This window comes from Cetorhinus maximus, chromosome 16 (assembly GCF_964194155.1).
Source record: "Cetorhinus maximus chromosome 16, sCetMax3.hap1.1, whole genome shotgun sequence".
NCBI classification, from domain to species: Eukaryota; Metazoa; Chordata; class Chondrichthyes; order Lamniformes; family Cetorhinidae; genus Cetorhinus; species Cetorhinus maximus.
Window position 1 is genome coordinate 97,682,778 of NC_135894.1, and position 72,089 is coordinate 97,754,866.

General features: G+C 46.8%; 1 protein-coding gene across 1 annotated transcript; it reads right to left on the bottom strand.

The window, feature by feature from the left end:
- Positions 1-3,748: 3,748 nt before the first annotated feature.
- LOC144691836 (arsenite methyltransferase) lies at positions 3,749-44,241 on the bottom strand. Its single transcript, XM_078560376.1, has 10 exons — positions 43,886-44,241; positions 35,519-35,649; positions 31,049-31,199; positions 28,451-28,587; positions 23,567-23,636; positions 16,086-16,167; positions 14,314-14,445; positions 13,895-14,037; positions 7,432-7,554; positions 3,749-3,962 (listed from the first exon to the last, which is right to left on the bottom strand). Exons 1-10 carry the CDS (start codon positions 43,922-43,924, stop codon positions 3,828-3,830), a joined length of 1,143 nt encoding a protein of 380 aa, XP_078416502.1. The 5' UTR covers positions 43,925-44,241; the 3' UTR covers positions 3,749-3,827.
- Positions 44,242-72,089: the final 27,848 nt, after the last annotated feature.

The window sequence follows — 72,089 nt, forward strand, 5'->3', positions numbered from 1 at the left end:
TGTGGAGGGAAGGAGCTAGAGGGGGAGGTGAGGACCATGGAAGGGTAGGAGGAAAGGATGAAGGAAGCGGAGGGATGGGTGGGAGTGAAATAGGCTGGGGAAGAGGCGTGAGGGAGGAGCTGGGGAGGAGGAGGGGTTGGGGTGGAGGACCTGGGATAGTGGGTGGGGGCAATGGAGGTGTAGGTGAAGGGGCTGGATGGAGTGGGAGGGGGTGGAGTTGGAGGGAAGGGGAGAGGAAAGAGTAGGCAGGAGAGGGAGGAGCTGGGGGAGGTGCAGGGAATGGGGAGATTAGGTGGAGGGCAGTGGCTGGGGAGGTGGAGACGGGGTGGGGGAGTGGAAGGAGCTGAGGAGTGGGGAGGTGCTGTGTGGAATGAGAGGCGCTGGGGTGGGGGGGGAAGGGCTGTGAGGAGTGTGAGGGGCTCAGGAAGGGCGTGGGAAGAGGGGCTGTGAGAGGAGCTGGAAGGAGTTGGAGGAGCTGGGGAAGGGGAGGTCCTGGGAAGGGGCTGTAGAGAATGTGAGTGTCTTGTGAAGGGGAAGGTGGAGGGTGGGGAGATGGAGGAGTTGGGGGAGGGGGTTGAGATTGGGTGTGGGAGGAGTTAGCGGGAGCTGGAGAGGGAGGTGCAGGAACTCACCATGGCTCCTTAGACAGCACCTTCCAAACCCATAACCACCACCATCGAGAAGGACAGGGGCAGCAGACAAATGGAAACACCACCACCTGGAAGTTGCCCTCCAGGTCACTCACCATCCTGACTTGGAAATATATCACCGTTCCTTCACTGTCATTGGGTCAAAATCCTGGAACTCCCTCCCTAACATCACTGTGGGTGCTCCTATACTACAGGGACTCAAGAAGGCAACTCACCACCCCATTCTGAAGGGCAACCAGGGATGGACAATAAATGATGGCCTAGCTGGTGACGCAAATGAATGAAAACAAGGATGGGGAGGAGTTGCAGATGGGGCAAAGGGAATGGGAGAGGAGGGGATGGGCTGGAGGGTGGGAGAGGAGATGCAGGAAGGAGGAGGAGTTGGACAGAGAGGGAGGAGGGAGGGGCGGGACAGCAGAGTGTGGGAGGGGTAGATAACAGGAGAGAGGTGGAGGGGGAGCAGGAGGAGCTGGGGGAGGGGGACTAACTGGAGCATGGGTGAGGGTGAGGAGCTGAGGGGAGGGAGGGTGATTTTGAGGAGCTGAGTGAGGGAGGAGGAACTAGGGGAAGAGTAGCTGGAGGGAGCGGCTGGGGCAGGAGAAGGGTAGCAGGAGGAACTGAAGGGTGGTGAAGGGGAGGGCAGGGGAGGGGCCGGAGGGAGGGGAAGGGGGATGTTGTAATCTGCCTTTAAGGGTTAGCAGCATGCCATCACTGGAAGGGAAGTGTCATGTTATCCAGTCTCAGTTTCACTTTGGCCTGTGAGCAGAATACAGCATAACTCTGATGCCTTCAAGCTTTCTGTCCATGTATATCTGTTCTCATGTGCCTAGTTTCAACAACAGGTTTACCCAATCCCTTATGAGTGATTGGTACCTTTATATCATTATAAGAACACGACAGGGGGAGGGGGAGGAGCTTGTCTAGTTTCCCCTTGTTCAACTGGTCTTCGCACAAGAGCAAACATTCTCTCTGTATCCACTCTATCAAAACCCTTCTATATAATTTTAAAGACCTCTATTCTGCCACAACCCAGCCTTCTTGTTTAATTGAATTAACGAAAGAGTGGGGTCAATTCTAACTGGTCTTTCCAGGTACTGCACCTGTCTTTCATTTTATACCCTATGTCCTGCTCCCCAATCTGCCCTCCACCCCCGCAGTCTGATGATGAAAAGGATAATCACACGGGATGTAAAATAGGCAGCCAACCTGATTACCCATCTTCCACCCAACAGAGACCCAGCCTATCGATCCTTTCCTGATACCTATACCCACACATCTCTGGTATCATCCTTGCGATTCTTTTCTGCACCCCCTTCACTGCCCCTACATCCTTTGTATGACACGGTGACCACAACTGCACGCAGTCCTCTAAGTGGTTTAACCAAGGTTCAATACAGGTTTAGCATAACTTCCCTACTTTTCAATTCTATCTCTCATGAAATAAAGCCTAGTGCTTGGTTTGCTTTTCTTATAACCCTGTGAGCCTGTGGCGCAACTTTTGATGATGGATGTATTTGTACTCTGAGATCGCTTTGTTCCTCTACTCCCACCCAGACTCGCATCTTCCAAGTAATAAATGATCTCCCTATTCTTCCTACCAAAATATGCTATCTCACATTCTTCTGCGTTGAACTCCATTTGCAAATTATTTGCCCATTCTGCGAGTTTATGAATGTCCTCCCATAATTTGCGGCAGTCCTCCTCAATATTAACTTATTCCCCCCACCACCACCGCCCTCCAATTTGGTATCACCCACAAATTCAGAAATTGTGTTTTTGATTCCAAAGTCCAAACGTGAATTGTGAACAGCAGTGATCCCGGTACTGATCCTTGTGGAACACCACTTCCCACTTTCTGTCCCTCTGAGTAACTATCTTTTGCTCTCACTCTCTGCTTTCTGTCTTGAAACCCCCATCCCTCTGACCTCACTCGTTAGTCCATTATGCTCGTTCTACATAAACTGTATTGTGTTTCTCTCCAAGGCAGCCCCTTTGCAATGTAGCCCTGTGTGCTGTTCAGTGAATTAAATTAAAGAGTGGGGTAATTCTAACTGGTCTTTCCAGGAGGGAAACAAATGACTGTGGATCGGTCTTCCATTTTATGCCCTGCACCCCGCCAACCTCAGCCTGAAGACAATGGAAAGGATAATCTCACAGGGTGTAAAATGGACAGCCAACCTAATAATCTATCTTCCACCCAACGCCAATGAATCACACCAATGGCCTTTAGTTTCCAAGAAAAACTCATCATAAATGCAACTTCTCGTTATTGCGGTGGCAGGACCTTTCATCTGCAAGCCAACACTTCATGCCATTATGAGAACAGATTGAACAGACTAGATTTGTGAAGCCTTGAGTATGGAAGAGTAAGGGGTGCGCTGATTTTGGTGTTTAAGCTGATTAGAGTTGATAGTGTAGATAGAAATAAATTATTTCCTCTGATAGGGGGAGTCTAGAACATGGGGGTATAACCTTAAACTTAGAGCCAGGGCATAAAGAGGGGAATTCAGGAAGTAGTTCTTCACACTAAAAGGGTAGTGGAAATCCGGAACTCTCTCCCTCAAAAGTTTTGAGACTGGGCGTCAACTGAAAATTTCAAAACTGAGATTGATCAATTTTTGTTAGGTAAGGGTATTAAGGGATATGGAACCAATTGGGGTTCAGGTACAGATCAGCCATGATCTAGTTAAATACCAGAACAAGACTGAGGGGCTGAATGTCCCCCTCCTGTTCCTGTGAGACCTAATCTGTGATACAACATCTGAACCAAAGGCTCTGAAGCAACCAAATTAAGTTAACTATGTGAGACAGATACGCACCTGTCAATACCCAACTGACAGGTTGAATGTGTACTATCATGGTTACTTTACATAATGTTCAACTGGTCAGATTCGCTCTCAGTCTCTAAGTTGCTTGTTATATTCATATATGATAATATAAGGAAGTCAAGAGTAACTTTAACCTGGCAAGAGCAAAAAGAATATGTGAATAAATAAAGTCAGCTCGCCTATCTATTCTCTTACCCAACAAATACCACGTGACGAAGGGTGGGGAAGGAGGAGTCTTAAAACAGAAGGAAATAAAACAATGGTCATTTTGATTTCCTCAGACTTGTTTTATTCCAGCTTGGTGAATCTGCAGGAAGAAGATGGCTTCTTTAAGGTACAGGGTCAATATTTAGCCTTCAGTTTCTCCATCTTTGCTTGTCATTTTGGTCTGATTTGCACAAAGACCATCATCCTGAGTTTTGGAGCATTTCTGAATGGATGATCCTAGTTTATCAGCCAGCAGGAAAGGATTCAGGTGGCAATACTAGAGTGAGAGAGAGGGGGAAAGAGTTTGTTAGAGTTAGAAACTGTGTTAAAACAAACCTCTGGTAACAATGAACTCTGTTTTAATGTGAGACGTGCCAATGCTGGTGGATGAAACATCCTCCCATATTATGTCATCCATCAGCAAGATTGAGCACTTCCAGATCAACTCTATAGTTGTGGCTTAAAGCTGCTGCTGTGCTGCTCCAACAACATACCTCATCCCCCAGTCCCTGAATGGGCACTTCTCACTGTACCTGCTTCCTCAGTATTTTCTCATTGGTCTTTCCATGACCTCACTGAATGATGCTGCTGCTAATTCAGTTCCAGGGTAATGCTGAGTAACATGCATAAATAAGACTCAGAACCAGAGGAAACCATTCAGGTGGGAGTGGTAAAACTGTGAAGGAGTTTGTAAGTATTTATGTTCCTATGACCTTTTTAAGACAATCTCTTTCAAATTAACACATTGTTATGATCTCTGTAGAGACAAGATAACTTTTAAAAAGAAATTCAAACTCCCAGTTACTAGCTGAAAGAATGACCTGTCAAGATTTCACATGTTAAAACCTTTAACCCTAACAAATGATTAAAAGCACTATTGACTAAACATTTATTTTATTTTTATAGGCAACTTAACTTTAAGCTACAGAAAGGGATATTTCCCTTTTACCCTTGTCGCCTGCTCTCCACAGTCCTTTTTGCAAACAGTCCACAGTTGCTCCTAGCTTCCAATACATTTCTGTATCCCCTCTTTGCCAACTAATAACTTCAAGTGACTGCCTCCCTGGCCCTCTCCTCAGTTTTTGGAGAGTTTCTTAAATCCGCCACCAACATTAAAACTTGTTCCGATTAAACCTCTTCCCCTGGCCATGCCAGGACAAATCTCACAGAATCTGTAGAAGGTTGCAGGGTGTGTCTCTTCAACTATGGATCATCTCTCTCCTGTATCCAGTTTTGGTAGCTCACAAAGCCAAAACAGCCTCTTTTCTCAGCTGACCACGCAGAACTGCTGTTTATCTGTGATAGTCACTGATTTATAGGGAAGCCTGTAACACAATCTCAAAAGTAGCTTCTGCTTCCCTCTTCCCCACGGCAACATGAAACACATTAACCTTGCATCTAGATAGGAATGCTAATTAGTTAGCTTTGATTCCAAATTCCTTTCATCTTAGAAGTAAACGAACAGTTTATAGCACGACAGTTTACAGTTTTCAACTCGATACTTTCAATACCTTTCTGGGACTTTGGGGACTTAAATTCTACTCATTGTAAGCTCAGAGACTGATGCCATTGTCTCCAAGAGTAATTATCTTGCACCTTCTTCTCAGTAAAACAATCTAAGCCTTCCTTTGCTCTTTAACAATCAAACCACCCAGGTTTACCATCGGGCAAACTTCAGAACAGGGCACACAACCTCCCTTCACTTACCCTAAATTTAAAGCTTTAATCCCAAAATATTACTTATAAACCTCATAATTGTAACTACATTCAGGAACAGTTAGTCTTTGAGTAAAAAAGGTTTTCCCAATAAATTAGCTGCTTTAATACACTTTTCATTTTTTAAAAATTCATTCTGATCCCTAGAATAAATAATACCTAGAACTGGAGTTAATCCTTCTAAGCTGATTGAAACAGCCTCATATATCATTGAAGTCCTAGTGGTGAAAGAAATGCTCATATCAGGATTTGATAGGGGAGATCAAGAGAAACTATTTCCTCTGGTACAGGAGTCCAGAACAAGATGGCTTAACTTTAAAATTAGAGCCAGGCCGTTCAAGAGTGATGTCAGAAAGCACCTCTTTATATAAAGGGCGGTGGAAATCTGGAACTCTCTCCCTCAAAAATGCCTCAATACAGAGATTGAAAGATTCTTGTTTGACAAAAGGTATTAAAGGCTATGAAACCAAAGCATGTGGATGGAGTTAAGATACAGATCAGCTATGATCGAATTGGTGGGGGAACATGCTCGAGCGGCTGAATAACCCTCTGCTCTTCCTATGGATAATGAGTTATATAATTCCTCTACACCCCCAGAAAACGTTTGAACAGCAACTCCAATGCTGTAATATACTAGTGCCGAATGACTGTGAATTGGGTCTCAGTCAGCAACATTGTTGAATGGAGAGTGACTGATCTTGCCAGTTTGTCAAATGCAACAGCATCTGGAAGTAGAGATGCCTGGCTGAGGGGAGGAGAAGAAAAACACGATGAAGCTCCAATGTATTCTGCCCCCCTCCACACACCCCACCCCCCCTTCCCTGTCCACAGCACATTAACATAGGGAGCAGTAAGTTCTACGCCTGTCTTCTCTGACAGATTCTCGCAGTTTCTGAAGGACAAGCTCCTTAAAATAAATGTACCCAGAAACAGTTTAACGTCTGTCTTTGAGGAAAGACTTGGGAATTTAAGATTGCTTGTATCTGATCTCGGGATATGGGTGTTGCTGGGAAGGCTGGCATTTATTGCCCATCCCCTGATTGCCTTTGAGAAGATGGTGGTAAACCTACTTCTTGAACTGCTGCAGCCTGTGTGATGGAGGTGTTGGCCTTAAAGGAGGCTTCCCTTTCCAGAAACCCATTGGAGTCTGCCAGGCTTCACCCGGCAATCTCCCCACATGGCAGCGGCCCCTCCCAATGCCAGTAAAATGCCAGTGGGGGCAGGAAGTTACCTTTACTTTACTACTTAATTTGTTTAATTATCTGCCCTCCTCCAGTCAATGGGTGGCTGCACCATTGAGGTCACCACCCCGGGAACATTCCATGGTACTGGGAAGATGTCGGGCTCCCCTCTCAATGCCTTGTGCTGCCAGTTTACCTCTCATTTCCCAACCCAAATTTGAGTAAGCAAGAGGTCTATTTATGGAACAAGCTAGCGAGATGGTGGTAGCAGATATTGCTGATTCATTCAAATGCAAATCAGATGGATGTTGTTCACAAATTAACATTTCAGGATTAATTCACTAGTAATTTGAGGCATGACATGGATAATTGTTTTTTTTTAAAATTCATTTATTGCCCATCCCTAATTGCTGTTGTTCAGAGGGCATTTAAGAGTCAACCACATTGCTATGGAATCACATGTAGGCCAGACCAGTTAAGGATTGCCTTCCCTAAAGGATATTAGTGAACCAGATGGGTTTTTACAAAAATCAGCAATGGTTTCACGGTCATCATCGGATTCTTATTGAATTCAAATTCCACCATCTGCTGTGGTGGGATTCAAACCTGAGAGCCCAGAGCATTACCCTGGGTTTCTGGAATACTTGGCAGTGACAATACCACTATGCCACCGCCTACCCCCACCCAAAGCTCAGGAGCAGCTCAGGAGGAATAGGTACTAAGTTAGCATAGACCAAGGTCAAATCTAAAACCTATGTGACTCAATGACGCTTACCCTCTTGACAACTTCCAGAACTGTGTGCAGTTCATTTTTTTGAGAGAGATCGGGACTGAAAAGTTTTCCCTTACCTGCTGAATGCCGTCTTTTACCGATGCCTCACACTCAATGGGTTGAATAACGAAATGAGAGGCAAAGCGGGAGGTCTTCAGCACCATGGCCAGCTCCCCATCGACCTCCACGGCTTTGTCCTTCTGTGCGAAACAAATGAGGCAGCTGAAAATGAGATACTACAAGTAAAATCGAAAGATAGATGACTGATTCGTCGTCCTCGCCCCTGTATCTGTAACCTTCTCTTTCGTAATGATCTAGGTTAATTTTTATCTACATCATTTTCCATTTCTAACTTCTGTCCTACATCAGTGTGATTGACTTTTAGCTACCCCCTAGAAAGTTAACAGTTGCATTAAACCGCTATTGGCAGTTCAAGCATTCAGCTTTCCACCATTACCCACAGCCAGGGCAAATAGGCATGGACATCGCCAGTGATGCCCACATCCTGAAAATGAAATAGGCACAAATACTTATAACATACACGATCTGAAATAGGGCTTAAAGGTTTGAGTTTGGGCCCCATTCCAGGCACTTACAAAAATCCAGGATGCCATTCCCAGTGAGGTACTGAGGTAGCACTACTCTGTCTTTAGGGCGAGACATTAAACATAAGTCCCCGTCCACTCTCCCAGGTGGCTGAGAAATGTTCCATGGCACTACTTCAAAGAGGAGCAGCAAAGTTCTCCCTTGTGTCCTGGCCAATACTCACCTGCCAACCAACGTTGCTAAACAGATTATCCGGGAATTTATCACATTTCTGTTTGCGGGAGCTTGCTGTGTGTACATTGGTTGACATGTTTTCTGCATTATGACACTTCAAAAATGATACTGCCAGAGTTCTAATGGAAAAGATAAATAGGCTGGTCACGAGGATTTTAAACTAGCAATTGGGGTGGGGTGAGGTCCAAGTGAAAAAGAAACAAAAAGGAAAGATTTTCAGAAGGACTTCTGAATGGTGACATTCAGAAGTTGTGATTTAGGCACTGCAGGTTAAGGGGAAACAAAAAACCTGTGAAGTGATTAAACCAGGAGTAAGAAATAAGAAATGTGTGAGTAAAGGATTAGAGCAGAACAACACATTAAAGTATGGCCCAAACAAGCATTCTTTACTCAAGCACATAGAATGTAAGAAAGAAGGAAATCTTTGCACTTTTATAGCCCCTTTCCTGACCACCAGGTGTCACAAAGTGTTTTACTGCCAATGAAGTATTTTTGAACTGCAGTCACTGTAATGTAGGAAACAAACAAGGAACAAATTGAACAAATTGCAGGCACAAATTCAACTCGGAGGATATGACATGGTAGCAATTAAGGGCCATGCTGCAAGATGGTCAGGACTGGGGACTAAATATACCAGGCTATAAGGTCAATGGGAAAATAGCTGAGGGGGAACAGTAGCATTGGTAATTAAGGATGAAATCACTTTCAAGATAAGAGATGATATAACAAGAGGTAAGCAGGCTCTGTAAACTTAATGGGTTGAATTAAGGAAGAAAGGGATTTAGCACTTTAGCTTATGTATAGGCCCCCTGGTAGCAGTTCTAAAGTGGTAGCTGTATAAATGCTGAGATTAGACAAGCATGTAGTAAAGATAGAGGGGTGTTAATGGAGATTTTGACTTTCATAGATCGGGATAAGCAGACTAGCATATCAGAAGGGTATTGAATTTCCTGGGTGTGTCCAGAACAGTTTTCTGAAGTAACATGTCTGAAAACCAACCAAGGGATAGGGAAAGTAATGAATAATGAGCCAGATGTAATTAACAGCCTAATGGTCTGTGCTTACTTATCTAAGATTTTTCAAAATTCATTCATGGTATGTGGGCGTCGCTGGCTAGGCCAGCATTTATTGCCCATCCTTAATTGTCCTTGAGAAGGCAGTGGTGAGCTGCCTTCTTGAATTGCTGCAGTCCATGTGGTTTGGGAACACGCACAGTGTTGTTAGCGAGGGAGTTCCAGGATTTTGACCCAGTCACAATGAAGCAAAGGCATATATTTCCAAGTCAGGATGGTGAGTGGCTTGGAGAGGAACTTCCAGGTGGTGGTGTTCCCATGTACCTGCTGCCCTTGTCCTTCTAGATGGTAGTGGTCATGGGTTTGGGATGCTGTCTAAGGAGGCTTGATGAGTTCCTGCAGTGCATCTTGTAGATAGTAAACACTACTGGCACTGTTCATCGGTGGTGGTGGAGGGAGTGAATGTTTGTGGATGGGCTGCCAATCAAGTGGGCTGATTTGTCCTGAATGGTGTCAAGTTTCTTGAGTGTTGTGGGAGCTGCGCTCATCCAGGCAAGTGGAGAGTATTCCAGCACACTCCTGACTTGGGCCTTGTAGATAGTGGACAGGTTCTGGGGAGTCAGGAGGTGAGTTACTCTCTGTGGAATTCCCAGCCTCTGACCTGCTCCTGTAGCCACATTATTTATGTGGCTGGTCCAGTTCAGTTTGTGGTCAATGGTAACCCCCAGGATATTGATAGTGGATAATTCAGCACAATATGATGGAGTTCAGTCTAATGTTTGAAAGAGAGAAACATACAAACATATGAACTAGGAGCGGGAGTCAGTCACTCGGCCCTTTGAGCCTGCTCCACCATTCAAAAAGGTCATGGCTGATCTGATTGTGACCTCAACTCCACATTGCCGCCTACCTCCAATAAACTTTCACTCCCTTGCTTATAGACTCTATAATTAAGGATAGGGTGACTGAACACATTGAAAACATTCAGCTGATCAGTGAGAGCCCGCCTGGATTTTTAAAGGGTAGGTCATGCCTGACGAATGTTTTGAAACGGTGTCTAAAGTGGTGGACAGGGGACTACCTATAGATGTTATTTATATGGACTTCCAGGAGGCATTTCATAATGTTCCTCCTTACATAGAGACTGTGAGGCTAAAGTTGAAGCTCATGGAATAAAAGGCCAATTATTGACTTGGTTCAGAGATTGGCTGAGTAACAGGAGACAGTGAGTAGGGATAATGGATAATTAGCAGGGTGTGATTGGTGGTGTCCCACAATGGTATGTGCTGGGGCCTCAAGTATTCATTGTATTTATTAACAACCTAAATGACGGATAGAAAGCCACATATCCAAATTTTCTGATGACATAAGTATAGGTAACATTACATACAGATGGAATGATAAAATTACTCTCCTTTGCAAATGCCAACTGATGCTAAATCAATTCTTAATTTTAACTCTGAGGTTGATAGATCTTTGTTAACTGTTAATGCGTATGGGGAAAAGGGAAGTGTTTGGAGTTATTGCGGATCAGTCATGATCTCATTGAATGGCAGAATATGCTGGAGCAGCTAAATGGCCTATTTCTGTTCCTATGTCCCTATAAACACCCACATGGACCTTGTGGGCCGAATGGACTGCTTCTGTGGTATAAATAATTTGTAATATTTTGTTTGAAAAGTGAAGGAGACAAATATCCATCAGAACAAAAATTGTCTTACATTTATGCAACGCTCTATCGACCCTCTTCAGCCTTCTATAGAAAAGAGGTCATTCTTTTGAAGTGTAGTCACTGTTGTAATGCAGGGAATCCAGCTGACAATTTACACACAGCAAACTCTCACAAACAGCATTAAAATGAATGACCAATTCAAACATTTTAATGATGTCAGTGGAGGGATAACTATTAAGTAGGACACGGGGGAGAACACCCCTTTCTCCTCTCCTTTGAATAGTCTCTTGCATTCACCCAAGAGGGGCGATGGGGCCTTGGTTTAATGTCTCATTTGAAAGATGGCACTTCCAGCAGTGCAGGGCTTCCTCAGTGCTGCACCACAAGTGTCACGTGAGATTTTGTGTTCAAGTCTGTAGAGTGGGATTTGTACCCACAACCTTCTGATTCAAACCTTTAAGCCACACCCAATGAAACTTTGACATCTTCTTGCCTCTCACTTAGGCTGACTTTTTCAGGTGTCTTAGGTAGCGGCTGAAAAGAGACAGAGGCTGAATGATATGGTGAGGTTGTAAAAAGAATTTTCTTAAGCCTTGTCTGACTCAGAGATCACACATTCCTGGAGCTGGTTGAAAAGGAGCTGCATTTTTGCGTGACGTGTTTTTGTAAGGAACTGATAAACCAGTTCAGTTACATAACACAGTACCTACAGCACAGAAACAGGCAATTTAACCCAACATGTCCATGCTAGTCTAAACGAGCCTTTATCTAACCCCGTCAACATATCCCTCTATTCCTTTCTCCCACCTGTTACCTGGCTTCCTCTTATTCTACCCTAGTCGCTGCAAATGCTTCTCATGCCCATGAGTTTCACATTCTCATCACACTCTGGGTAAAGACGTTTCTCCTGAGTTCTATGGGATTTAATAATGACCACCTTATATTTATGATGCTTAGTTGCTGTCTCGTGCGCAAGTGGAAACATCTTCTCTATGTCTATCCTATTGAACCCTATCATATTTATATTAGGTCACCTCCTCAGCCTTCTCTTCCCTAGAGAAAAGAGCCACAGCCCAGAGGTATAACCTCTCAGTTCATTCCAGTAAATCTTTTTTTATACACCTTCTCAGGTGCCTCTATAATATGGTGACCAGGACTGTTCACAGTTGGGTTTAAGATGTTATGTAAGCTTAAGATAGTTTGTCTGCTTTTCCAGTCTATCCCTGTAGAAATGAACGCAGTTTTTCTGTTTGCTTCTTCAGATGGCTTTGTTAACCTGTGTGACGATTTGTGAATCTGTACCCAGTATGGTTCACAGACATCACTAGGCTGCTGTTACCTCGCCTAAATGGCCAATCTTCCTGGGTGAGCTTAGAGAGTGTAAAATCATGCAACCCTAAAGGCACCACAGCTGAACGCAATCCTAACCTTAGCCAACCTCCAGAAGCTTGCATTTTCCTCCAAGGGGTTATGTCACTGGGTAACGGTCACAACTGGGACTTCCAGCTGAATGTCTGCCTCCTTCGTCCAGTGTCACTGGAGCCATTCATAATAGCCCTTATCGTCTTCACAGCTGAGAGCCACTCGGGATCTGGGACTTCTCAGTATTTCCAGTTCGCAGACAAGAACATTATGAGAATCTTATTTACCCAGTGAATGTAAAACTCACTACCGTATCGGCTTTTGAGGTGAATAGCATAGATGCATGTAAGGGGTAACTGGACAAGCACATGAATGAGAAAGGAATAGAAGGATATGTTGATAAGTCTAGATGCAGTAAGGTGGAAGGAGGATCATGTGAAAAGTAAACACCAGCGTCCTGTTGCTGGGGCCGAATGGCCTGTGTCTGTGCTTTGAAATTCCATATAATGGAAGTCCAAATTCAGGAGAGGCAGGAATCCACTAGACTAACAATCAGTAAAGAGAATTGGAGGCATTTGAGTCCAAGTCTACTCTTGCCCACCACCTGCTGGCCAGCTGAAGAGCAGCGCAGGTTTCAGGAATGAATTGTCTCTCCGTTAATCTCAGGCTCCAAGCCAAATTGCACGAGGGAAATGCGCAAGCTGTGGGGAGAATAACCTCACCAAAGAAATCCCTCAATAAAAACTAAACAATCCCTGCAAAACTTACTGGGAGAGAGTGAAGGGAGCCAAGGTGGGCCTGGCCAACTTAGAATAGGCGATTAGGGCTCAGGGCTTGGGTGTGAAACGAGCTTTGTCCAGAGTAATCAGGGACACCTTGGCTCTACGGCAGTGTCTCAGTCAGAAGGCATTGGTCGCCAGTCTTGCAGCAGCAGGATTGCCAGAAAGAAGCTGACAGCCTGTCCATGGTGTCAGCTGTGGCCTCACCTCTGAGCCAGAAGGTTGTGGGTTCATAGTCCCACTCCAGAGACTTGAGCACAGAATTCTATGCTGACATTCCCAGTGTGTGGCTGGAATGGCACCTCCGGCAGTCAGACTAGATTTTCATGCTCAAATCACTGAAGCAGGACATAAACCCACAACCTTCTGACCCAGAGGCCAGAGTGCTACCCACTGAAACATGACTGACCAAGGATTAGTACATAGAAGCAGAAGAGGAGGGGCCGCAGGGCCAAGGATATATCCTCTAGGTATGTGATACAGAGATGTTGAGTGAAATCTTTGATAAAGAGTGCTCCAACTATTAATGCATAAGTACAAGTGAAACAAAGCAAGGGCAGTCTCCTGAGAAAAGACAATGGATGGGAATGGTGTGGCTGACTGTGACTGCATACAGATTATTGAAAGATTATGAGGACAACAGAAAATGTCATGAGAGCTGTCTGAGTGCTGTAAAGGGGGCAGAAGCCTGACTGGAGTTTCAGGAGTTCATGCACAACACCCCTGTAATGGGAGGAGGATGGTAGAGATGTAAGGATAAGCTCAGATAATCTTCTGATCTTTACCATGGTAATAGGGGGAAATGATCACTCACCGACAAATTAACCAAACAATATAATTCAACATACATCACGAGCTTTGATTTAGCTCTAGGTGGTGTGAGCTAACAAAGGATATAGTATATAAAGCTACGGTTTCGATTAAGCCTCCTTACTTTGAAAGCGTGAACAGAATCAAACATCAGCTGGTCCTGGTGGCCAGTAACTGTCCCTTTATACGTGACACAAGCTTTCTTGACATTCCCATCAGAAGGCAGTTTGAAAAAGCGGTAAGTTCCAGACGCATACTTCACAACTCCTGCAAAAGAAAATTATCATAGAGGGTCAAAGAGCAAGCCAATGTAATGTGTGAGATTTCCAGAGAGTAATAGAGGACTGAAAGTATTAGAGAGAGTCATAGAGGGCTGACAGTGCTCCAAAGAGTAATAGAGGACTGACATTGTTGCAGAGAGTAATAGGAGGCTGGCTGTATTACGGAGAGTAATAGGGGACTGGCAGTATTACAGAGTACTGAGTTACTGGCTGATAGCTCTTCAAAGAGTAAGAGCATAGTAACCGCAACAAAGCCACTTACCAGTCTTTTGGAGAAGTTCATCCTTGTGGATTTCAATGTGACTTGCAGTGACAAGGTATGGTGTACTGAATCCGAGCTCCTTCACCAGGCTGATTAAATCCTTCCAGTAGAGAGCACCTGCGAGTCCCTCTCCTGTCCGCAACAAGATAAAGTCCTTGAGAACTGTCAGCCCAGTCTCATGTCCCTCAGCATAGGCCACAACTACTGGAGTAAGGATTCTTGCAACGTGTCCCCTTTGTTAGAATTCAACCCTCATCCTGCAGTCTGACAAATTTATATGCTACGGTGTGTGGGAGTGTGTGAAAGGATGTGGGAACTTAGTGAAAATCAGGACCAACAGTGAATCGCCTCAGCCAACGAGATAAGGATGAAGAAAAAGAAGAGGAATGAACTGAAAAGGAAATCAAGTGAATTTGAGTCAAATTAGAGAAAGGGAAATAAAGGGTGGAATTTAGTGGAGCCGGCTGGAATGGCGGGAGGGCCAGGAGAATCAGGTGGGATTCTCCTGCATGTCTAATTCCCGGTGGCAGGAAAGCTGTCTCGCCTTTAGTGGGAGAGGGGGTGGGAAGAGCCTGACGCCTGAATCCTGCCCACCGGTGGCGGGATGTCAACTGGGCTCATTAACAAGCCACCTGAAAGAAATTACTCCTGAACTAGGATTTAACGGGATTCACACTGGTTCTTCTGTGTTTCCTGAAAGACACTCAGCCAACCCCAGCGGCCTACTGGGGTAAGGAGGGCCTCAATCATAGGCATTCAGTGCCCAACCAAGGGCCCCAGCAGTGGGAAGGGAGGCCCACTGAAAGCCACAGCCCTTCCCATTGTGTCAAAATCCCCCCTTCCCCCTCTCCATGACCCCCATTCTGCCCACACTTACCTGTTTCCAGGATCCAGGGGCACTGTCGGTACTGGAGAGATGCTGACGTCTGATTGGCTGGCAGCTCTCAGACACGGCATTCCAACCCGACTGTGGCCTTGATCGAGTGGGAGGCCCGATGCTGTCTAGGTAAGTGCCTGATTGCAGTTAAATAGTGTAGGGCCTCCCAGAGAAAAAAACCACACAATTTTACTAACAGTTTTCCAAACGGTAGGCAGGACCCCCAACACCAACACTAACCTCTGCCCAAAGTGAGGGAAAGAAAGATTAAGCTAAAAGAGAAAGAGAAAAGAAAAGGAAAAGTAAGAAAATGAATTAAAACATTTCAAATTTTAAAAACCTCAAGCAACAATTTACTACCTGCAGGAATGAGACTCTGCGGTATCAATTGTTCCCTTTCTGAGCTGAAGAGGTTGATTGGCATTGCAGGAACATAAGTCGCCTCATTAAAGGTGTCCTTACACTGTTAAATAGGAGGCCTAACTTTCTGTGGCGAGTTCAATGGACCTTGCAAACGCAGAAATTTCTTGGCATTCATGGGAAAGTTGAGGGCAGGCTCTTATTTTGTTGGCACAGAGGAGCAAATTATCCGGAAAATCTGGTGATTCACAACTCACGGCGTATCTCATCCCTGCCACAAATTGCTGGAGAGATTAATAAAGTGCCATTAAACTTGCCATCATTTTCCCGGCAAATTCTGGACCTCATAAAGGTTATGGGCAATGGTGATAGAAATTAGTCTGTAAAAACTAGCTTCTGTTCACACTGCATAAGGTAGTGGTGTTTGAAGTATGCATTGCCTTAGAATTAGTCTAACAACCCCAGTCAGCCAAATGGGCTGTGCAGTGCATTGTACATTGAGGTGAAAAGTGATCTAGGGAGAAAAAACAGTTACCCCAAAGCACTGAATCCTCCTTCAGCTTTTCATCCAGTGGCTCACTCGCATACATGTCACTGAAATACATCTCTCCACCTTCCTGTAACAGACAAGATAATCCTGAGAATTTATTCTTCGCAAGTATTTCCTCTCCTTTCTTCAATTATAGTTTCTTAGGCACCAATGGTGTAAAAAGTGGGCTAATATTCATTTATTTTGCATTGGTTCCTTTAATTTCTGGCTTGTTAAAAAATAAATATTTATGGGACATGGGTGTCATTGGAGAGGCCAGCATTAAATTGTCCCTTGCCAACTTCTTGAACAGCTGCAGTCTGTGTAGTGTTGGTAAACACACACTGTTGTGAGGGAGTTCCAAGATAAGGGGAGATGGTAGTATAATGTCGCTGATGTCACAGGATGGGTAATCCAGAGGTCCAGGCTACAGCTGTGCGGACATGGGTTCAAATCCCACCACGGCAGCTGATGGAGTTTAAATTCAATTAATAAATCTGGAATGTCAAGCTAGTCTCAGTAATGGTGACCATGACAACTATCGATTGTTGTTAAAAACCCATCTGTTTCACTAATGCCCCTTTAGGGCAGGAAAGCTGCCATCCTTACCTGGTCTGGCCTAAATGTGACACTAGATCCACAACAATGTGGTTGACTCTTAGATGTCCTCTGAAATGGCCTACCAAGCCAATCAGTTCAAGGGCAATTAGGGATGGGCAACAAATGTTGGTGTTGCCAGCAATGCTCACATCCCATGAAAGGATAAATGTTAAAAATTTGCGGGGATATATGTTCCTTGCTCTGTGGGTTTCTGTTAGATGGCTGTTAATGGGGTTTGATATGGATGGGTGGGAGGAGGTTTGTGTAAAAGATAAACCTTGGCACGGATGTGTTGGGCCAAGTGGCCAATTTTTTGGATACTGGGTCTCTTTTTTCTTGAAAAGAGAAGGCAGAGAGGTGGCCTAATAGAGTTACTTAAAATTATGAAACGTTTTGATAGAGTGGATACAGAGAGGGTGTTTTCACTTGGGCAGAAGATCATAACGAGAGAACATCAATGTAAGATAGTCATCAAGAAATCCAATACAGAATTCAGAAGAAACCTCATTTTCCCAGAGAGTGCTGGGAATTCACTACAGGGAGTAGTTGATTCTGTAATGCCTTTCACAACCACAGGATGGCCCAAAGTGCTTCACAGCCAATGAAGAACTTTTGAAGTATAGTCCCTATTGTAATGTAGATGCATGAAGAGGAGATAAGATGAGGGAGCAGAGAAAGGAGGGTTTGCTAATAGAGTTAGATGAGGAAGCATGGGAGGAACATTGAATGGAGCATAAATGCTGCCATTGGCTGGTTGGGATGAATGGCCTGTTTCTGTGATATATATTCGATATAATTCTGTGAGGTAAATATTCATAATACTTTCTAAGGCTGGAAATGTCAGTTTCAGTTCTGTTTCCAATGAAATGAAACCCAATGACAGTGTTATATCCGATTACGAAATTCTGTAAATGCCACAAACCATTGTTGTTTGTGTAGCCTTGAGAGCTTCACAGATCTCTTGCAGTGAGATAGCTATAGACATGTTTTGATGATCAAGTTGAGAAGCTATGGTTCCACATACTAACTCCTCCGAGGGCAGTCATGTACCATCTCCCTGTAAAGGGCCTTTGTCCCCTGTCCTCAGTTGAATGACTCAATTGACAATTCAGTCAAGAGGAAAGCTAGGGGAGCGATTTTTGTTGAAGCTGAAGTTACAGCAGCTAATTGGATGAGGTAATACTTTGAAATATGTGCTGAATCTCACATGGCCATAGTGAATGAAAGGTACAAAGAGGGATTGTTAGAATAGATACTTCAGAGTTCAGCAAGAAAGAAAGAATGGTATAATTTGGCACCTTTCACAAGCACAGGATGTCCCAAAGCGCTTTACAGCCAATGAAGCATTTTTGAAGTATAGTCCCTATTGTAATGGAAAAAGAGACCTGATCAGCCTTTGAGCTTAAGAACTGTAACAATGCAAATTTTCTAACACACTGTACTGTTGGTGTTGCTTAGTTCTAATGTAATTATTATGGTCCTGGTTATCATTGTATAATTAACTCTTCTGAAAGGAATAAATGTCTTTGAGCTGCATTATCTTGAGAAATTACTTAAAAGTTAATAAGTCACTAACAAGCAGCCTCCTTGTAACCTGTCTAAGTTGCCATGTGTGACGGGCAATGTTGACAGGCTATTTGACCACGGTCGTGGAGACAGGCATCTAGTCGAGCTTAATTCTGTCCCTAGATATCCATATGGGGTTTGGTAGCACAGTGGTCCTGTTACTGGACTGGTAATCCAGAGGACCTGACTATTTAACCAGAGTGTGAGTTCGCATTCCACTATGGCAACTGGAGGACTTAAATTCAGTTAGTTAAATAAATCTGGAACTAAAAAGCTTGTGTCAGTATTGGTGACCATCAAACTACTGGATTGCTGTGAAACCCCAACTGATTCACGATTATTCCTTTATGGATGGAAACCTGCTGTCCTTACCTGGTCTGGCCTACAGACCCACAGCAATGAAGGTGGCTCTGAAGTGCCCTCTGAAATGGGCTAGCATGGGGCTGTATTCAAGGTGGCAGCTCACCACCTTCTTAAGGACAAGTGAGGTCAGGCAATAAATTCTAGTCTTACCAGCGATGTCCAAATCCTATGAATGAATAAAATGAATGCACATATACCTTCAGCAGCATGCCCTAGCTAGTGACACTGACTTTTACCCTGCTTCATCCCAACACCATGGAGGGTAATATTAGCTTCCTTAATGTTGACTGAACTTCCTTAGACACAGCAGTCCACAGTGGTGGGAAGGGTTGGATGCCTTTGCAAACCAAAGAACTACAATGGCGAGAGTATAACTTGTGGCAGGACAACCCTAAGCAAGGGAGGTTGAAAGGTCAAAGCCAAACTCTAATAATGGATGCAACAAAGTTCATTACATTGATTCCTGGGGTGAGGTAGTTGTCCTATGAGGAGATATTGAGTAGAAGGGCCCTATATGTTAGGAGAATGAGAGGTGATCTCATTGAAATGCATAAAATTCTTATTGACAGAATAGATGCTGGGAGGCTGCTTCTCCTGGAGAATTAGGATTCATAGTCAGGGTAAAGAGAGTCAGCCATTTAAGACTGTGATGAGGAGGCATTTCTTTACTCATACGTTTGTGAATCTTCGCTATTTTCTACTGTAGAGGACTGTGAATGCTCAGTTGTTGAGGTGACAGGTTTTTGAGCACTGAGAGAATCAAGGACAATGGGAAAAGAAGGGGAAAGTGGAGTTGAGATAGGAGCCTTGGTGAATTCCTGCAGTGCATCTTGTAGATGGTACACACTGCTGCTACTGTGCATCAGTGGTGGAGGGAGTGAATGTTTGTGGATGTGGTGCCAATCAAGCGATTGCTTTGTCCTGGATGGTGATAAGCTTCTTAAGTGTTGTGGGAGCTGCACTCATCCAGGCAATTGGAGAGTATTCCATCACACTCCTGACTTGTGCCTTGTAGATGGTGGGCAGGCTTTCTAAGTTATAAGGTGAGTTATGCGTCATCGAATTCCTAGCCTCTGGCCTGCTCTTGTAGCCACAGTATTTATATAGCTAGCCCAGTTCAGTTTCTGGTCAATGGTAGCCCCCAGGATGTTGATAGTGGGGGATTCAGTGATGTAAATGCCATAAATGATAAGAGCCCATGGTGTTAGAGGCAAGGTATTAGCATGGATAGAAGACTGGCTGTCTGGCAGGAGGCAGAGAGTGGGGTTAAGGGGGTCCTTCTCAGGTTGGCAGCCAGTGACTAGTGGAGTTCCGCAGGGGTCAGTGTTGGGACCACAACTTTTCACTTTATACATTAATGATCTAGATGAAGGAACTGAGTGCATCCTGGCTAAGTTTGCAGATGATACAAAGATAGGTGGAGGGACAGGTAGTATTGAGGAGGTGGAGAGGCTGCAGAAGGATTTGGACAGGTTAGGAGAATGGGCAAAGAAGTGGCAGATGGAATACAACGTGGGGAAGTGTGAGGTTATGCACTTTGGTAGGAAGAATAGAGGCATGGACTATTTTGTAAATGGGGAGAGAATTCAGAAATTTGGAGTGCAAAGGGACTTGGGAGTCCTAGTCCAGGGTTCTCTTAAGGTTAACTTGCAGGTTGAGTCGGTAGTTAGGAAAGCAAATGCAATGTTGGCATTTATTTCGAGAGGACTAGAATATAAAAGCAGGGATGTGCTGCTGAGGTTTTATAAGGCTCTGGTCAGACCACATTTAGAATATTGTGAGCAATTTTGGGCCCCGTATCTCAGGAAGGATGTGCTGGCCCTGGAGAGAGTCCAGAGGAGGTTCACGAGAATGATCCCAGGAATGAAAGGCTTAACATATGAGGAACGTTTGAGGACTCTGGGTCTACACTTGATGGAGTTTAGAAGGATGAGGGGGAATCTGATTGAAACTTACAGAATACTGAAAGGCCTGGATAGAGTGGACGTGGGGAAGATGTTTCCATTAGTAGGAGAGACTAGGACCCGAGAGCACAGCCTCAGAGTAAAGGGAAGACCTTTTAGAACAGAGATGAGGAGAAACTTCTTTAGCCAGAGAGTGGTGAATCTATGGAATTCATTGCCACAGAAGGCTGTGGAGGCCAGGTCATTGAGTGTATTTAAGACCGAGATAGATAGGTTCTTGATTGGTAAGGGGATCAAAGGTTACGGGGAGAAGGCGGGAGAATGGGGTTGAGAAACTTATCAGCCATGATTAAATGGCGGAGCAGACTCGATGGGCCGATTGGCCTAATTTCTGCTCCTATGTCTTATGGTCTTATTGAACATCAAGGGTGATGGTTAGATTCTCTCTTGCTGAAGATGGTCATTGCCTGGCACTTGTGTGGCATGAATGTTACTTGCCACTTGTCAGCCCAAACCTGGATATTGTCCAGGTCTTGCTGCATTTGGACATGGACTTCTTCAGTATCTGAAGAATGGTGCTGAACATTGTGCAATTATCAGCGAACATCCTCACTTCTGACCTTATGATGGAAGGAAGATCATTGATGAAGCAGCTGAAGATGTTTGGGCCTGGGACACTACTCTGAGGAACTCCTGCAGTGATGCCCTGGGGCTAAGATGATTGATTGACCTCCAACAACGACAACCATCTTCCTTTGTGCTAGGTATGACTCCAACCAGTGGGGACTTTTCCCCCTGATTCCCATTGACTCCAGTTTTGCTAGGGCTCCTTGATGCCACACCCGGTCAAATGTGGCCTCGATGTCAAGGGCAGTCCATCTCACCTCACTTCGGGAGTTCAGCTCTTTTGTCCATGTTTGAACCAAGGCTGTAGTGAGGTCAGGGGCAGAGTGGCCCTGGCAGAACACAAACTGGGCGTCAGTGAGCAGGTTAATGCTGAGCAAGTGCCGCTTGATAGCACTGTTGATGACCCCTTCCATTACTTTACTGATGATCGAGAGTAGACTGATGGGGCGGTAATCGACTGGGTTGGATTTGTTGGAATATTGTCAGGGCCCATAGCCTTTGCAGTATTCAGTGCCTTCAACTGTTTCTTGATATCATGTGTAGTGAATCGAATTGGCCGAAGACTGGCATCGGTGATGCTGGGGACCTCCAGAGGAGGCCGAGATGGATTATCCACTCGGCACTTCTAGCTAAAGGTTGTAGCAAATGCTTCAGCCTTATCTTTTGCACTGATATGCTGGTCTCCCCCATCATTGAAGATGGGATATTTATGGAGCTTTGTCCTCCAGTGAGTTGCTTAATTGTCCAGCATTATTCACCACTGGATGTGGCAGGACTCCAGAGCTTAGATCTGATCCATTGGTTATGGGATTGTGGGGCATGCCGGGCCATGTGTTTGAGTACAATTCTGCTTCTGCTGATGGCCCATGGTGCCTCATGGTTGCCCAGTCTTGAGTTGCTGTATCTGTTCGAAATCTTTATGATTTAGCACAGTGGTAGTACCACACACAGGATGGAGGGTATCCTCAATGTGAAGGCGGGACTTCGTCTCCACAAGTACTGTGTAGTGGACACTCCTATTGATACTGTCATGGACAGATGCATCTGCAGCAGGCAGGTTGGTAAGGATGAGGTCAAGCATGTTTTTCCCTCTTGTTGGTTCCCTCACCACCTGCTGCAGACCCGGTCTAACAGCTATGTCCTTTAGGACTCAGCAAGTTTGGTCAGTCGTGGTGCTACTGAGCCACTCTTGGTGATGGACACTGAAGTCCTCCAGTTGGCAAGCCTGTGAGACAGCTTTCCCAATTTTGGCACAAGCCCCCAGATGTTAGTAAGGAGGGCTTTGCAAGTTCAACAGGCTGAGTTTGCTGTTGCCATTTCCAGTTGTCAGTCCAGTTTGAGGCTTTGTAGCAGTTTGATACAACTGAGTGGCTTGTTCAGCCATTTCAGAGGGCATTTGAGAGCCAACCGCATTGTTGTGGTACTGGAGGCACATGTAGGCCAGGCCAGATAAGGCTGGCAGATTTCCTTCCCTAAAGGATATTAGTCAATGGTTTCATGGTCATCATTTCAGATTTTTATTGAATTCAGATTCCACCATTTGCCGTGGTGGGATTCAAACCCGGGTCCCCAGATCGTTACCCTGGGCCTCTGGATTACTAGTCTAGTGACAATACCACTAGGCCATCACCTCCCCCTTTCTGCAGCACATGTTACCTATGGTCAGGGTGGAAGTTGGCCAACCGTTATTGACACTGGGAGGATGGCCAACCATGATTTATGCTGAGAGGAACACAGGAACAGCTTCTGGGGGCAAATCTCCTCCACCCTCCACCGCCTCCCCCACAACCTCGCAACCTCCCTCTCATGATCCTTCCCTTGCTTAGCTTCTGATCTTGACCTTGCAATTGGTCCTGGGGATAAGGAGGTGGCGGAATCAGTTTTGTTTCTCCTCCTGATTATCCATGTAGCTGCTATAAACACTGGGTGGGGACAGGACCAGGCCTGAGTGTTGGACAGTGCCTACGCTCGTCATAAAATCCCCACCTGAGAGCTTTTTTTAAACTCATTCACAGAGCGTACGTGGGCATCGCTGGCAAGGCCAGCATTTATTGCACATTCCTAATTGCCCTTGAGGAAGTGGCAGTGGGCCACCTCTTTGAACTGTTCTTGTCCATGAGACAGCGAAGGAACAGCGGTGTAGTTCCAGCGGTGTAGACGGTGTTTGACTCTGTAGGGGAACTTGCAGGTGGTGACATTCTGATGTGGCTGCTCATTCTAGATGGCAGAGGTGATGGGTTTGGAAGGCGCTGTCGAGTGACTTCACAAGCGAGGTGGGCAGTCGAGTGAAATGATGGGTTCAGTGGCAAAGCATTTTACGCATGAAGATCTCTGAGCCTCTGAAATGCCCCGGCCCTCTCAGTATATGGGGCATTTGATGCTGAGGACAGTAAGCAACCTGGACCCCAGCGAGAGCACAGTACCAACCTTAAGAACCCGGTAGGCCTCTTCAAAGACTGCCTTCTTGTCTGGGCACAGGCAGATGACACAGTTTGAGCTGAAAGAAAACACGAGCGAAGATGTTAGGGAGTTAAAAATGCACTTAATTGGCTCATAAGGTCTAAAGGAGGCCACTCCGCCCCTTGTGCATGGCTGATTGGTAACCTGACTCAATTAGCCTGCCTTAGCTCCTATTCCTGGATACCCTTACTCAACAAAAACCTATTGATCTCAGTTTCAAAAGCTCCGATTGACCCAGCACCAGGAGCCTTTTTGGGAGAGTCCGAGGTTCCCACCACCGTTTGTGTGAAGAAGTGCTTCCTGATTTCTCTCCTGACTGGTGTGGCTCTAATTTGAAGATTATGTCCCCTTCTCCTAGACGGCCCCACCAGGGGGAATAGTTTCTCTGAATCCACCCTGTCAAATCTTTGAGTCAACTTAAACCCCTTCTAGTCAAACTCTCAACCTGAAAATTTCAACAGAGTACAAGTCAAGTTAATGCAAGGTGCCCCCAAAAGAACATGAGAAATAGGAGCAGAGTAGGCCACACAGCTTTCGAGCCTGCTCCACAACTCAATACAATCATGTCTGATCCTCTATCCCAGCTCTACTTTCCCACCCTATCCCCATATCCCTTTATTCCTGCAGAATCCAAAAAATACATCGATCTCAGTCTTGAATACACTCAACGGTTGAGTGTCCACAGCTCTTTGGAGTAGAGAATTCCAAAGATTCGCAAATTTCTGAGTGAAGAAATCTGTCTTCATCTCAGCCCTAAATGACCAAACCCTTATTTTGGGACTGTACCCCCTAATTCAGATCCCCAGCAGGGGAACAACCCCTCAGTATCTTCCCTGTCAAGCCCCTTCAGAATCTTGTATGTTCCAATGAGATTATTTCTCAAACTTCTAAACTCCAGAGAGCACAGGCCCAATTCACTCAGTTTCTCCTCATAGGACAAGCTTCTCATCCCAGGAACCAATCAGTGATTCTTCACTGTACCACCTCCAAGGCAAGTATATCCTTCCTTAAATAAGGAGATCAAAACTGCGCATAGTGCTCCAGATGTGGCCTCACTTAAGTCCAATACAATTGTAGCAAGACTTCCTTAGTCTTGTACTCCAATAACCTTACAATAAAGGCTAAAACAAAAATAGAAATACCTGGAAAAACTCAGCAGCTCTGGCAGCATCGGCGGAGAAGAGCAAAGTTGACGTTTCGAGTCCTCATGACCCTTCAACAGAACTAAGTAGAAAATTTATTACAATAAAGGCTAACTTGCCATTTGGCTTCTGAATCACTTGCTGTACCTGCATGCTAACTGTCTATGTTTCTTGCGCAAGGACACCCAAACGTTACTGGACTTTCTCAGCATTTAAAAAAAAAATTCTGATTTTTTTTATTCTTCCTACTAAAGCAAATAACCTCACATTTCCAACCTGTTTTCTATATAGCCTCGCTGTGTCCTCCTCACAGCTGAGCGTCCCACCCAGTTTTGTATCATCAGCAAACTTACGCACGTTCCTGTCAGTATCTTTGACAAGTCATTAATGTAGATTGTAAAAGAGGCTCCAGCAGTGGTCCTAGCTGCACTCCACTGGTTACAGTCTGCCAGCTTGAATGCTTCTTTTATCCTCACTCTCTACTTTCTGTTCATTAACCAATCTTCTCTCCATGCTAACATATTACCCCCAACTCCATGAACCCTTGTCTTGTCTAATAATCTTCTATGCAAAACCTTTTGAAAGTCCAAATATACCACCTCCATTGGCTACCCTGCTAGTTACATCCTCAAAAAACATGAATAGTTTTATCAAGTACAAATTCCCTTTCATAAAACCATAAAGCCTGGTCACATTATGATTTTCTAAGTCATGGCTTTAGGGTGCAAGGGGAAAGGTTTAGGGGGAACATTAGGGGGAACTTCTTCACTCAGAGAATGGCGAGAGTGTGGAACGAGCTACCATCTGACGTGGTAAATGGCTCACTCTTAAGTTTTAATAATAAATTAGATAGATACATGGATGGGAGAGGTCTGGAGGGTTATGGACTGGGTGCAGGTCAAAGGGACTAGCGGAATAATATTTCGGCACAGACTAGAAGGGCCGAATGGCCTGTTTTTCTGTGCTGTAGTGTTCTTTGGTTCTATGGTTCTAAGTGCTTTGTTAAACAGTGCCATAGTATTTTCCCGATGGCTGATGTCAGGCTAACTGGCCTCTAGCTCCCTATTTTCCCTCTCCCTCCTTTCTCGAATAGCTAGATTACATTTACTACCTTCCGTCCCATCCACTGGTATTACCCTGGTAAACCTGCACTGCACTCTCTGCATGGGAGGAATTTAAGTGAACCCACCAGAGTGGGAATGATGGAGGGGCATTGGAGGGGAGGCTGGTGGTCCGAGACAACCCGCATCAGACCCCTGGCATCAGGAAAACTGGCCCCAATTAAGTCGGGGGCAGGAACGGGGGGCAGAATATGGGAATTCCACCTGCCAAGAATTAGGTTCATTAATGAGCCACTGGACACCAATTATCCCTGAGCCCATGGGATTCAGTGGTGGCTCAGGGATTTAATGGGACTCCCATGTCCCCCCAAGGACACCCCTGTCAGGTTTGGATGCAATCTTCTTTGTGGGAGAGGGGCCAGGTTCCTCATTGACAGCCGCTCAATGCCCTATTGAGGGACCCGGCATCGGAAAGGGGGCTGGCTGTTCTCAGCCAAACCCCCTGCCCTTTCTTCCGTTCCCCCCTGCCCCCGACCTCTCCAGAAACCCCACTCCCCGCAAACCCCATCCCACCCACACCCTCACCTGTGTCCAGGGATCCCTGGTGAAGTCCTTATAGCATTCCTGGTGGCAGCCACAGATACTGACGGCCGTGCTTCCGGCCATGGGGAACTGCTGGCCTTTAATTGGCCTGCAGGTCTCAGGGGTGGGCAGGATTTCCACTCCCGAGACCTTAAATCCCATGAGAGGCCAGTTAAGGCACTTAGTTGGGTTGGGACTCCCCCACGGAAGAAACACAGGCTTTCCACCAGTTCTCCAATTGGTGATGGGGGCAAGTGGGGGAACCTCATCGTATGAAAAAGAATCCCGGCCTTATCTTTCCTGAGGCGAGTTGTCCAGAACGGAATGTTTTTCCAAGGGGATTAATAAACTGGAACAGCACAATGTAGAGATCCCATTGGACTGTGGTGAGTTGCTTTCCTCCAATCGGTGCTGGGGGCATCAAGGGTCTAGATTGGGCTCGATTGTGACACCTTTTGTAGTGGAATACCTGCCTCCACTTTTGGTCTGGACATACCCATGATGAACAACTTGAAGGAGGTACAGGAGAGGCTGCCCTTGACTAATCAAACTACCAAAAGCACCCCTGGGAAGGGCAGGTGATGGTGTAGTGGTATTGTCACTAGACTAGTACTCCAGCAACCTAGGGCAATTCTCTAGAGACCCAGATTCAAATCCTACCACAGCAGATGGTGAAATTTGAATCAATAAAAATCTGGAATGAGAAGCCTGATAATGCCCATGAAACCATTGCCGATTGTCATAAAAACCCATCTTTTTTATTCATTCACGGGATGTGGGCTTCGCTGGCTGGGCCAGCATTTGTTGCCCATCCCTAGTTGCCTTTGAGAAGGTGGTGGTGAGCTACTTTCTTGAACTTCTGCAGTCCATGTGGTGTAGGTACACCCACAGTGCTGTTAGGGAGGGAGTTCCAGGATTTTGACCCAGCGACAGTGAAGGAACGGTGATATATTTCCAAGTCAGGGTGGTGAGCGACTCGGAGGGGAACTTCCAGGTGGTGGTGTTCCCATCTCTCTGCTGCCCTTGTCCTTCTAGATAGTAGTGGTCATGGGTTTGGAAGGTGCTGTCTAAGGAGCCTTGGTGAATTCATGCAGTGCATCTTGCAGATGGTACACACTGCTGCTACTGTGCGTCGGTGGTGGAGGGAGTGAGTGTTTGTGGATGGGGTGCCAATCAAGTGGGCTGCTTTGTCCTGGATGGTGTCAAGCTTCTTGAGTGTTGTTGGAGCTGCATTCATCCAGGCAAGTGGGGAGTATTCCATCACACTCCTGATTTGTGCCTTGCAGATCGTGGACAGTTTTTGGGGAGTCAGTAAGTGAGTTACTCATCGCAGGATTCCTAGTCTCTGACCTGCTTTTGTTTGCATTTATTGTGAAAACTGATCTGTCTGAATCTACTTTGTTCTGGACTGATGCTGAACATCTAAATCTGATTCTTACACATCATCACCCACCTTGCCATTTAAAACTCCAGGAATTTTGCTTTTCGCAAATGTTTGGAAAGTAACCTCCTGTTGGACTGTTGCTTTTGTGTTTAATTAGAGTTGAAGTACTTGCAATTTCTGGAATGCTTTTTTTGAATGATTCATCTATCCATTTTTCAGATTCAGAGAAGAGCTGCATAGTTTTAATATATACCATAAGACATAAAACAAGGCAGTAATTTTAATAATGTTGTATTTCAGTATGCTGAAAATAACAGAGTACTTTAATTCTAGCCTTGATATCTAAGTGATGTTGGGATGGCAAAACAATTACTGGATTTTTATATGGCTAGTCCAGTTCAGGTTCATTATTGTCCTTTAGCGAAGGAAATCTGCCTACGTGTGACTCCATCCCACAGCAATGTGGTTGACTCTTAAATGCCCTCTGAACAAGGCCAATTAGGGATGGGCAATAAATGCTGGCCTAGCCAGTGATGCCCACATCCCCACATCCCCACATCCCATGAACAAATAAAAAAACATTCAGTGCCTTCAGGAGAGTATAGAAGAGAATTGGCCAACTTAATAAGCAGTCAGATTTAAAAAGACATCAAACAAATCAGCCAGATTTTTCCTGACTTACACCAGAACATCAAATGTGTTGTATTGAATCCCAGCGGCTCCCAGCTTCTCAATGTATCCCTGGACAAACTCTATGTTTGGTTCCTGGTAACCAAACTTCTCCTGATGATATGAGATATACTTTCGTGAGATTTGGATCTGGAGGAAAAATAGAGCAGAGTGAGGAAACAGGATATCATTCACAGCATGCGTTAGATACAGAGTAAAGCTGCCTCTACACTGTCCCATCAAACACTCCCAGGACAGGTACGGCACAGGGTTAGGTACAGAGTAAAGCTCCCTCTACACTGTCCCCAACAAACATTCCCGGGCCAGGTCATAACATTCAAGGTACAGCATGGGGTTAGGTACAGAGTAAAGCTCCCTCTACACTTTCCCCATCAAACACTCCCGGGGCAGTTACAGCACGGGGCTAGATACAGAGTAAAGCTCCCTCTACACTGTCCCCATCAAACACTCCCAGGACAGGTACAGCACGGGGTTAGATACAGAGTAAAGCTCCCTCTACACTGTCCCCATCAAACACTCCCAGGACAGGTACAGCACGGGGTTAGATACAGAGTAAAGCTCCCTCTACACTGTCCCCATCAACACTCCCAGGACAGGTACAGCACGGGGTTAGATACAGAGTAAAGCTCCCTCTACACTGTCCCCATCAAACACTCCCAGGACAGGTACCGCATGGAGTTAGATGAAGCATTACAACATAGTGAAGGCAGGAGTGATGCTGGTGGAGTGGCAATGTCACTGGACTGGAGGCCCAGGCTAGTGCACTTGGGGCATGGGTTCAAATCCCATCAAGGCTGTTGGTGGAATTTGAATTCTGTTAATATATCTGGAATGTAAAGCTAGTCTCAGTAATGGTGGCCATGAAGCCATTATCAATTGTTGTTTCATGACAACAATTTAGAAAGGAAATCTGCCACCTTTATCCGGTCTGGCTTACATGTGGCTCCAAGCCCAAAGCTTAACTGCCCTTTGAATGAAATGGCTGAGCAAGTCACTCAGTTCAAGGGGAATTAGGGATGGGCATCAAATGCTGACCTTCCCAGTGTCGTGAATGCACACAAGCTACTGGTTGGAATGCTGCAGGCTGATTCCCTAGGAGGTAATGGAACCCTGCCCTGTTGCCAGACAAGGTACCTCTAAAGACATCCAGAAACTAATTGCTCCCACCGGCAGAGACAAGGGAAGATGAGCATCATGTCATCAAAAAATCCTGTGAGCAGTGCCCAGACAGATTTCTGAGTTCACTTCCCACTTGGAATACGCAAAGAAGGGTTTAAAAGTCAGCTGAAAAGCTGTCCCGGGGCCTGTCAGTTGGTGGGTGTTCTGAGAGAGAGCAAGTGCTGGAAGTTTGACTCAGAAGTAACCGCCACACACACTACCCCTGAAAATCGCCATTTTGCAGGTATCCCGATCTCTCTCCCTCTCTGCCGAACTCAACACTACTGGAACCTCGAAACCGACTATTCGTCTAGCGGAGTCAACTCTACTGGAATCCTGAATCACCATGGCTGCAACGCTTAATCACCTACTCCCCAAAAGTCAACTAAATTCTTACGTTTAATCTGTGTGAACCTATACACATGTGCTTTATCCTTTCTTGCCTTTAGTGGTTAATAGACTTACCTTTAACTCAAGGAAGTCTGATCAAATTGGCTCCTTCAAAACCAGAACAATTGGGTCTGGGAAAAAGATACCCACAAAAGGGATCCTTTTTAGATTAAATCTTGTTGCGACCAGGAGAGTTGGGGTGTTGCTGAATAAAGGCACGGAGCCGGTTCATCTGTCCTCGCCCGGGGCATAACAATTTGGGGGTGTCCCAGTCAGGCGGTGACAAATTGAGGGGTCTCGCCTGGATCAACAACTTTGGGGAACCTCTCCTGGGGGCAGGTTGTAATGTCAGTGATGCTCATACCCCATGAAACAATAATATAAAAAATTGACAGGGCCTCATTATAATATGTCACCCAAAAGGTGGCACCTCTGACAGTGCAGCACTGGAGTATCAACATAGCTTTTAGTGGTCATGTCTCTGCAGTGGGATTTGTACTCCAGACCTTCTGGTTTAGAGGCGAGAGCCTGAGCATTGTCCTGAGTGAAGATGGCAACAGCAGCCAAGGCAGGAGCATAAATAGAGCAGGATTGAAGGCTCAGGGCACAGCAGAGACCTGCCAGGAGCAAAATATGCTCAGTGAATCCAAAAACAACAAAAATATTAAGGAGTAGTGCCATAGAACAGTAGGTAGGTGATTGCTTGGAGACTGTTATTGTTTTTGCTCTCTAAGTTAGGTCAGTGAGTAAAGCTCAGGAATGTATTTAGTAACCTAATAAATAAAGGTATGGCAGGGCACCTCACTGACCAGATCGAGTTCAGCTATGATGCTATCCACAGTCGAATAGCTTACTTTTTCTTACTATTTTGGCTCACAAATGAAGAATGGTCACTTAATTAAGGTACTAGCGAGGAACTCCAGGAATGAAGCAAGCCATGAATGTTTGCAGAATATGGAGAATAAACCTGAAGAAATATTTATCCTGGAGTCTAGCCGAGAGGACAACAACGACAACATCAATAATTCTCCTATTTCCTTACTAGCTCATCCGTCATGTCCACTCCAATTACATGACCATTGGGTCCCACCAGCTTGCTCAGGATGTAGCTGTCCCGACCAGAACCACTTCCCAGATCCAACACATGACATCCTTCCAGCTTCTCCGGAACCACGAGCCCACATCCAAAATACCTGGAAAACAGCCAAGGAAGTGAACAGGGATAGCGAGAAAGGTGGGGGAGAGAGATTGTGAAAGCAGGGGCAGAGAGAGACAGGGAGAGCAAGAGAGATTGAGATAGAGAGAGAGAGGGAGAGAGAGACACACACAGAAAGAAAGGCACAGAGACAGAGTGGAAGACAGACAAAGGAAGGGAGAAAGAGATAGAGACAAAGGGAAACAAGACAGACAGAGAGTTAGTGACAGGGAGAGAGAGACACAGAGACAAAAGGAGAGACAGAGACAAAGGAAGGGGCACACACAGAGGCAAAGACAGAATGAGAGAGATGACAGGTACAGAATGAAATAGATAGGGAGGAAATCAAAGACAGGGTTAGACAGAGAGACAGATAAAAATACAAAACGAGCAAATGAAGACAGAGATGAGATACAGAAGTAAAAGACAGGGATAGAGAGAGATTGAGATGGAGATAGAGACAGATAGACAGGGAGAGAGAGAGAGAGAGAGAGAGAGAGAGAATGAGATTAATATTCATGTTCCTTGCACTTCCAGCCATTTCCACTTTCACGTGGAAGGAGTCAGTTTTCCAGATTGTCCCTAATTGTGAATAATGAGCAATAATGTTGAGTGAGTGTGTCACAGGAGTGGGAGTGGATGAAAAAATTAACTCCAAACACTGGACCTCACTGAACAAAACAGATAGTGCATATTTATTAAATAAATGTGGTGGAGGTGATTGGGTTGCATAGGCCTTAGGTTTAGGTAAAGCCTTGATTAATGGGACGAAAACTAGCCTGTTGTCCATAGAATCTCAGCCTGTCCTCCATCTCCCTTTACCCTGGCCAGTGCATGTCATGCTGGTCCCATCAGCCAAGTCACCAGGACCTAGACTGGGCACATCAACCTGACCACCATCTCCGAGGCTGGTGCCATTAGTCTGACTGCCATGTACCCAGACTGGGCCCATTTCCTCAACTGCTGTATCTTCATAAAATTATATAAAAGAGATTATGTACATGCCTCAAACAACAACAACAATAACAACTTCTGGTTAGTTAACACTTATAACTTAAACAAATGACCTAAAGTGCTTCACAGGAGCATTATAAAGCAATTTTGACAGCAAGTCACATAAGAACACATTAGGAGAGATGACTGAAAGCTTGGTCATAGGGTAGGTTTTAGGCAGCATCTTAAAGGAGATAGAGGGCTGGAGAGGTTTAGGGAGGGAATTCCAGAGCTTAAGGACCAGACAATTAAGTCATGGCTGCCAATATGGAGGGTTCAAAATAAGGGGTGTGCAAGAAGCCAGAATTGGAGAACTGCAGAGATTTCCAGAGTGTTCTGGAGCTGGAGGAGGTTACAGAGATAGGGAGGGGCAAGACTATGGAAGGATCCAATTGCTTTCCTTGGCATACACAGATGGCTGCCACCAGCAATACTTCCACATAGGACTATAGGATGCCTGGGCTGCAATGGGCTTCAATGGATGCTTAGAAAATGTTTCCACTGGCTGGGAAATCTAGAACATGGGGTCACAGCCTCAGAATAAGAGGTAGGACTGAGAAGAGTCCTTTAGGACTGAGAAGAGGAGCAATTTCTTCACTGAGAGAATTGTGAATCTTAGGAATTCTCTACCCCAGAGAGCTGTGAGGGCTCAGCCGGTTAATATATTCAAGGCAGAGATCGATAGATTTTTGGGTACTAAGGGAATTATGGGATATGGGGATAGGTCGGGAAGCTGGAGTTGAGGTAGAAGGTCAACCATGATCTTGTTGAATCCGCCAACTCCACCCCTATTTCTTATATTTTTAGGTTGTTCTGTGTGATTCTCATGAGCCAACAAAATGAGATTTATGGGAATGGCCTTGACTAGATTGTAATCTGGACCTAACACTTGGGTGAATGCTACAGGAACAGACATGTGAATTCATGATTCTCCTGGCCTCCTCCTGCCAATTTTGCCTATTATCCTAGCTTGTGTCCTCTGGTACCAGCCCTCCTGCCATTGGAAACAGTTTCTTCTTAAAGTTTTGTATAATCTTATAATATAATAAGGCAAAAGTCAGGAGTGTGATGGAATACTCTCCACTTGCCTGGATGAGTGCAGCTCCAACAACACTCAAGAAGCTTCACACCATCCAGGACAAAGCAGGTCGCTTGATTGGCACCCCATCCACAAACATTCACTCCCTCCACCACCGATGCACAGTGGCAGCAGTATGTACCATCTACAAGATGCACTGCAGGAACTCACCGAGGCTCCTTAGGTAGCAACTTCCAAACCCACGAACGCTACCACCTAGAAGGACAAGGGCAGCAGATAGATAGGAACCTGGGGGTTCCCTTCCAAGCCACTCACCATCCTGACCTGGAACTATATCGCCGTTCCTTCACTGTCACTGGGTCAACATCCTGGAACTCCCTCCCTAGCAGTTCTGTGGGTGTACCTACAGCACAAGGACTGCAGCAGTTCAAGAAGGCAGCTCACCACCACCTTCTGAAGGGCAATTAGGGATGGGAAATAAATGCTGGCTTAGCCAATGATGCCCACATGCCATGAATGAATTTTTAAAAATGTTTTCTATTCCCCATACACTTATATATAATCCAGCAAATTTCTGTTTCGTTTCCCATGTTGTGGATTTAGTTGATCGCAGCTGAAGTAGAATGCCTATTTAAGGGGATGAGAGAATAACCTGTGTTCATTCTCCTGAACATTATCTACAGATCCCAATGGAAATTTTATGTTCGGACACAAGGCTAGGGTAGGCTTGGACTCTGAGATATCCTCCATAGTCAAATAGTCACCGACATGCATTGTCCTTGCTCATTGCTGGAGAATGATAAAACAAAGAGTAAATGTTAAAACAAAGGGTGGTCTGCTCCCTTAGAACTGTAACCCAACAAGATTGGCTGTCCACAGCAGGCAGGTCACTAAAGCCTGGTGGACAGGGACAAAGAAATGATTCAAAAGCCCAATGGAATGTTGGCCTTTACCTCGAGGGCTGGATACAAAGGTGTGGAGGTGACAGTTATATAAAGCTCCTATCAGACCTCATGGAGTAACTGTCTTCAGTTTTGGGCACTACACTTCAAAAACGAACTATTGGCAATGGGGGGAGTGCAGTGTGGATTCACCACAATGATTCAGGTGCTAAAAGGGTTAAATTAAGAGAGCGGGTTGCTTAGACCAGGCTTGTGTTCCTTCAGGGCCGGATTTTATGGGGCATTGTGGTCCCTGACCACTCCAGCCAAAAGCTCAGACAGGAGCCCTCCCATGACCCTGACGGCTGCCCCGTGGCAAGTTAACGCTGGGAGCAGTGCTCCTTTCTCAGGAGAAAGACCCTCCCTAGAGAGCTGTGCAGACAATCGGGTGGCTGGCAGCTTTGTAGTCCCCTCAGCGCCAGCGGGAGCGGTGGCCATGACTGTGATGACGGGCAGTCCCAACACACCAAGGAGCCCAGCAAAGTCTGGGGTTGGGCGTCGGGGAATCTCAGTGTGGGGGTTGTGAGGGTGATTGTGGTGGGGTGGGTTTAAGAAGCTTGTGATGGGGGCTAAAGGGTGAGGGAATGACCAGAGTGGGGGCTATGCCTCTGATGGGCCCAGGGATCCACAGCCCGCAAGGCATGGGTAAAATACCAGCAGTGGCAGGATGAGTCACTTAAGTGGCCATTAATTGGCCACTTAAAAGCCTCAATGGGCCAAAGGGTGGGTGGGCAGTGGGCAGCCCCTCAGCTCCACCCACACCCCCTCGTAAAATTTCTGACAGGCTTGGAGTGGGCAACGGGAAGATGACCCATTCGATTTTACAGTCTTTAAACTCTCGAGAGGGGAAGCATAAAATCCAGCCCCTTGAGTGTAGAGATTAATTAAGGTGGGGGGGGGGGGGGTGATCTAAGAGAAGTGTTTAAGATGAGTAAAGGATTCTTTAGGGTAGATAAAGAGAAACTATTCCCCCTGGCGGAGGGAGGCCAGAAGAAGGGAGCTTAACGTGAACAAGGTGCAATGCCAGGAATCTCTTCTTCATGCACAGGCTAATGGAATCTGGAACTGTCTTCCCAACAAAACCGTTGAGGCTGGGGGCATCCATTGACATTTTCAAAAGTGGGCGGGATAGATTTTTGGGTAAGGCAAAGGATTATGGAACTAAGGTGGGTAGCTAGAGTCAAGATACAGATCAGCCATGATCTGGTTGAATGGCAGGACAGGCTTGAGGGCCTCCTCCCATTGCTCTGCACAGAATGAAGTGTATCAAATTCACACAGCTTCCCATCAGCATGTCAAACCACCCTCCAATGGGTACAAGGCAGTTCCTGGAAAAACAAGTACCTTTGAATAACCTCTGGGTGGATGAGTGTCATGGCATCATGAGCTGATTTACTGAGCGGGGCACACTTTTTTGAGCAGGATACATCGGTCTGTAAGTCTTCAGATCTTTTTAGCTGTTTTCCATAGTAACTCTGAGGCCAATAGAGAAGAGAATTAATAAGGTTTCAGGTCTATTTTCATGCCCAGTGATACTGACTGACACAGAGTAAAGCTCCCTCTGCAGTGTCCCATCAGGTACAGCATGTGTTAGATACAGAGTAAAGCTCCCTCTACACTGTCCCCATCAAACACTCCCAGGACAGGTACAGCACAGGGTTAGATACAGAGTAAAGCTCCCTCTACACTGTCCCCATCAAACACTCCCAGGACAGGTACAGCACGGGGTTAGATACAGAGTAAAGCTCCCTCTACACTGTCCCCATCAAACACTCACAGGGCAGGTACGCACGGGGTTAGATACAGAGTAAAGCTCTCTCTACACTGTCCCATCAAACACTCACAGGGCAGGTACAGCACAGGTTTGATTTATGTTAAAATATCCCCAGAGACCGATAACTTTTAAAAAGAGACTTGAATTCCCAGTGATCAACGTACAGGAATTGCACAAGATTTTAAGCTCTGTTACTTTTACTTTAACAAACAAACTGAATGCAAGATTAATTAAACATTACTTAGTATTACAAACAACAGAAAAAATACCCCTTTCTAATATTTAACATGACTGATAACCCCATGATGCATACATATACATGACAACATCCTCCCCTCAGGATTAAAGCCTTTATAGGAAATAGCCCACAGGCACTCCCAGCTACCCATGTGTTCACATCTTCCCCTTTTTCTGAGTTGTGACATCGAGTGACTGTTGTGCTTCCCTCAGTTTTAGGAGAATTCCAGAGCCGACTACCAGTAGAAAGGCCTCCTCCTGGCCTCACTAGGGCAAATCTTCCAGAGACTTGCCGCAGATTGTGCCTCTTCAATTAGAGACCATCCTCCCTCCACATTCTGCCTGGTAGCTCACAGAGGACTTGTAGCCTTCTTCACTCTGCCAACCATACTAGCTGCAGCTTTTAGTCTCTGTCCAAAAACTTGGAGACAGAAAGTCTGTCCACAGTCAGCCTCCTCTTTCCTAGAGAAAAGAGCCCCAGCCTGTTCAATCCTTCCTGTTAAGTATAAACTCTCAGCTTTGGTACAATTCTAGTCAATCCTTTCAGCACCTTCTCAATGCTTCTATATTCTTTTATTAACATGGAGACCTCGCTGGACACAAATTGGCAACAGCATTACCTACAAAACAACAGGAACTGTGCTTGAAATAATGTTTTGAGTTTAAAGAGCTTTGGAATGGCCTGAGGGTGTGAGAATTTCAACATAACCACAAGCTGTGTTTATTTTTAGTGCCAATTGGTAGCACCATCTCTTCTAAGTCATGAGGCTCTGTGTTCAAGCATCGTTCCAGGACTTGAGCATAAAAAAAAATCAAGGCTGACACTCCAGTGCAGTACTGAGGGAATGCTGCTCTGTTGGAGGTGCCATCTTTTGGATGAGATGTTAAGCCGAGGTCCCCGACTGCCTGCTTGTTTGGACGTGAAAGACACTGTGGCAACTATTTCAAGGTAAAGCAGGACGGTTATTGCCCCGTGTCCTGGCCAATATTTATCCCTCAATGAACATCCCAAACGGATCATCCGGTCATTACCACAGCTCTGTTTGTGAGGGCTCCCTGTGCTTATGCTGGCTGCTGCATCTCCTGCATTTCACCAGTGACGTCGCTTAAAAAGGGCTTCACTGGCTGTAAAGCACGTTGAGATCCGGTGGTTGTGAAATACGTTACATAAATGCAAGTCTTTCTTTTCTTTTTAAGCCACTGCCTTGCCTTTTTGAAGCTGGCTGCAACATCTTGCAGTACTGAGCTTACCAATAGCCAGCGCTGTTACTCTTTAAAGCATCCTTTACTGGCAGTTCAATGAACATTATCACCACAGCTGGTCACAGCTTGCTGTTTGGTTTTATAAAAATCAATGTTTTGGCTTTATAAATAATTTTAGTTTGAACCTTATACCTGGACCTTGAGTCTTAATCTTATTCTATTTATGGAAGAAATTTAATCTCAGCTCGTCCCAAATGTTAGTTTGGAGAAAAAAGTAATTCAGCCAAAACAATTGTTTTGCGAACTTTATTCTAATCTTTGCAGAAATTAATGCATTTTTTAAAAAAGATACAAAAATTCAGTTTTCATATAAAGTTATAAAAAATCTTGAGGAACAGCACACTGGGGTCTGAATGATGATTAAGATGTTAATCACCTTATACAACTCCCAACACCAGGAGGTGTCTGACCAATGTTGCTTCAGTGTTGGAGATCACAATGTTGTTCAATCTTAAGCAGAGCTTTGAAATCTACACCCTGTCCATCAGCAAGAGCCCACTAATCCTAGCTTCACCATAACCAGGTCTGCAATGGGGAACAGATGTTGGGAGAAGAATTTGAGCAATGTTAGAAGATTAAGTTTTGAGGGAGCATTTTGAAGGTGGAGAGAGAGAGAGAGAGAGAAAGAGTCAGAGAGAATCCTTAGATTCTGGAAAAGTCCCAGAGAATTGGAAAACTCCCAATGTAACACCTTTATTCAAAAGGGGAGGAAGACAAAAAACAGGTAACTATAGGCCAGTTAGCTTAGCATCTGTCATTAGGAAAATGTTGCAGTCTGTTATAAAGGATGTAACAGTGGAGCATTTAGAAATACATAATATAATCAAGCAGAGACAGCATGGCTTCCTGAAGAGGAGACCATGCCTGACAAATTTATTAGAATTCTTTGAGGAGGTACTAAGCAGGATAGATAAAGGGGGACCAGTAGATGTAATATATTTGGATTTCCAAAAGGCATTCGATCAGGTGGCGCACACAAGGCTACTTAATAGGATAAGAGCCCATGGTGTTGGGGGTAGTATATTAGCATGGATAGACGATTGGCTAACTAATAGAAAACAGAGACTAGGGATAAGAGGGGCATTTTCAGGATGGCAACCTGTAACTAGTGGACTGCCACTGGGATCAGTGCTGGGGCCACAATTATTTATAATATATATTAATGACTTGGATGATGCAAGTGAATGTGCTATCGCCAAGTTTGCAGATGACACAAAAATAGGTGGGAAGGCAAGTGGTGATGATGACACAATAGTATACAACGGGATATAGACAGGTTAAGTGAGTGGGTGAAAACTTGACAGATAGAATATAATGTGGGAAAATATGAGGTTATGCACTTTGGCAGAAAGAATAGAGGAGCTGAATATTATTTAAATGGAGAAAGACTGCAGAGGGATTTGGGGGTCCTCGTGCATGAATCACAAAAAGTTAACATACAAGTTGAGCAGGTGATAGGGAAGGCAAATGAAATGTTGGACTTTATTTCAAAGGGAATGAAGTATAAAAATACAGAAGTCTTGCTAAAGCTATACAAGACACTAGTTAGACCACACCTGGAATACAGTTTTGGTCCCCTTATCAAAGGAAAGATATACTGGCATTAGAGACAGTCTAGAGAAAGTTCACTAGCTTGATCCCGGGTATGGAGGGATTTTCTTATGAGGAGAGGCTGAGTAGGTTGGGCCTGTACTCATTGGAGTTTAGAAGAATGAGAGGTGACCTGATTGAAACATATAAGTTTCTTAGGGGGCTTGACAGGGTAGATGCTGAGAGGTTGTTTCCCCTTGTGGGAGAGTCTAGGACCAGAGGGCATAATCTCAGAGTGAGGGGTCACCCGTTAAGGCAGAGATGAGGAGGAATTTCTTCTCCCAGAGGGTAGTGAATCTGTGGAATTCTTTACCGCAGAGGGCTGTAGAAATTGGGTCATTAAATATATTCATGGCTGAGATAGACAGATTTTTAATCAGTAAGGGAATCAAGGGTTATGGGGAAAAGGCAGGAAAGTGGAGTTGAAAATGATCAGATCAGCCATGATTTCATTGAATGGCGGAGCAGACCCGATGGGCTGAATTACTTACTTCTGCTCCTACGTCTTATGGTCTTCTACGGAGGGAGATAAATAGCCAGGCTCAGGGCTCCAGAATGCAGATGTTGCAATGGATGTGGAGCCCACTGTCCCTCCTGATCAGTCACAGCTAACTGTAAGTACAAGAGCAAACCTGATCTTGGCTGAGGTTACAGCCCAGCAGGTGAAAATGATCTCAGACTCCAACTCTTGTGACCTGTGCTATGGATAAACACTAAAATTGGCATGCTATTTCCTCTATCCCCATGGTTAGCCCCTAATTACTCTGTATAGCTCACCGTCAGCCTCTGATTTTTTTGGGGTGTGTGTGTGTGTGTGTGTGTGCACACGCGCCTGTGTTTCAGTATAAGGGTCTAGCACATACAATGTTAATGTGGGTCTGAGTACAGTGGCATAAAAGAGCACATGACCCGCACCCAGAGTCAGCCGCGTGTTGGACCGAGCTGTGTGTACCAGCAAGCATGGAGATAGCTCCTATCTTGTACCCTTTACTGTACATTTGTGAGTCAATAAAGATGTATGTATGACTTTGAAGACTTCTTCAGACCTACCGAACTGTAACCAACTTAGCGTTTAATTTAACTGCCACCTCTCTTCAAGGAATGTCTACCTTGAAGAAGTATTGCTCTTCTCTCGAACAGGATTTCTGCCTCTCTCTTTTGCCCTGTTCACCTTCATTGCTTTCCATTTATCTCCTGGTTTTTGACAAGGTGTTTACTAAAACCCGCTTTCACAGCCATATTTCAGTCCTCAGTAACTGTCTCTGTCTCCGTCTCCGACTTACCCCATGTGGATTCCAACTGAAGTTCCACCGCTCATGTTTCAAACCCACCCAGGATTACAGGTATCTCCGGGACATACAACGCTCCTCGGACTGCTGTTCCCGTTGCATCCTGAGATCCACACTCAGTGCCATGCGCCACCATATGAACACACTCGACCTCTCCCTCCAGCAGCATCGATGCACCCTATTTCTAAGCTGTCCTTGCCCCCAGTTTCATTTTTATTCTTCGTCTCATCCGACGCCTCAACAAGAAACTTTGTCTCTTTCTTTCAGATGCAAAGGAATGCAAGCTCCAACAACTCATCAACACCAGCGCCCATCCCGGACCCTCCACCCCTGCCTGTCCCTCTGTCCCCATCCCGTCTTCCAAACCCAGCCCCGGCCGTGTATTCACCATACCCCCTGACCTTCCCCTCTCCGTGCTGAACGTTCAGTGCTCAGCAAAGGACTCAGTTTCATACCCTTATGCCCTCACCTCAATGAATTTCAGACTCGGCACGATGCTGAACTCTTCCTCCACCCCCTTCGTCTCTGTGCTCACTTCTTTGGGCAGGAGTCCTCTCCCCGTTCAAAGGATCCTTTTACCCGCTTCCAATATTGTCCCTCCACCTGGACCCCTCCCTCTGGATTCTTACCTTCTCTTGATCTTTTCATTGAGAACTGTCGGCGTGACATCAGTCGTCTCAATTTCTCTGCTCCTCTCACCCACTCTAACCTGTCTCTCTCTGAACTTGCTGCACTCCGTTCTCTCAGGTCCAACCCTGACTTTGTCATCAAACCTGCTGACAAGGCTGGTGCTGTTGTTGTCTGCGCACTGACCTCTACCTCGCAGAGGCTGAGCATCAACTTGCAGACACTTCCTCCTACCTCCCCCTGGACCATGACCCCACCACAGAACATCAAGCCATTGTTTCCAGGACTGTCACTGACCTCAGCTCCTCTGGAGATCTTCCCTCCACAGCTTCCAACCTCATAGTCTCCCAACCTCGGACGGCCCGCTTCTACCTCCTACCCAAAATCCACAAACAGAACTGTCCTGGCAGACCGATCGTGTCAGCCTGTTCCTGCCCCAAGGAACTCATTTCTTGCTATCTTGACTCCATTCTCTCTCCCCTTGTCCAGTCCCTTCCCACCTACATCCGCGATTCCTCTCACGCCCTACATCATATCAACAATTTCCAGTTCCCTGGTCCCAACCGCCTCCTCTTCACCATGGACATCCAATCCCTCTACACCTCCATCCCCCACCAGGATGGTCTGATGGCTCTCCGCTTCTTCCTCGAACAGAGGCCCGAACAATCCCCATCCACCACCACTCTACTCCGTCTGGCTGAACTTGTTCTCTCACTGAACAATTTCTCCTTAAACTTGTTTCACTTCCTCCAAATAAAGGACTGTGACTATGGGTACCCGCATGGGCCCCAGTTATGCCTGTCTCTTTATGGGGTATGTGGAACATTCCTTGTTCCAGTCCTACTCCGGCCCCCTCCCACAACTCTTTCTCCGGTACAACGATGATTACTTCGGTGCTGCTTCATGCTCTCGTCTGGATCTGGAAAAATTGATTAATTTTGCTTCCAATTTCCACCCCTCCATCATTTTCACGTGGTCCATCACTGACACTTCCCTTCCCTTCCTTGACCTCTCAGTCTCAATTTCTGGTGATAGACTGTCCACCAATATTCATTACAAGTCTACCGACTCCCACAGCTACCTCGACTACAGCTCCTCACACCCCGCTTCCTGTAAGGACTCCATCCCATTCTCTCAGTTCCTTCGCCTCCGTCGCATCTGTTCTGATGATGCCACTTTCCAAAACAGTTCCTCTGACATGTCTTCCTTCTTCCTTAACCGAGGTTTTCCACCCACGGTGGTTGACAGGGCCCTCGACCGTGTCCGGCCCATCTCCCGCGCATTCTCCCTCACACCTTCCTCTCCCTCCCAGAACCATGATAGGGTCCTCCTTGTCCTCACTTATCACTCCACCAGCCTCCGCATTCAAAGGATCATCCTCCGCCATTTCTGCCAACTCCAGCATGATGCCACTATCAAACACATCTTCCCTTCAACCCCCCTGGTGACTTTCCACAGGGATCGTTCTCTCTGGGGCACCCTGGTCCACTCCTCCATCACCCCCTACACCTCAACCCCCTCCCACGGCACCTTCCTATGCAACCGCAGAAGGTGCAACACCTGCCCCTTTACTCCCCCTCTCCTCACCGTCCAAGGACCCAAACACTCCTTTCAAGTGAAGCAACGTTTCACTTGCACTTCCCTCAATTTGGTCTACTGCATTCGCGGCTCCCAATGTGGTCTCCTCTACATTGGAGAGACCAAACGCAGACTGGGTGACCGCTTTGCGGAACACCTTCGGTCTGTTCGCAAGCGTGACCCAGAGCTCCCTGTCGCTTGCCATTTCAACACTCCACCCTGCTCTCATGCCCACATGTCCGTCCTTGGCCTGCTGCAATGTTCCAGTCAAGTTCAACACAAACTGGAGGAACAGCGCCTCATCTTCCGACTAGGCACTTTGTGGCCTTCCGGACTTAATATCGAGTTCAACAATTTTAGATCATGAACTCTCTCCTCCATCCCCACCCCCTTTCCGATCCCCCTTTTTCCAATAATTTATAATTTTTTTACACTATATTTTTTTCTTTTCCCTCCTATTTTAAAATTTATTTCGATCTATTGTTTCAGCTCCACCTTTTAGCCCATTTCAATCCCTTCCCTCCACCCCACCCGCACTAGGGCCATCTGCCACTAGCTTGTCCTGCTTGCTTCCCTTAAAGTCCCCATTAGCACATCCTTTAGATAATATCACCAACATCAACACCCCTTTGTCCTTTTGTCTATGACATCTTTGGCTGTCTCTTCTTGGCCTCCACCTATCACTGACCCTCTATCAAGCTCTACCTGTCCCACCCCCTTCTACCAGCTTATATTTCATCTCATTTCTATATGTCTTAGTTCTGATGAAGGGTCATACGGACTCGAAACATCAACTGTATCCCTCTCCACAGATGCTGTCAGACCTGCCGAGTTTTTCCAGGTATTTTTGTTTTTGAACTGTAACCAACACCTGACAGCATGTGTCTGTGTATGTGTGTGTCTGTGTGTGTGTGTGTGTGTGTGTGTGTCTGTCTGTCTGTCTCTGTGTGTGTCTGTCTGTCTGTCTATCTGGCTGTGTGTACATGTCTGATATAGTTAGCTTTGTGTGTTTGCGTGTGAGTGTGTGTGTGTGTGTGAGGGTCTGTTGGTCTATATGTGTGCCTGTGTGCATGTACACCTGTGTGTAACATAGTGGGTGTTAGGACCTAGGGGGAGTAAGAAACACAGTCAGCAATGAGTCTGTGTCTAATGCTCACCATTGTTATGGTAATAAGTTCCCAAATTGAATTGAAATACGATTCTTTCTAAAGTGAGTTCTCCCACATTAGCACTGAATTCTGCACCACTCCTCATGCAGTTGCTGCTCCCTTGCTTTTCAAGAGTGTGTGCTGTGTGTTACAGATGAAACTAAACAGTTTGAATAGTGTCACCACTATGCCCCAGTCCTCTTACCTTCACCTGATCCCGGATGGAGGTGTCCTCCAGGCTCATGTCTGTGCAGGGGAAGGGGGTTGAGGCCTGAAGTCGGCACAAAATCCTTGCCTTTAACAGGAACTGACTGCAGTGTTCAGCACAAGAGATTTACAGCGTCCTCTGCTCTGTCGTCACAGACCGGCTGGGGCAAAGGGCACTGAACGGCATCACACTAAAACCTGATCAGCGGAGGACATGAGCTTTGCAAGACCAATGAGGAATAAATGCTGGTCTTGCCAGGGGGGCATGCACAACTCTTCCTGGCCCCTTCCCGGCTGGTGGCAGGAGTTGCAGTGAAAAGAAAATCATGGCATTTTTATTAAACAACTGAAGTGGGCTGGACGAGACACACCCAACACTTTGAATGGAATGTGTAATTTGATCATTGCCAGGCAAGCGGACCCCAGAATTTAAGACGCTGCTGTGATTTTGGAGCTTGTCTGGGGAAGGTGTAAATCGTGTGAGCAGGGTGATATAATGACCTAGTTAGCTCTGTGATGGACGTTTTCTCAGGTGTTCTGCGATTATATTTACACCTCGTCCTTGGACTGGAAAAATAAAAGACTTTATAATCCAATTAGTCAGTTAGTTACACCTTTGGAATTTTATGCTTTTCTTTAATTTTTTTCTGAAAGCGATAAGAATACATTATTTCGGAATGAAGAGGCCAATGGTCAAGGCTGCAATTTTAAGGCAGAAACATTGATCATAATTCAATAGCACAGGCACGGTCACTGTGGCCAGTGGCACAGTCGCTGTGGCCAGTGGCACAGTCACTGTGGCCAGTGGCACAGTCACTGTGGTCAGTGGTCCAGTCTGACACACGTGGCAAGGCCCGATGCCATCGCCCGACACACAGCCCAGACTGGCGGCCAGCTGACCCTCACTGAGGGATGGCTTGAGGAGGGGGAAGGCCTTCCTCCTGCCGCCGGCCTGTGGCGAGGACTTCACCCAATCAGGCAGGGTGCCTGAGCTCCTGAGCATCCATACAGGGAGAAGCCTTTCCGTGTTGTGAAACGAGTGATTCAGGGGCTGGAATGCAGCTTCCCTGTTCCTAACCTCCTGCTATAGCTCCGCCCAGCAACTACGCACATCCTCCAGATTGGCACTACCCGCCATGCCCCTCCTTGCTGGTTCGACTCACCACCAGCACATCACCCACCGGGGCAGGCAGCAAGCGGCTCCCAGTTCAGAGTCAGCTTTATAGGTCCTGGGTGCAAGTGCACCAATTAAGTAGGCATACGCAGTCCCAAAACAGATGCTTTTCGTTCATTCATGGAATGTGGGCATTGCTGGCAAGGCCAATATTTTCTGCCCATCCCTGGTTGCCCTGGAGAAGGTGGTGCTGAGCTGCCTTCTTGAACCGCTGCAGTCCATGTGCTGTAGGAACACCCACAGTGTTGTTAGGGAGGGAGTTCCAGGGTTTTGATCCAGCAACAGTGAAGGAATGGAGATATATTTCCAAGTCAGGATGGTGAGTGACTTGGAGAGCAACTTGCAGATGATGGTGTTCCCATGTGTCTGTTGCTCTTGTCCTTCTAGGTGGGAGAGACAATGGGTTTGGAGGGTGCAGTTGAACAAGGTTTGGTGAGTTGCGGCAGTGCACCTTGTAGATAGTACATGCTGCTGTGGAGGGAGTGAATATTGAAGCTGGTGCATGGGGTGTTGATCAAGCGGGTTGCTTTGTCCTGGATAGTGTCGAGCTTCTTAAGTGTTGTTGGAACTGCACCCATCCAAGCAAGTATTGAGTATTCTTCACTCTGTGTATTAGTGTACACAGAGTGAGGATAGTTCTTGAGCCTTGAGAGTGCCTTTGACATCTGAGGCAGCATTACGCACCAATTCAATGTCACTGCTCATGGCCCCGAGGCCTCTGTGGAGGTGTTGTTGTGGTTCCGGGGCTAGGTTGGCCTCAGGCTTGAGGAAGGTACACAGGGTAATGGCTGCCAGCCATTGTGTTGAGTGTGCATTCCTCACATGGCTCGGGGCGTGTGCTGAAATTAAGGTACCTGAGAATAATCGTCATTCATCATTGCAATGTGACACCTCACTGAGCCCACAATGCCCGGGAGAGAAACTGTCCTGGAGGTGGCGTGCCCGGCCTGGCAACCCTCATGCCACCCGAGGAGAAGGTCCTGCTGCTGCCCTCCACGGAATGGGGGCACTCCATTGGCAGAGGTGAGACTGGAGGGAGACCTGGAGCTGGTGAGATTGCAAGGGGCTTTATTCAGATCTGAGGCAGAGGGGGGAGAGGGCTAGCAGGAAGGTGACTGAGGCCTGGCACGGTTACATGAATAATATGTGTGTGGCTTATACATTCAAAGGCCACAAATCTTCCTGGTAGAAAACTTGTGAGTTTCCTACAAATGTGGTTTAATGGTTACAAGGTGTCATATCTCATAATCCACATGTTACTAATGGTGTTGAATATTGTAACCTTGCAGACCCCATGAAGACTGTGAAATGCCAATTAACACCCTTTCTTGTGTGTGTCTCCCACAGGTGAACCTTCTTCTGTTAACCCCGCCAGCCCTGAGGGACCAACACTGGCCTCCGAGGAGGAAGAAGAAGCCTCATAAGGCTGTAGCGTCAGATCCTCTCCCTGCACCCAATACCAGCGCAGATGCTGGCACCTCGGCAGGGATTGGCATGGCAAGATGAGAGCAAGCACAATCTGGTGAGGGCACTGCACATTCACACATGCAGCTGCAGGAGAGTGGGATGGAGCAGGCCTTGGGTAATCGAAGGAGTGCCTGAGGTGATCCAGAGATTGAGGCCGAGTTAGATGATGAGCCTCTCGAGTTGTCTGAGAGGCGGCAGATGCTGGATGTCCAGTGCAAGGTGCGTGGAGATTTGGCGGACAGACCAGTGGGTTTGCGTGCTCTGGCCCAGACTGTGGAGGTGTCCATCCAGGCCATGTGCGCTGTGATCACCCACTCCTTTGTAGCTTCCTCCATGGGCAGACTAGCGACAGTCCTGGAGGGCCAAACCCACTGGACTGCAGACGTAATTGTGGGTATGCCCTCCAACCTGCACACCATTGCCCTGGCTGTGAACTCAGAGGCCCAGAGCCAGGGGGACTGGGAGATGGACACTGAGCCAGCTCCTGGGACCTCACTGGAAGATAGGGGAGACCACTCAATCCCTGTGGTGGGGGTTGAGCAGCAGCTTTTGCCATCTGGAGGCACCTATCAGGGCATTTCTGATGGGGGCATCCACCCCTCTGCCATTGGCACAGTCCTCCTTGATTGCCACAGCAACAGTTGTTCCTCCTGTGACTCAGTGGGAGTCTTCTAACATGGCGGGGCCTTCAAGGCCTCAGCCACACAAAGAATGCCCACCAATGTCATCCAGGGCAAGGGGACAGGCAGATCAGCGGCTTCTCTCCAGAGTAACAGCGAGTGAGGAGGGAACACTGTGCCAGAGCACACGGAAAAGATTCAAGAAAACTCCACACCAGTCACTAAGCAAGTCACATGGTACATTTTATAGATGTTATTATCAGATGGGTCATTGCCAATATGTTTATAAACCTTCAATTTACTATCCCTCATGCAGATGTTGAGTTTATCTGTAAGCGTTTTATAAAACGTATGGTGAAAAGATTCCTGAATTGTCAGGAGTGAACATTGGTCAAGATGCAACAATGCCAAAGGAATCGAGATTGTGAGTGTGCTGACAGGACATTCTCAGTGAGCTCAGTGGAATGATGTTGAGACGTAGGCAGTACATGCATCTCTGAGGCCAAGAATGCCTGACCGACTGGAACCTCTGCATTATTAAGGCCTCCCTTGCATCATGGCCATCCAATCTCTCCTTTGCAGGCTCTTGCACCTCTCTGTCGGGGTGTTCCCTCACCTCCTCATTGACCTCATCATCAGAGGAATGACCGCTGTCTTCCTCCAGGGCATTCCTTCTTTGAATGGCAAGGTTATGGGGAGCACAGCACATAACGACCATCAGTGACACTCTGGATGGCACATACTGCAATGCCCCTCCTGATCTATCCAAGCATTGGAACCTCATCTTTAGCAACCCAATTGTGTGCTTGATATTGGCCCTGGTGTGCCATGGCTGTCATTATAGCTCCCCTCTGCCTGTTCTAGGGGCCCTCACAGGCATCATGAGCCATCTCTTCAAAGGGTAACCCTTGTCACTAAGAAGCCAATTATCCCGGGCATCAGGTCCATTGAAGTTGTCTGGCACCTGGAAGTTCCAGAGAATGCAGGACTTGTGGTTGTTGCCCAGGTGCCTAGCGCAGACTTGTATAATTCTTCAGTTGTGGTCCCATACCAGCTGGACATTTAAGGAGTGGTAATGCTTCCTGTTAATGAATGTACAGGGTGTACAAGCAGATTACCTCTACGCTTTAGAGCCTCATAGGTTCATCAGTTCTATACACTTACGTAATGGTAACTAAACATGAACATCTATTGTCAATAGTTATACTTCTTTGTAAGGGCGGGAAGGTATCTTTAAAAAGAAAGGGGGAAGTTGTAATATGCCTTTAAGGAATAGCAGCATGCCATCACTAGAAGGGAAGTGTGTCATGGGATTCATTCTCAGTTTCACTTTGGCCTGTAAACAGAACACAGCACACACAGCCCTGCCGCTGATGTCTTCAAGCTTTCTATGCATGTGTATGTGTTCTCTTGTGCCTAGTTTAAATAAATAAACCCACAACGTGCTTAGCCAATTCCTTTTGAGTGATTGGTGACTTAATATCATTATAAAAACACAACAGTTTATTGTTCCCTGAACCCTGGGGAAACCTGCGATCACCGCGAAGCCTCTGGCTTGTTCAAGTTGACTGTGTCGGTCCATTGAAAATGCAACGTACTGACCTGCCCTTCGAAACGTTGCATCTGTAAGGCCCTTAATACAGTGATGGGCAGCAGGCTGCGTAATGCCCCTGAGGCCTCTACAGGCTGCCTGAAAGGATTCACTGGCAAAGAAATTCAGTGCAACAGGCACCTTTACAGCTACTGGCTTTGGATGACCACCCACGCAGTTGGAAGCTATCTCCCCTGTTTTTGCCACATGTTATTCAGCCCGTTGATTCTATTCCTCACTCTACAGATGCTGCTAGACCTGCTGAGTATTTTGAGTATATCCTATTTTTATTGCAGATTTCCAACACCTGTAGTGCTTTGCTGGAGTTTAGGAGAATGAGTGGAGTGTGGTTGCTTGTCAGGAATATCATGCCTTCTGCATATATGTCATCCCTATGACCATCCCAGCTCTCCACTGGAACTGTTCATGAGTCGAGCTGAAGCCTGTGTCCTGAACTATGTCCCCTCCCCTCTGGCAGGGACTCAGGAGAACAGAAGACCAGGAACTTGGGGTTGGGGGGGACAAAGCCTGGGACTTGGGGTGGTGGTGGTTGTGGTGGTGTGTGTGTGTGAGATGGCGGGAGTGGTGTCAAAAAGGACAGGAACCCTGGAGGTGCAAAAGATCCAAAATTTGGGTTGAGGGAGGAGGTCGGGAACTTGGAGCAGGGGAGAGGGTTAGGAACTCAAAAACGGCATTATCTACTTATCATTCCAAGGATCTTGACAGGAACATTATAAAACTAAGTATGACACTGGGCTACATAAGGAGATATTAGGTCAGATGACCAAAAGCTTGATCAAAAAGTTTGTTTTAAGAAGTGTTTTAGAGGAGGAAAATGAGGTACAGGGGCAGAGAGGTTTAGGGAGGGAATTCCAGGGCTTAGGCCCAAGGAAACAAAGACATGGCTGCCAATAGTGGAGCAATTAAAATCAGGGACGCCCAAGAGGCCAGCATTAGCTGAGCTCATATATCAGAGGATTATAGGGATTGGAGGAAGTTACGGAGACAGGGAGAGGCAAGGCCATGGTGAGATTTGAAACCGATGATCAGGATTTTAAGATTGAGGCATTGCCCAAACAGGAGCCAGTGTCAGTCAGTTAGCACAGGAGTAATAGGAGAATGAGATGTTTCGCGTTAAGACATGGGCAGCAGACTTTTGTCTGAGCTCAAAAATATGGACAGTAAAATGTGGGAGACCAGCAAGGAATGTGTTGACATAGTTGAGCCTGGAGGTAACAAAGGCATGAATGAGGGTTTCAGTAGCAGATGGGCTGAGACAGAGGTTGAGTCAGGCAATGTTATGAAGATGGGAATAGGCAGCCTTAGTGATGACATGAATATGAGGTCAGTCGCTCATCTCAGAGTCAAACGTGACACCAAGGTTGCAAAGAGTCTGATGTGGTCAACCATGCCAAAGACTGCAGACAGCTCGAGAAGGATGAGGAGGGAAAGGTTACTCTTGTCAGAGCCACAAAGGATGTACATTGTGACTTTGATATGAGCTGTTTCAGTACTGTTGTAGAGGTGGAATCCTGATTGGAGAGATTCAAACGTGGAAAAGATGAGAATGGATTTGGGAGGTGACAACACATTAAGGAAGAAAAAAGGAAGCTAGGAGACGGGGTTGGGGGGGAGTAGTTTGCAAGGGCAGTGGGGTCAAGGTTTGTATTTTTGGGGATAATGTCCTTTGATAGCACCTTCCAAACCCGTAACCTCTACCATCTAGAAGGACAAGGGCAGCAGACACATGGGAACACCACCACCTGGAAGTTCCCCTCCAAGTCACTCACCGTCCTGACTTGGAAATATATCACCGTTCCTTCACTGTCGCTGGGTCAAAATCCTGGAACTCCCTCCCTAACAGCACTGTGGGTGTACCAACACCACACGGACTGCAATGGTTCAAGAAGGCAGCTCACCACCACTTTCTCAAGTGCAATTAGGGATGGGCAATAAACGCTGGCCCAGCCAGTGATGCCCATGTCCCATGAATGAATAAGAAATAGGACAGTTGGGTTAGTGCAAATAGGGTCAAAGTGTTTACATGCAGCGAGTCTTGGGCAACATTCAGGCTTGGGCTAGTAAATGGCAAGTAACTTTCGCACCACACGAGTGCCAGGCAATGGCTGTCTCCAACAAGAGATAATCTAACCATCTCCTCTTGGGGCTGGATTTTACACTAAATGAGGGGGTAAGGGAGGTGGAAGGGGAAGGGCACAGTCTGCTCACTCCTGCCCGTACTGTTACATTAAGTCGAACCAAGTATCAGCCAGCCAATTGGCATGGTGCAGATGGGCTCTGTGGAAAATTGAGTGCTGTTATGGCACAGCAGATGGTAACTGCTAAGCTGCTCAAATCACAAAGGCCTTGAATTCAGTAGTAATAAGTCCACCAAATCTCAGAGGTATTTTTTAACAAAACTAAATTAAACATTTATTAATAAAATAAATAATTTTAAGCACATACATAGGTCTACAGACTATTACTATGATAACTCCTAGCCCCCCTAATTAATCTGAATCCCGTTAAGGCAACAGTAAGCACAAAATAGATTTTAACAGACCCAGGCAAAGTACACAATACAATGAATTATTTTAGCTTCTGTTCCTGTCGGCAGCTGCTTGGCACATAGAGGCTGGAGGCTTTTTGCACTTGTTAGATCTTAAATTGGCTTCTTCTTACACATAGCCTTCCCTCCTTTATATATATTTTCGCCTTTGAATGCAAATGTCATTGTTTTAATATGTCTTTGGACTTTATCTTTCTAATAATAAAAACCTTTCACAGTACCAATTTTATCAGTAGGCTTTGGGAAAAATAAGCACACAGGCTTCTTCTGGCTAAGTGTACCATTTCACCCTCTCCTTTGAAAATTCAAACTACTCTGGCTTATCTGAAAATGCAAATTTTCCTTTGCACCTCACATTCTAAAACTTTAGCCACGTTTACTTATTTAGCATTTCAAACCTAGTTTCTCTTCTGATACATCAAAGCTTTCAGACCAGCTGTCTTTAATTCAATTAAGTCACACTATCCAGACCCCACTATTCCTACTTTACACTAAACCCCAATGATATTTTGAAAATTATTATAATTTTATGACAAGCGCCTAGGGCGGGACATCTGCAGGGAGAAGGGTCAGGATGTGAATCAGAAGCCAGTCCTGACCACCAATATAAAGGCGTGTTGCCCTCTCACTCTCTCCTTAATTGTTTTCTCAGCCTGTAGAACCTGAACAAATCAACAGACTAACACGCAAATGCTGTCACCCTCAGCAGCAGACTCTGTTGCTACATTCACCCATGGACCGGTTGCATGCCTTTTCATCCCTCCCTACCTACCTGGAACAGTTCATTCGCGACATTTTTCACGTCCCCCACCAGGTGCCCCTTTAAATGAGTGGCCGTGACCTCCTCTGGGTCATGGTCATCGGCTATGTCTGCTGGACATCACACCTCCGATGGGTCGGGGGAATGACAATCCAGCAATGTCACGGGTGGAAAACCCACTGTGCAGCCATTAATTGGTTTATTGCTGTCTTGTATGGTGTGCTGTGACAGCGGGAGTTGGCAATCCACCCACTACATGGCGCCATCCCCACCCATGTAAACGTGTAGTATTATTCAGCTCAACATTTCAGGTCTGTGACCTTTCATCAGAACCTTTCATCCAGGCAATACAAGCCAAGTCTACTCAATCACTCCTCAGAGCACAATCCCCTTATTCCAGTCTAGTGCACAATTGTTGCACTCCGTTCTAGGGCAAGTATGTTCTTCACTAGATAAGGAAAGCAAAACTGCGCACAGTGCTCCAGATGTAGCCTCAACAATGTCCCATATAACTGTAGTAAGACTTCTTTACTCTTAAAGTCCAATCCCTTTGTAACAAAAGCTAATATACCATTTGCTTTCCTAATTGCTTACTCTTAATTACGCACAGATTAACTTTCTGTGGTTAGTGTACAAGGACACCCAAATGTCTTTGAGTATTTTCCAGTCTCCCACTGTTAAAAATTCATCACCATTTTTATTCTTCTTTCCAAAGTGGATCACTCCACACTTCTGCACATTGCATTCCATCTGCCATGTTCTTGTCCACTCACTGAACCACTTTCTATCCCTCAGCAGCATCTTTGTGTCCTGATCACAGCTTAATTGCCACCTGGCTTAGCATTGTGAGCAAACCCGGGTATATTATACTCAGTCTCCTCGTTTAAGCCAGGAACATAATTTGTAAATGGCTGACGCTCCCCTGAGGGTGGGCTGCACTGACAGAGGTGCTGTTTTTTGGATGAGATGTTAAACTAAAGCCCCATATGCCTTCTTTGTAAGGAATGGCCTGGAGTCTCCAGGAGTTGAAAATAAATATCCAGAACACTACTGTGTGCAGCCCTGGAGAAAAATCGAGACATTAAAAAAGATTTCTCTTTACCAGATATAAACATATTAAAAATGGGGGGAAAAGGCTGTTTGGCTGACTGTCAAGCATCCTCCTATTGGGTAATGAGTCTTTTTGCTTTCCAGTTGGCATTGGAAGGCAATGCGTCACAAGGATGGATGTGTTGACCAACTAATGGCTAAAGCGTGGGGTAAGTCATGTGATGAAAACTACATTTAATCCTTGTGATGCAAAAGGTAATTCTGAAGCATTTTCAACAATCTTCAGCCAGAACGATCCAGTGCATAATCCATCTTGGCCTCCTCCGGAGGTCCCCAGAATCACAGATGCCAGCCTTCAACCAATTCAATTCACTCCACATGATATCAAGAACCTTCTGAAGGCACTGGATACTGCAAAGGCTATAGGCCCTGACAATATTCTGGCAACGGAACTGAATACTTGTGCACCAGAACTTGCCGCGCCCCTAGCCAAGCTGTTCCAGTACAGCCACAACACTGACATCTACCTGGCAATGTGGAAAATTGCCCAGGTATGTCCTGTGCACAAAAAGCAGGACAAATCCAACACGACCAATTACTGCCCCATCAGTCCACTCTTGGATAATCAACAAAGTGATGGAAGGGGTCATCACCAATGCTACCAAGCAGCACTTGCTTAGAAATAACCTACTCACTGGTGCTCAGTTTGGGTTCTGCCAGGGTCACTCCGTTCCTGACCTCATCACAACCTTGGTTCAGACATAGGCAAAGGTGAGGTGAGGGTGACTGTCCTAGACATCAAGGCAGGATTTTACTGAGAGTGGCATCAAGGAGACTGAGCAAAACTAGAGTCAATGGGAATCAGAGGGAAAACTCTCCACTGGTTGGAGTCATACCTAGCACAAAGGAAGATGGTTGTGGTTGTTGGAAGCCAGTCATCTCAGTTCTAGGACATCACTGCAGGAGTTCCTCAAGGTGGTGTCCTGGGCTCAACCATCTTCAGCTGCTTCATCAATGACCTTCCTTCTATCATAAGATTAGAAGTGGGGATGTTTGCGGTTGATTGCACAATGTTCAGCACCACTTGCGACTCCTCAGCTACTGAAGCAGTCTATGTCTAAATGCAGCAAGACCTGGATGATATCCAGGCTTGGCTGACAAGTGGCAAGTAACACTTGCGCCGCACAAGTGCCAGGCAATGACCATCTCCAGCAAGAGAGAATCCAACCATTGCCCCTACCATCTACAAAATGCACTGCAAGAACTCGCCAAGGTTCCCTACAAGGCACCTTCCAAAACCCACGGCTGCTGCCATCTAGAAGGACAAGGGCAGCAGGCACATGGGAAAACCACCACCTGGAAGTTCCCCTGAAAGAATATAAAATAAATTTAATCACAGTTCGTAACCCTACTTCATTGGTTTACATAAAGGATCCTGTGGCACTATTCAAAGAGCAGTAGAGTTCTCCACAGTGTCCTGGTCAAGGTTCATCCCCTGACCAACTAAAGATTGTTTAACTCATCATTTTCACATTGCTGTTTGTGGGAGCTTCCCGTGCTCAAATTGGCGGCCAAATTCCTCACATTACACCAATGACTACACTTCAATAAATATTTCATTACCTTTAAAGCACTTTGGGACATGCTGAGTTCATGAAAGGTGCTACAGAAATGGAAATGATTCTTTCTATCAGGTAGCTGTGAAAAAATAATCTGAACGTTACCTTCATTGTTTCCCATGACTCTCCTCATCCCGAAGCTATGCTTTCTTCCTACTCCCCAAAATTTCTCTGGATGACCAACTCCTGGTTTGATGGAACCCTTCATCCCATTCTCTGCCCTTACATTTGGTCATTAAAATTGTGCAATTAAAGTCAATTTTATAGTGCTCCATTAATATAAGTGCTACCCATGTGAATAGTGGTATTCCTCTGGGCCAACTCCATCCACTGCTGGACTTAACAAATAGTGGCCTCCGTATCTCTTCACCTCTAGGCACTAAGTGTAGATTGAGGTATTGTTCCATCAAAATACAGCCCCCCCAACCCTTCATTTATCCAAGTAGTCTTCAAATACCAGCCTGAGCAGTGAATGTTGGCAGGCTATTTGAATATGAAGTGCATCACTAATGAGCCCAATCCTGCCCTCAACTGACCCCTCCACACACACACAGGCCGGAATTTTCTGGCCCGGTTGGCATCAGCCATCTTGGTGGGGAGGGGGTGTGGTGGGCTCTGACAATATGGTGAGATGGCCAAAAATCGGCTTTACGCCATTGTGAAACCAGTTTGCGATCGTCCGCTCCACCCGTCAATGGCGGGCCACATTTCCTGCCGCTGCAAACCAGGAACCTAATTTCAATACTTTAGCATCTCATTATAAGCCCTGCTTGCTGGAATCATGCCCCCACGTCAAATATACCGCCCATGTCAGTGTGGCTTCAGGACAGCGGCTTCACGACTGCCTTTAAAAGGTGTGCACCTGGTAAGTGGGCAGCTGAGACATTCAGCTGCAGCTCTATTGACACGCTTGAAGTCAGACCTCTGAAGAGTTCTTGCCCACTCAAGCAATGTAAAAGCATGAAAGTGCCACCAAATGCTCCAGAACCTTTTGCCCTTGGGTGCAGACTGCAAATTAATGTACGATTCAGGGGGCAGCAGAGCAATTGGCCGACCGGGAAAGTTGTAGATTCCCCTTGCGAAAGGCGGCCATGGTGCAGTCACTGGTGGAGACGCTCACAGCCCCTTGTAATGTCTTTATTAAGGTTCGGACCCCGTATCCCTCACGGTTCAAGCTAACAGCGCAGCCTTGCAGTGCAGGTTAGGAGAATGCCTGCACCTGAGCTAAGGGCACAGCATGCAGTCCAATGACCGAAAATGTCGCCAATCGGTCAAGTGGAGTGGGGCGGAGGTGGGTGGGGCTTCAGGCAGCCAATGAGCGCACCACACACTGGCCATCCAAGTGGTGGCCAGCACTTTCCGGCATGCGTCAAGGGGCCTTCAGACTTAAGCAAGAGAGGTTCTTGGGACACATACGCTAACCCATGCATCTCTCCCTTTGATCCTGCAAGAGGCCAACATCAGGATCTTGGAGCTTGGTGACTTAGCAGTATGCCACATGGCTTACAGAGACCAGAGAAGAAGAAGAGAGTAGTGGGGGAGCCTGGCTTGGCAAAGGAAGGAGCACCTCCCTCAAGATAAAGGGGCAGCAGAGCCTGCTGCGCACACAGCTGACGATCCACAGAGAGCCGTCACTCGTAGACGCTTTGCTAGACACAGCACCTATAGATGGCACTTGTCTATCCTGCAGATGATTGAGAACCAGTATCGCCGAAGACTGGGCATGTCTGGGGAACAGGTTGGTCACATATGTCACCTGCTGCAGGATTTGACACCACAGGGACATGGAGGGTATCCACTGCCAGTGGCCGTGAAAGTGACTGCGACGCTCAATTTTAATGCCAGTGGCTCCTTCCAGGGCTCCACAGGTGACCTGTGCAGGATCTTGCAAGGCTCCACACACCAGTGCATCCAGGAGGATGCCATTTTCGTGAAGGCACAGAACTTAGTGCATTTCGCCCAGGATTAGGAAAGCCAGGAAGCAAGAGCACAGATCTCAGGTTTCCCACAGGTGCAGGGAGCCATCGACTGCACTCATGTGGCGCTTAGATCTCCATGGCAACAATCAGCCAACTACGTCAACCACAAGGGCTTCCACTCGCTGAATGTTCAGCTGGTGTGCGACCACCACAAACACATCCTACAGGCCTGTGCACAATTCCTGGAAGCATCCTCGACTCCGACATTATTAGTAGCTCTCAGATCCCTGACATTGTCCAGGGTCCAGAGAGGCTGCAGGGTTGGATCCTCGGGGACAAGGGCTACCCACAGAGGATGTGGCTGATGACACCTGTGTGGCAGCCTCAGACTGCAGCAGAGCGATGGTATACAGAGGCTCATGCCACGGCCTGGACTTTGGTGGAGCAAACGATAAACATATTCAAAATAAGGTTCCGGTGCCTGCTGCTCACTCCATAACCTGGTGCTGCAATGGGGGGAGGACCTGGCTGAGGGGGCGATGGAAGAGCTGCACGTCTCCTCTGATGAGGAGGACATTGAAAGGGATGATGGTGATGAGGTCCTGCCTGATCTGACCAGTGCCATTGCACTGGACGGACAAGACGGGCGCGCTTGGGAGGCCCTCATAGCCGCAAGATTCGTGGAAGATGATGATGAGATGCAGTGAGGACAATCTTGACATCCTTACCTTGCATCTGTGAACCTTTGACTCCTGTATGGCTGATGGCAGCGCACATACCCTCAGTGCTCAGGCTCATCTCATTGAGACACAGCGAAGGCTCTAACAGTTGCTAGATTCCAGGAGGATGATGACGACATGCAGTGAGGACACTCCATAGATCTTCACATAGCCTCTGTGAATGTCTGACTCCTGTCTGGCTGAGGGCAGCTCACTGGCGCTTTGTGATCAGTGCCATATCATGGAGATGCAGCTGTGAAACTTTAAGTACACCTGATCCTTTGTCAGCCTTCAGCACCTGACCCCTTCAGGAGCCCATCATCACTGGTCACGGGTGTTGAAGAGATGGGGACCAGCCCCACCTTAAAGGTGCTGAGAGCTCACAGAGAGAATGATGGAACTCTGTGATGCCTGCCCACGACATTCTGGCAGCAATGACAAGCACCATTGAGGTGCAGGCATCAGTAATGTGTCCAATGAGCGTGAAGTTGGACCATCACTTTGATCTGAAGGTTGCACAAAGCACAGGGAAGAGGCCCTGGACTGAGGCTCCTGCCTTTATCTTGTGCAGGAACCAAGGTTTCACATCTGAGAGACACGAACACTGCTCATCAGAACAAAGAGCCATAGGCAAGGAGACTTTCCTGGGAGTTTATTTACAATAGTGAACATTATGTACAAGTGATTAACACCAGTGCCAGTCCGTATGGACTCGAAACGTTAACTCGGTCTTTCTCTCTACAGATGCCGTCAGACCTGCTGAGTTTTTCCAGCATTTTTTGTTTCTGTTTCAGATTTCCAGCATCTGCAGTATTTTGCCTTCATCTTCGAGGGAATTTAGATTGGCTGGACACTCCCGGTGTCACCTGGGTGGATGACCCCAGAGTGTGCATCTGCTGATCCTCCTTCCTCTGGGCGTCCAAGGGCCCCTGGCTGACTTCTTGAGGAGAAGGGGTAGCTGGAGTCAGATCGAGCTGCCCAGCACCCTTCTCATGTTGACACTGTTGGAGGCCAACTATGGTGTCAGCAATGGAGTTCAGCCCATGCAGCAGAGCAGGAGCGATGTTCTGGACCAAGGTCTCCATGGCGGCTGCCTTCCTACCAGTGTTGAATTCGGTGCATCGGCATACCGGCGCTATCACCTCAGCCTGAAGATGGACAGACTCCTCCATTGTGCCTTGCAATCTGAGGTGTGCAGCGGACATCCCTTCCTGATGTTCCCTAGCTTGCCTTTGCAGCTCCAGCAACTGTGACACGACTGAGTCCAGACTGGGCCCTTAGCTTCTTCCTTGAACAGAGGCCCCAACAATCCCCATCCACCACTACTCTCCTCCGTCTGGCTGAACTTGTTCTCACACCGAACAATTTCTCCTTTAACTCCTCTCACTTCCTCCAAATAAAAGGTGTGGCTATGGGTACCCGCATGGGCCCCAGCTATGCCTGTCTCTTTATGGGGTATGTGGAACATTCCTCGTTCCAGTCCTACTCCGGCCCCCTCCCACAACTCTTTCTCCGGTACATCGATGATTACTTCGGTGCTGCTTCATGCTCTCGTCGGGACCTGGAAAAATTTATTAATTTTGCTTCCAATCTCCACCCCTCCATCATCTTCACATGGTCCATCTCTGACACTTCTCTTCCCTTCCTTGACCTCTCTGTCTCAATTTCTGATGATAGACTGTCCACCAATATCCATTACAAGCCTACCGACTCCCACAGCTACCTCGACTACAGCTCCTCACACCCCGCTTCCTGTAAAGACTCCATCCCATTCTCTCAGTTCCTTCGCCTCCGTCGCATCTGTTCTGATGATGCTACCTTCAAAAACAGCTCCTCTGACATGTCCTCCTTCTTCCTTAACCGAGGTTTTCCATCCACGGTCGTTGACAGGGCCCTCAACCATGTCCGGCCCATATCCCGCGCATCCTCCCTCACGCCTTCTCCTCCTTCCCAGAAACATGATAGGGTCCCCCTTGTCCTCACTTATCACCCCACCAGCCTCCGCATTCAAAGGATCATCCTCCGCCATTTCCGCCAACTCCAGCATGATGCCACCACCAAACACATCTTCCCTTCACCCCCCTTGACGGCATTCTGTATGGATCGTTCCCTCCGGGACACCCTGGTCCACTCCTCCATCACCCCCTACTCCTCAACCCCCACTTATGGCACCTCCCCATGCCCACGCAGAAGATGCAACACCTGCCCCTTCACTTCCTCTCTCCTCACCGTCCAAGGGCCCAAATACTCCTTTCAAGTGAAGCAGCATTTCACTTGCATTTCCCCTAACTTAGTCTACTGCATTCGTTGCTCCCAATGCGGTCTCCTCTACATTGGAGAGATCAAACGCAAACTGGGCGACCGTTTTGCGGAACACCTGCGGTCTGTCCGCAAGAAAGACCCAAACCTCCCTGTCGCTTGCCATTTTAACACTCCACCCTGTTCTCTTGCCAACATGTCTGTCCTTGGCTTGCTGCATTGTTCCAGTGAAGCCCAACGCAAACTGGAGGAACAGCACCTCATCTTCCAACTAGGCACTTTACAGCCCTCTGGGCTGAATATTGAATTCAACAACTTTAGATCTTAAACTCCCCCTGCCCCCATCCCCACCCCGTTTCTTTCCCACCCCCCCCCCCGCTTTTTTTTCAATAATTTATATAGATTCTTCTTTCCCCACCTATTTCCATTATTTTTAAATCTAAAACTAAAACCTTTAGTCTTTCCACCCCACCCCCACTAGAGCTGTACTTTGAATATCCTGTCTTCCATTCTTAATTAGCACTTTTCTCAGACAAAGACCACCACCTTCAACACCTCTTTGACCCTTTTGTCTGTGACATCTTTTGATTATCTGCTCATCTCCACAATCATCACACCACACCCTCAATGTGTCTCTTCCCCCCCCCCACCCACCTTAAACCAATTTATATTTCTCCCTTCTAACTATGCTCCAGTTCTGCCGAAGGGCCATGAAGGCTCGAAACGTTAACTGATTTCTTCTCCGCCGATGCTGCCAGACTTGCTGAGTTTTTCCAGGTAATTCTGTTTTTGTTCCAGAGGCTCCTCATCTGACTCGGACTCAGCAACGTTCTGGACTCCAGCAGTCCTGCGAATGCCAGAAACCTGGGAAGTCCCTGCCTCTGCCTGTGTGATGTGCTCACCAGATTGTGACTTCAAGACTACGCTAGAACTAGGTCCCACCGAGGTGTGTGTCTCTGCGCTGGTAGAGGGCGTGGGTGCACGCTATGACCGGACTTCAATTAGGGTGTCATCAGATTCTTTTCCCCAGGTGTCTTCGGGACTTGAGTTGAGGACCTGGCTCATGGACCCCCTCAGCTGCTTCCCAGGGGATCCTGCGAAAGCAAAGAGAGATAATTAGCTCTTGGCAGGGGACTTCGGAATAGGGGACCTCACTCACAGCGTGGTTGTCTGATGGATGTTGCACTGCTGGATCCTCACTTGGTAGAGCAGCGCCGACCTCACCATCAGCACAGGAATGGTCCAAACCATCTCCGGCCAGCTGGGTAACTCAGTTTTCAAAGTCTGTGAGGACCTTGATTTCAGGCATTTGTCCACCAGTCTGCGGCCTCTCCCTTTTATTGTCCTGCATGAATACAGAAGGAGAATGTGTAAGCAGGATGCCTGCCAGGCCAGATGGGAAGGATGACTGGCATGTGCGGGTGGTGAGTGGTGCCATGGGCAGGATGAGGACACGATCTGCAGAGCAGATGAAGGTGTGTGTGAGAGAATGAATGCTGACATCCCTTGAACTGGCAGCGATTGAGATCCCTGTGGATGTGTAATGGGTTTGTGAATGTGTAAGTTAAGAGTGATGAGAAGAGTGACTTACCCTGGTGGAACGGAGATCATTCATCCTCTTTTGGCACTGGGTGACTGTCCTCTATTGCAGGGCATTGGCGCTGACCACTGCTGCCACCACCTCCCTTGCTGGATTGCTTGCTGGTCTTCACCCAGAGTGGGGGTAGAGGATTTCATGGTGGGCCTCCGTTGCATCCAGTAGGTGTCCGAGGGAGGCATGACTAAGTTTTGGGGCAGCACATTTCCTCCCTTTAGCAGCCATGACTTTCCAACAGCTTCCCATACCTCGAGAGTGCTGGACCTGTGCAGGGGTGACCTTCAAATATGGCGCCAAGTTTACTGAAGGCCTGAGGTGATGGCGGGGTGGGTGAATCAGAGGCCACCCTGCCAACGCCCCAGCATGTTTCCCGGAATACATTATTGATGACGTGAGATGTGCCAGGAATGGGATGATACAGTGCGAAAACCCACCATTGTGGCTGGCGGGCAAAACATCTTTTTTTCATGCCCACTACCGCACTTAGTGCAAATCTTGGACGATTCCACCCACAGGTACAAACACACACAAAGACACACACACACATGCTGAAACACACACACACACACGCTGAAACACACACACACACACACACACACACACATGCTCAGTCACACACAAAGACACGCACCAAAACACACACAGACACAGGGACACACACACAAACACACTCACACACACAAACAGGCACACTCATACTCTCACACTCACACAGACACACACACAAAGACACACGCACACACACATGCTGAAACACACACACACATACTCAGTCACATACAAAGGCGCACACACCAAAATACACCCCCCCAAAACACATACACACACACACACACACACACACAGGAACACACACACAAACACACACAGACACACACACACAAACAGACACACTCATACTCTCACACTCACAGACACACACACAAAGACACACGCACACACATACGCTGAAACACACACACACACACACACGCTCAGTCACACACAAAGGCACATTCACCAAAATACATGCACCAAAACACACACACACACACACACAAACACACACAGACACACACCCACACAAACAGACACACACACACACAGACACACTCACACTCACACAGACAGACACATAGACAGACACACACAGGCACACACAGACATTTGTACACACACAAACACACATAGACAGTCACATTCTCACACTCACACAAACAGACACATAGACAGACACACAGACACAGGCACATTCTCACACTCACACAAACAGACACATAGACAGACACACAGGCACTTGTACACACACCCACACACACATACACACACACATAGACACTTGTGCACACACACAAACAGATGGGGAGACGGTGGTATGGTGGTAATGTCATTGGACTAATAATTCAGAGGCCCAGGCTAATGCTCTGGGAATGTGGCTTTAAATCCCACACTAGCAGCTGGTGGAATTTAAAATCAATTAACAGATCTGGAATTGAAAGCTAGTCTCAGTAATGGTAACCATGAAACTATCGCTGGCTGTCATAAAAATCCATCTGGTTCATTAATGTTCTTTAGAGAAGGAAATCTGCCATCTGGTCTGGCCTACATGTGACTCCAGACCCACAGCAATGTGGTCGATTCAACCCCCCTCTGAAATGGCCGAGCAAACAACTCAGTTCGAGGGCAATTAGGGATGGGCAACAAATGTGGCCAGCGACGCCCAGATCCCAAATGAATAAAAAAAAATCGCGCACACACACACACACACACACACACACACACTACATCAGGGCCAGGGGTGGTCACTGGACAGTGAGCGGGAGCAGCAGCCCTGGCTTGTCATTACTTTCACCATTTCAAGTCCAGGAACATTCCGATCAGCTCATTCAGCACAGAACAGGAATCGAACAACAATCAGTGGCTGAGATTGTCAGGGAGAAAGTGCTGAGGCCAGAAATCCTGTTCCGACTGACTCCAGCCACAACTTTAATGGGGCTCTGCAGGGGGTGAGAGGGATACGCCTGGTCCCCTCACTGAAATGCATCTAGTGTGAAAGCTAGCAGCCTTTGTAAAAGTTGCCTCCCTGTTTATTTCAATAGGTGGCCGCACTTTTACCAGTAATTGTCCGGAGCTGACCAACACCCTTGCTGCAGCTCCCTTACAGGAGAATCCTGTAAAAACCCAACACCTGGCCTCATGTTTGAAACAACAATCTGCATTTATATAATTCCTTTAGCTGTGAAAAAATTTCACTATGTTTGAGGTGCTATGTAAATGTAAGCTGTTACTGTTGCAAAGCATGGTACTCCACAGGACTATAATTGAGACACTGAGCCACAAAAGGGATGTTAGGACAAGTGACTGAAAAAGCTTGGTCAAATACGTAAGTTTGACTGAGCAGCTTAAGAAGTAGGAGCAGGAGTAGGAGCCCCTCGAGCCTGCTCCACCTTTCAATAAGATCATGGCTGATCTTCAACCTCAACTTCATTTTTCCACCCGACATCTCCCCACGTTCCTTAATTCCGCTAGTGTCCAAAATACCGATCTCCGTGTGAATATACTCAACGGCTGAAAATCCAAGCCCTCTGGGGTAGAGAATTCCAAAGACTCACGACCCTCTGAGCGAAGAAATTTCTCCTCATCTCAATCCTAAATGGCCCACCCCTTATCCTGAGACTGTGGCCCCCCCAGTTCCAGCGTCTCCTGTCAGGAGAAACAGCCTCCCGGCACTTACCCTTTCACACCCTCTAAGAATTGCACATATTTCGATGAGATCACCTCTTATTTTTCTAAACTCCGGGGAGCCTAGGCTGATTCTACTCAATTCCCCCTCATGGCAAAACCCTCTCATTCCAGGAATTAATCTAGCCAACCTTCACTGCTCCCCCTCTGTGGCAAGTATATCCTTCCTCAGGCATGGAGAGAGAACAGTGCTCAGTATTCCAGGTGTGATCTTACAAAAGCCCTGCTCAATTGTAGAAAGACTTCCTTACCCTGGTGCTCCAGTCCCCTTGCAATAAAGGCTAACACGCCATTTGAGTTCCTTATTGCTTCCCCTACCTGCATGTTAAATATCCCTATTTCATATACCAGGATTCCCAAATCCCTCTAAACAACAACATTTAATACAAAAACAGAATTACCTGGAAAAACTCAGCAGGTCTGGCAGCATCGGCGGAGAAGAACAAAGTTGACGTTTCGAGTCCTCATGACCCCCATGGGGGTCATGAGGACTCGAAACGTCAACTTTGTTCTTCTCCGCCGATGCTGCCAGACCTGCTGAGTTTTTCCAGGTAATTCTGTTTTTGTTTTGGATTTCCAGCATCCGCAGTTTTTTGTTTTTACCAACATTTAATAGTCTGCCGCTGTTCAAATAATATTCTGCCTTTCTATTCTTTCGAATAAAGTGACTAGCTCTGCATTGCCGCTCAACCTCATATTAGGTGATCTCAGGGCAGAGGGGGTAGGTTTTAAGGACTGTCTTAAAGGGGGGCAGGTGGGATAAAGAGTCAGAGAGTTTTAGGGGAGGAATTCCAGAGATTAAGGATGCGGCAGCTGAAGCGGACATGGTCGCCAATGGTGGTGTGTCGAAAATCGAGGGTGCAAAAAGAGGCTAGAATTGGAGGAGCACTAAGACCTCAGAGGCTTGAAGGGCCGGCGGAGGTTCCAGAGATAGGGAAGAGTGAGGCCACGGAAAACAAAGATGAGAATAGGTCAGCTGGTTCGACAAATCCTTCCCATTCAGAAATGGAGCAGTTGACCCATAACCCCGTAGCCCCCAACCCCCTCCACCCACCACCCCCATGAAAACCCTTGGGAGAGCCAAAAAAGTCACCGTTAATCGCTGAATGATTCTGCACAGAAGCCCATTCGGGCCATTGCGCCGGTGCTAGCTCTTTGGAAGAGCTATCCAATTACTCCCCCTCAACTGGTCTTCCCCCACCATCCTGCAAATTTTTCCCCTTCAAGTATTTTTTTTCCTGTTCCTTTTTAAAGGTTATTATTGAATTTGCTTCCACTGCCTTTCCGAATTGTTAACTACTCGCTGTACAACTCACTGGCACTTTGCCAGGAAAATGCCTGGGGCCAATTTCGGAATAAATGGGACAATTCCTCTCTGCTGTCCAAGGAAGTGATATATTGATCAAGTTCAACCGTGGCTCAGTGGATAGAACCTCTGAGACTGTGGGTTCAAGTCCCACTCTGGAGACTTGAGCACAGAATCTAGGCTGACATGTCAGTACTGAGGGAGTGCTGCACCGTTGGAGGCGCTGTCCTTCTGGGTGACATATTAAACTAGAGAGCCTATCTGTCCTCTCAGGCAGATATGGAGCACCTCGCAGTCCTGTTTTGAAAGAGAGCAGGGGAGTTCTCTGCGGTGACCTGGCCAATATTTATTCTTCAACCCAGAATTATTAAAACAGATTGCCCGGTCATTTTCCTTTGATGTTTGTGGGGTCTTGCTATGCGCCATTTGGCCGCCGCCTTTCCTGTGTTACAGCTGAGGCTGCACTTCCAAAGTACTTCATTGGCAGCAAAGCACTTTGGGACGTCCTGAGATTGTGAAAGGCGCCATGGCAATGCAAGCCTTTGTTTTTATTCAAGTTCGACTCTAACAGCAGGGGGATTAACATTGAGCGGCTCCACAAGGTGGAGCAGTCGAGCTTTCCTTGCCGAACTTGGCTGTCTCTTTGTGTGTGTGTGTGTGTGTGTGTGTGTGTGAGACAGAGGAAGATCGCAGCATTAAAAGCTGTGGTGCTTACAAATGACATTCTTAATCCGTTGGACGTGATACTTCACAGGGCCTACAGGGGCTTAATGCAGAATGCTGACAACACAGAGCATTAACCAGTGAAAAAATAGATCCAAATCTCCGTCTCCATGCGTTATCAGGCACGAGTATCAATGCCACAATGTGACTGTTCTCTTGACGAGGCGCCTGCCAGGCTGGCTTTCGGCTGGTGCTCCAGCTCAGATAGGTGCCATCACAATGCGGAAGGGATCGCAGGGATCTGCGCTCCATGCTTTGATCAGAAGGGGTCGAAGGTCAAACTTCTTGCTGCCCTCTGCCCCTGGCCGGCACCGCTCACTCGAGCTGCCATTGTTATTTGCATTGTTTGCGTGACCAGCCCCCCCTTCCCTCTGTAATGCAACAAGATCCTGTTACTTTACAACGGGGCGGCTCTCGTCATGCTGTCTACTCCCTTCGCCCTCTGGGAATGGGACAGCGGTGAAGCTGAGTGAAACGTCGACTCGCTGTCGCTTTGACATCCCTTCCGGTTTTCCAGCAGACTCGAATCCTGCTGTCCGGATTTCCCGCCGGAAGCAAGCAGATCCCTCGTGCACACAAAACAGCCATCGAGTGATGTCATTTAGACCAGGGTGCCTTTTTTTTTGCCTCCGCCCATCTGACTACAATAAACAACAACAACAACAACAACAACTTGCATTTGAATAGCACCTTTAATGTGGTAAATCCCCCCCCCCACCCTCCCCCCCGCCAAGGCAATTCAGAGGAGCATAATCAGACAAAATTTAACACCGAGCCCCGTAAGGAGCTGAGAGGAGGAGGTATTGTTTGGATGGGCTGCTTGTGTTTTAAGTTGACAAGGCACCAGGACCAGATGAGATGCACCCAAGGATGCTGAGGGGAGCGAGAATGAAAATTGTGGAGGCACTGGCCGTAATTTTTCAGTCTTCCTTAGGCTCAGGGGTGGTGCCAGAGGACTGGGGAATTGCAAATGCTACACCCTTATTCAAAAAAATGGGGTGAGGGTCAGCCCAGCAACTACAGGTCAGTCACCTTAGGCTCAAAGGCAGGGAAACTTTCAGAAATGACAGTTCAGGACAAAATTAATAGTCACATGGGCAAATGCGGGTTAATTAAGGAAAGCCAGCATGGACTTGTTAAGGACAATTTAAAAAAATAATTTGCTGGAGTTTTCTGAAGGGGTAACAGAGAGGGTTAATGAGGGCAGTGCTGTTGATATGGTGTACATGGACTTCATAGAAGTGTTTGATACGGTGCCGCACAACAGATCTGTGGGCAAAGTTACAGCTCATGGAGCAAGAGGGACAGGAGCAACATGGGTATGGAATTGGCTGAGTGGCAAGAAACAGAAAGTAGTGATTAATGCATGTTTTTCAGGCTGGAGGAAGGTTTGTGGTGGAGTTCCCCAGGAGTCAGTGCTGAAACTCTTGCTTATCCTGATATATATTCATGACCTAGACCTCGGTGTACAGGGCACAGTTTCAAAATTTACGGATATGATAGGGAACTTGGAAGCATTGTGAACTGTGAGGAGAATAGTTGAGAACTTCGAAAGGGCATGGAGGGGTCAGTGGAACCAGCGGGGGAGTGGCCGAATTGTTTTGGTAAGAAGAACACGGAGAGACAATATAAAATAAATGATATAACCCTAAAGGGTGTGCAGGAGCAGAGAGACCTGGGTGTATCTGTGCATAAATCACTGAAGGTAGCAGGACAGGTTGAGAGCACAGTTAGTAAAGCATAAAGTATCCAGGGCTTTATTAATAGAGGCATAGAGTACAAGAGAAATAAGTTCTGTAAAACTTCTGTAGAGCACTGGTTCGGCCTCAGCTGGAGTATTGCATCCCGTTCTGGGCACCACATTTTAGGAAGGGTATGTGGGCATCAGAGAGAATGCAGAAAAGATTAATGAGAATAGTTCCAGGGATGAGGAACTCCAGTCAAAGGGTCGTGAATCTGTGGAATTCACTACCTCAGAGTGCAGTGGATGCCGGGACGCTGAATAAATTTATGGAGGAGATAGACAGATTTTTAATTAGTAACGGGTTGAAAGGTTATGGGGAGGGGGCGAGAAATTGCAGTTGAGGCCGAAATGAGATCAGCCATGATGGTATTGAATGGCGGGGCAGGCTCGAGGGGCTGAATTGCCTACTCCTGCTCCTAGTTCTTATGTTCTTATGTTATGTAGGATAAGCTGGAGCAGTTAGGACTATTTTCCATGGAGAAGAGGCGATTGAGAGGAGGTTTGATAGAGGTGTTCCAAATCATGAGGGGTGATGGAGATGATAGGGAAATACTGTCCCTGATAGCAGAAGGATTGAGAGCCAGAGGACACTGATTGAAGGTGATTGGCAAAAGAAGCGACATGTGGAAAAACATTTTCGCGCAGTAAGTGGTTAGGACCTGGAATGCGCTGCCTGAGAGTGTGGTGGAGGCAGATTCAATTGTGGCTTTCAAAAGGAAATGGAATAATTATCTGAAGTAAAAAAAAAATTTCAGAGCTGTGTGGATTACGCAAGGGGATGGATGGTATTAGGTAAATTGCACATGCAGAGACCTGGCACAGGCTTGATGAGTTGAATGGCCTCCTTCTGTGCTGTAACCATTCTTTGATTCGCTGATTCTATACACGGTCCATCAGTCATTCCCAGCAGGGGTTAGGCACAGATGAAAACTCCCTCTACAATGTTCCTGTCACCCTCAGGGCAGGTACAGCACGGGTTCGATGCAGGGTAAATATAGAGCAAAACTATTTCCCCGGTGGTGGGAGTTCAGAACAAGGGGAAGTGATCTTAAAATTAAAGCTAAGTTGTTCGGGGGTAATGTCAGGAAGTGCTTCTTCACACAAAGGACAGTGGAGATTTTGGAACTTGCTCATCGAGCTGTTGAAGCTGGGGGGTCAATTGAAAAGCTGAGATTGATAGTTTTTCATTCGGTATTATGTATTAAGGCTCCTGGAACCAAGGTGGGTCGATGGAGTTAAGATACAGATCAGATCATGGCCTAATTGAATAGCAGAACAGGCTGCTCTTGTGATCTCAACATAAGGGGCTAGTTTCTGCTGAACCCTTAATGGGAAAATGGCAAGCAGGTGTTCTTGCCGCCAATCATTGTCCAGTGCTTGCTCCTGAGATGTCAGCGTGTGTGGGCACTGTGTGAGGAAAAGGGTTCTGTGGTGGCTTCAACAACAGCAACAACAAGTTGCAATTATATAGCACCTTGATGGCCGTAAAACACCCCAAGGCATTTCACAGGAACGCTACCAAACAAAAATGGACATGAACCAGCATATGAGGAGATATTAAGACAGGCGACCAAAAGCTTGGTCAAAGAGGTAGGTGTTTTCAGGCGGATATCAAAGTGGGAGAGAGAGGTGAAGAGGCAGAGCGTTTTAGGGAAGAGATTCCATAGCTCAGGGCTGTGGCAGCTGAAGGCGCAGCCGCCAGAGGCGGAGTGATTGAAATCGGGGTGCCTAGGAGGCCAGAATTATGGGAACACAGAGGTCTCAGGATGCTGTGGGGCTGGAGGAGATTACAGAGGTAGGGAGGGGGTGAGGCCGTGGAGGGATTTGAAAACAAGGATGAGAATTTTAAAACTGAGGCGTTGCTCAACTGGGAACGACTGTAGGTCAGTGGCCCAGGGGGTGATGGATGAATGGAAGTCGGTGTGAGTTAGGACACAGGCAGCAGAGTTTTGGATGAGCTTCTGTCCGTTGGTCAGTTGAAGAAACCACTTGCCCCCCCCCAAAGCCTTGATGCATAGGTGAAGACCACTGACTGCAGGTGCGATGTGAGGCCTGAACCCCAGTGAAGCTCAAGAGAGCCAAGACAAACAGATTTGAGAAGGGGGTGTGAAAATGGGAAGAAAAGGAAGTCCAATAGGCAGGGGTGAGAATGACCGGTTCTGGCCTGGGCCAACATTCATCCCCCACCCACACAGCTAAAAAACAGATGAATTGGTTATAATCAGATCGCTTTTTTAAGGAGTCTTGCTGTGACCAAATTGGCGTTTCTGACATTACAACAATGGCTACACTTCCAAAACAAGTACTTTACTGGCTGGAAAGTGCTTTGGGACATCCAGAACTGGTGGGAGACGCTGTATAATTGCAAGTTGTTTTTTTCCTAAAAGAAACTTGAAGATGCAGCAGTTAGTTTTGTATTTAGTATCAGACTGCAAACAAAAAAACTGCCCCCTTCCTCACACCCCCTTAAATTGGCCAAGTCAAACTTAAAATGTCTCCCTTAGTACACAATCGCTAATTATTTTATGGATGATTTATACACAAAATCAATAGATACTAGCTTGTGGCTTGACAAATTGCCCCCATTCCCATTCAGAGTGCCCTGACCCACAGGCTGTGCACTGCGAGAGTGCATTCTTGTCAGCATATGGAACACTGAATAATTCATTGTAAGATCTCCCAGCAAGCGTTATCGCCGGCTCTGCTGGCTTTCCACTCCCTTTATGAGCTTCTTGTCAGCATGAGGTGGGGGGAGTGGGGGGGAGGTTTGCAAGTGTTCTGAGAAAGTTCTGTCCAAGGTCAAGGAGAACCTGCCCTGCTGTCGGAGCATGAACACTTCCTACATCAACACGAATTCCCTGGTCACCGGGAATGGGTGAGCAGTGTGGCCCTTTGGCCTGAAGCAGGAAACTTTTGTAGGAGGAGGCAGGTGTGATACACTGGGAATTTCCTGTGATCTGCTCACTCTCCAGTGCTATGAACTCGTCGTGTGAGAGCAATGTAAACACCCGCTCATGTGGGTGTGCGAAGGTTCACAACGCAGTCCTGCCACAGTTCAGTACAAGAAGACTGAGCAGTTCCAGGAAATTGCTGACTTAGTGGGTTTTTTTTATCCTTTCCTGGGATGTGGGCATCACTGGCAAGGCCAGCATTTGTTGCCCAGCCCTGATTGCCCTTGAACTCAGTGGCTTGCTGGGCCATTTCGGAAGGCAGTTGAGAGTCAACCACATTTCTGCAGGTCTGGAGTCACCAGGTAAAGATGGTAGACTTCCTTCCCTAAAAGGCATCAGTGAATCGGACGGGTTTTTTTATGACATGATAATTTCATGGTCACCCTTACTGAGACAAGCTTTCAATTCCAGATTTATTAGTTGAATTTAAATCCCACCAGCTGCCATGACATGTGCCCAGAGCATTGTCTGAGGTTCTGGCCAACAGTCCTCTATGCCACCATCTCCACACGATCTTGCTGTAAGATAACCTGTCTGTCATCTCATAAGAAACCATTGCTCTAGAATGTCAAAACATACTGCGCCCCTAAAAGTTGAGGCTGAAGCATTCGCAACAAATCTTCAGCCAGAAGTGCCGAGTGGATGATCCATCTCGGCCTCCTCCGGAGGTCTCCAGCATCATAGATGCCAGTCTTCAGCCAATTCGATTCACTCCACATGATATCAAGAAACGGCTGAAGTCACTGGATACTGCAAAGGCTATGGGTCCTGACAACATTCTGGCAATAGTACTGAAGACTTGTGTTCCAGAACTTGCCACGCCCCTAGCCAAGCTGTTCCAGTACAGCTACAACACTGGCATCTACCCAGCTATGTGGAAAATTGCCCAGATATGTCCTGTACACAAAAAGCTGGACAAATCCAACCAGGCCAATTACCGCCTCATCAGTCTACTCTCCATCATCAGTAAAGTAATGGAAGGGGCATCAACAGTGCTATCAAGCAGCGCTTGCTTAGCAATAACCTGCTCACTGATGCCCAGTTTGAGTTCTGCCAGGGCCACTCAGCTCCTGACCTCACTGTAGCCTTGGTTCAAACATGGACAAAAGAGCTGAACCCCCGAGGTGAGGTGAGGGTGATTGCACTTGACATTAAGGCAGCATTTGATTGAGTGTGGCATCAAGGAGCCCTAGCAAAACTGGAGCCAATGGGAACCTAGAGGAAAACTCTCCGCTGGTTGGATTCATACTTAGCACAAAGGAAGATGGTTGTGGTTGTTGGAGGTCAGTTATCTCAGCTCCAGGGCATCACTGCAGGAGTTTCTCAGGGTAGTGCCCTAGGCCCAACTATCTTCAGCTGCTTCATCAATGACCATCCTCCCATCATAAGGTCAGAAGTGGGCATGTTCGCTGA

What these genes read in the sequence shown, in the direction of transcription:
- LOC144691836 (XM_078560376.1), bottom strand. Translation starts at nt 43,924, where the DNA reads ATGAGCCTGGAGGACACCTCCATCCGGGATCAGGTGAAG. An exon ending in TGGACATGACGGATGAGCTA is followed by an intron (nt 28,588 to 31,048) that starts GTAAGGAAATAG and finishes TTTTTCCTCCAG; the next exon opens with ATCCAAATCTCACGAAAGTA. An exon ending in AGGCCTACCGGGTTCTTAAG is followed by an intron (nt 16,168 to 23,566) that starts GTTGGTACTGTG and finishes TGTCTGTTACAG; the next exon opens with GAAGGTGGAGAGATGTATTT.